The 70511-nt window shown below is 34.9% G+C and overlaps 11 protein-coding genes across 15 annotated transcripts; 6 read left to right on the top strand and 5 right to left on the bottom strand.

Moving 5' to 3' along the window:
• Nucleotides 1–3746: 3746 nt before the first annotated feature.
• Nucleotides 3747–4259, bottom strand: LOC116014305 (14 kDa proline-rich protein DC2.15-like). Its single transcript, XM_031254333.1, has one exon. The coding sequence runs from the start codon at nucleotides 4257–4259 to the stop codon at nucleotides 3747–3749; it is 513 nt and encodes a 170-aa protein (XP_031110193.1).
• Nucleotides 4260–6199: 1940 nt separating this feature from the next.
• On the bottom strand, nucleotides 6200–7135 carry LOC116013720 (trihydrophobin-like). Its single transcript, XM_031253621.1, has one exon. The coding sequence runs from the start codon at nucleotides 7061–7063 to the stop codon at nucleotides 6515–6517; it is 549 nt and encodes a 182-aa protein (XP_031109481.1). The 5' UTR covers nucleotides 7064–7135; the 3' UTR covers nucleotides 6200–6514.
• A 5654-nt stretch (nucleotides 7136–12789) lies between these two features.
• On the top strand, nucleotides 12790–15135 carry LOC116014187 (BAG family molecular chaperone regulator 7-like). Its single transcript, XM_031254187.1, has 3 exons — nucleotides 12790–13636; nucleotides 13928–14209; nucleotides 14767–15135. The coding sequence occupies exons 1-3, from the start codon at nucleotides 12920–12922 to the stop codon at nucleotides 14962–14964; spliced, it is 1197 nt and encodes a 398-aa protein (XP_031110047.1). The 5' UTR covers nucleotides 12790–12919; the 3' UTR covers nucleotides 14965–15135.
• Nucleotides 15136–21584: 6449 nt separating this feature from the next.
• Nucleotides 21585–26985, top strand: LOC116012015 (trehalose-phosphate phosphatase A-like). Of its 5 annotated transcripts, XM_031251477.1 has the most exons (14): nucleotides 21585–21892; nucleotides 24118–24174; nucleotides 24262–24533; nucleotides 24621–24721; nucleotides 24815–24955; nucleotides 25057–25128; nucleotides 25234–25353; nucleotides 25456–25512; nucleotides 25598–25699; nucleotides 25784–25861; nucleotides 25972–26041; nucleotides 26237–26307; nucleotides 26410–26502; nucleotides 26608–26985. In XM_031251477.1, exons 3-14 carry the CDS (start codon nucleotides 24431–24433, stop codon nucleotides 26647–26649), a joined length of 1050 nt encoding a protein of 349 aa, XP_031107337.1. In that variant the 5' UTR covers nucleotides 21585–21892; nucleotides 24118–24174; nucleotides 24262–24430; the 3' UTR covers nucleotides 26650–26985. The 5 variants fall into 5 exon arrangements, with proteins under 5 accessions (XP_031107337.1, XP_031107336.1, XP_031107333.1 ...); XM_031251476.1 differs by having other exon boundaries at nucleotides 21587–21892; nucleotides 24309–24721; XM_031251473.1 differs by having other exon boundaries at nucleotides 21587–21892; nucleotides 24262–24721.
• Nucleotides 26986–33947: 6962 nt separating this feature from the next.
• LOC116012650 (acid beta-fructofuranosidase-like) lies at nucleotides 33948–38128 on the top strand. The gene is made up of 6 exons (XM_031252273.1): nucleotides 33948–34451; nucleotides 34612–34620; nucleotides 35775–36637; nucleotides 36800–37200; nucleotides 37318–37405; nucleotides 37747–38128. Exons 1-6 carry the CDS (start codon nucleotides 34037–34039, stop codon nucleotides 37945–37947), a joined length of 1977 nt encoding a protein of 658 aa, XP_031108133.1. The 5' UTR covers nucleotides 33948–34036; the 3' UTR covers nucleotides 37948–38128.
• A 4065-nt stretch (nucleotides 38129–42193) lies between these two features.
• Nucleotides 42194–45571, top strand: LOC116012651 (monocopper oxidase-like protein SKU5). The gene is made up of 9 exons (XM_031252274.1): nucleotides 42194–42440; nucleotides 42920–43029; nucleotides 43147–43417; nucleotides 43516–43654; nucleotides 43769–44135; nucleotides 44288–44653; nucleotides 44738–44816; nucleotides 44961–45163; nucleotides 45262–45571. Exons 1-9 carry the CDS (start codon nucleotides 42297–42299, stop codon nucleotides 45356–45358), a joined length of 1776 nt encoding a protein of 591 aa, XP_031108134.1. The 5' UTR covers nucleotides 42194–42296; the 3' UTR covers nucleotides 45359–45571.
• A 19-nt stretch (nucleotides 45572–45590) lies between these two features.
• Nucleotides 45591–47002, bottom strand: LOC116012938 (pectinesterase 2-like). Its single transcript, XM_031252605.1, has 2 exons — nucleotides 46627–47002; nucleotides 45591–46309 (listed from the first exon to the last, which is right to left on the bottom strand). Exons 1-2 carry the CDS (start codon nucleotides 47000–47002, stop codon nucleotides 45591–45593), a joined length of 1095 nt encoding a protein of 364 aa, XP_031108465.1.
• A 1222-nt stretch (nucleotides 47003–48224) lies between these two features.
• Nucleotides 48225–50965, bottom strand: LOC116012145 (probable pectinesterase/pectinesterase inhibitor 33). Its single transcript, XM_031251622.1, has 3 exons — nucleotides 50677–50965; nucleotides 49929–50467; nucleotides 48225–49037 (listed from the first exon to the last, which is right to left on the bottom strand). Exons 1-3 carry the CDS (start codon nucleotides 50913–50915, stop codon nucleotides 48343–48345), a joined length of 1473 nt encoding a protein of 490 aa, XP_031107482.1. The 5' UTR covers nucleotides 50916–50965; the 3' UTR covers nucleotides 48225–48342.
• A 3784-nt stretch (nucleotides 50966–54749) lies between these two features.
• LOC116012146 (endoglucanase 8-like) lies at nucleotides 54750–56989 on the top strand. The gene is made up of 5 exons (XM_031251624.1): nucleotides 54750–55029; nucleotides 55299–55799; nucleotides 55871–56038; nucleotides 56133–56241; nucleotides 56493–56989. Exons 1-5 carry the CDS (start codon nucleotides 54838–54840, stop codon nucleotides 56987–56989), a joined length of 1467 nt encoding a protein of 488 aa, XP_031107484.1. The 5' UTR covers nucleotides 54750–54837.
• A 1882-nt stretch (nucleotides 56990–58871) lies between these two features.
• On the top strand, nucleotides 58872–61510 carry LOC116012937 (endoglucanase 17-like). Its single transcript, XM_031252604.1, has 8 exons — nucleotides 58872–58886; nucleotides 59093–59308; nucleotides 59595–60002; nucleotides 60233–60325; nucleotides 60448–60607; nucleotides 60713–60799; nucleotides 60930–61093; nucleotides 61193–61510. The coding sequence occupies exons 1-8, from the start codon at nucleotides 58872–58874 to the stop codon at nucleotides 61508–61510; spliced, it is 1461 nt and encodes a 486-aa protein (XP_031108464.1).
• A 1971-nt stretch (nucleotides 61511–63481) lies between these two features.
• LOC116012147 (21 kDa protein-like) lies at nucleotides 63482–64336 on the bottom strand. Its single transcript, XM_031251625.1, has one exon. It carries the CDS (start codon nucleotides 64280–64282, stop codon nucleotides 63680–63682), a length of 603 nt encoding a protein of 200 aa, XP_031107485.1. The 5' UTR covers nucleotides 64283–64336; the 3' UTR covers nucleotides 63482–63679.
• Between the last annotated feature and the right edge of the window lie 6175 nt (nucleotides 64337–70511).

Below are 70511 nucleotides of genomic sequence, written 5' to 3'. Positions count from 1 at the left end.
TGATATTTATCTCTTTTGTGTGTTGCTGATCGTTTGACGAACTTCTCACTTAATATAATTAGAATATTAGGTTTCATTCCACTGTCTTCCATCATAAAGCTCGGGAAAGCTTGGACTCGGAAGGTGCAGTGTATGAGTTGTTAAGTTAAGATTTTGTTTAAACGTAATTGAAATTTAGTATCTAATAAAGACTCACTCATTTCTTAATTTGAGGATGAATGTCATAAACACCCCTGATATTAACAAGAATTTATATCTAAATAATTAACATATGTATATTTGTTTAATATTTTCAAGACTCATTGTTTTGTCAATTTTCGACACTTATATCAATTATTATTAAAATGGCCTTGATCCCAGCCTCGTGTTTTCAATACTTGAAACAAGATGGACAACTAGCTCACTGTTTTTATGAAACAGTACGAGAAAACACGTACTTTAATATCTAAAAAGTCGAAATATTATTGTATGTATTAGTAATTAATGATAATAAATTAGAATAATGAAGATTAAGAAGCTTCAATCCGGACAAAGAGTCAAACACCAACTTGATTAGTTAATTAGCAGCCAATTCCAGGAAGTAGGAAGCAATCTTAACAAACCTAAATTCTATTAGCTTAGCCTTCAAATAATACTAAAAAAACACTTTCGTTTTAAAAAAAAAAACACTTTCTTTTTCGTTAATACATTCTTCTCATGAGAGACAATGCCTTTGTCTCTCCCTTTTTGGTCGGCTCATATTAAATCATCAAACATATTAAATGCTTTCTCTTAAGCTCGCAAGAGCTATCTAAATGTGTGTTATGGATGAAACTTGTTTGTATTGTAACCTTAGTCGTCAAAGAATCACACAGAAGTAAATTAGCTTAGATTGTACATAATTGACCAATTTGAATCAAGCAAGAAGACCTATAATACCCATAATTGACTGTTTGCTCAGATTAAGAACAACTCTGATCTCGAGAGTCGACCTGCTAGAATCTTGTGGTTACGAAGTCAACTGTTAGACGAACTTTCACAATAGTGTCATGTACACGAATATCCATCGAAGAAAATTCAATTATTCAATATATATAAAGAGAGAAGGGGAGATGGAGAAGACAAAGGAGGTCTTATAAAACACTAAAAACTTGCACTTTCCTAGCTTAGTAGCTTCACTGTATTGTTTTTCAATATTCCCTTCCATTAATCCAAATCTCAATCCCATTTCAGCGTTCAATCATAAACTATGTCGCCAAACATGTCTTGTCTATCCGCTGTTTTGATGTTTATGTTGTGCGGCGTCGCCATTATTCATGCCTGTCATGCTCGGATGTTTCTGGTAATATATACGTACTGGATGGTTTTTCCGTTAAGGTTGTAGTACACTATAAGTTACATTTTTTTTTTTTTTGCAATGTTAACAACACAGGATGATCCAATCGAGAAAGTTGGAGTGGGCAGAGAGGATTATTTGAAGATCCATCGTCGCCGTCAATTACCGGCCGTTTCATGGCACGTTCTTCCTCCTAAGAAACACAACAACAACAAAGGTGTAATCTTGGTTTTCACTCAGATTATTCTCTACCCAAACTATTGAAGGATAGCATAGGATGAAATATCACAGGGTTATTCTTGTAAATATATTTGTTGATCGTGGCCTTTGACTGGACTCGCCGGTGCCGGTGCCGGAGACCGCGGCGGCGTAACTACCTCGCCGTGGCTCTGATACCATGACGTGAACTGGAAAAGGAAGTTATCGATGGTGAAACAGAAAGTGTATGAAGAAGATGAACTGAATATCTGATTAACCAAGCTGTTACAGAGAGTATATAAAGGGCAGTACAGGGAACGGTTATAACCGATTTCAACAAATATATTTACAAGAATAACCCTGTGATATTTCATCCTATGCTATCCTTCAATACAAACCCCGTCCACCCGCCCACAATTGACAATATTAATTACATCATATCCATCTTCTTGTATGTATCATCGTACCTGGTAGCGGAGATTAGTGCAATAATAATATAAAAAAATCAGTTTCGAGATCAAAACAATTAAGTTGACTATCATTCTTAGAACCACATATATACATTGTTTTTTGGGTGATAGAGAAAAATTGAGGTTATTATTCGAGGGTGCAATATATGTGTTTGTTTTTTCTTTTTGTGTTACATAAATGTTTTAGTTGGAATTGACTGCTACTAACTAATGGGATAAGACATGCAGGAAGAAGAGGAATCATTGAGTTTGAGCCTTCTTCTGATGAGGGGAAAAAAGAGGTAATTAACTGATTTAATTTTTTCAAAAAAAAAAAACTGATTTAATTCAGAAGTTAGCTTTTGATTAATTTATGGTAATAATAGTTTGATTAATTTTGGGAACAACGTATGCATATGTCTTGTTCCTAAAACTACAATAATTTTGTCGGGTAACTAATTAATAGGCATTTTTACATTGCCTGTTGGTACTACTGTACTAGTGTCTAGTGGTGAACTAATTGTTAATACTATATGGTGTTGACAGTGCTTCATATATAAAATATAATATAATCAAACTACTCTATGGTTACTAGCAAAATAAAATTTATGAATTTATTTTGAATTAGTTAGGTAATTAATTGAGTAGTTGTAGTCGAGAATTATATATACATCCTTATATTTGCTTTTTTCGCTCCTAGCTTTTATTTCCGTCTATGATAGCTATCATATCGCTAGTACGTATAATTAGTATAGTATTATAACGTCATAGAGTTTTCTTATAATTAGATTAAACAATTTATTGTAACATTAATCTTAATATAATTAAACTTAATTTGTAGGGTTCAAGATTATCAGCAGTTGATAATGAAGTTGATTTCAATAACAAAAAGAGTAAGATTGGGCGTGATGCCGACGATGGCGATATAGTTGAGATGGACTATAACCCAGCACACAGTAACTCACCCGTTCACAACAAATAAAACAGTTACGTGTGGCGAATAAATCCCACTAATGTGAAATAGTCCACAAACCACACATCCAGTTATATCTCACTGGCACCTGGCTTTTAAGACTTTCACACCGTCCTCGTTCGCATCGGCCTGGCCCAATTAAGTGACAAAGATCTGATCAAATTAATTTTTTCATACAAGAATGGGTTCATACACTCTACATCTCTTAAACGACAAGAATGTATGTATGGCCACTCAAGCCAACCAAGCTGATTATGTTTTATTTTACTTTTATTTTTGGAGATTAGATCTTGTAAGTCAAACAAATTAAAATATAGATGCTATAGTCTTTCGTTGTTGTCAATTTTTTTGTAATCTAATTAATAGACTTTTGGCCATTACAAGTCATGCATATACAGTAATGCTAATTAAATACACGTGCCATTTTGTACATACATGTACTCTAAGTGCAACAATAACGTTGATGTCTGCAAAAAGAAAAAATATATATAATGCCAATATTAAAATTAACCACATCCAATACAATAATATATAGTACGTAATAAACTGGATTCACATACAACAAAACATCAAATTAAAATTTGAATAAATTTTATTAATGGAAACATATATAAGACGGCCTCCAAGATTGAAGGCAGTACATATAGAAGTCCATCTTATTCATGCACGTTACAAACATCAAACGACACAACATAACACATACGACGACAAATGAACTTAACTAATTGTGAATATTATTTTAATTTGATATGATGCGCCCCTCCCATGCATTATGTATTGCATGCAGAGCATACGTACGTACGTACGAGGTTTAACAGGTGAAGCCATTTGGAACCTTGTGGCCACAGTCGTTGAGGACCAGGCTGAGAGTGAGCGGCACGTTAAGGTTTATTCCTAAAACGTTGGCTCGTATGGCCGTGCAGAGGCACACCGCCGCCTCCAGATCCGCCAGCCCGGCGAGAAGGCTGCAGCATGGCAGCGTCGGTGGACTTCCAACCACCACTCCCACCAGTCCGAGTAAATTTGCACACACACCCAATTTTAAAGCATCTCGTGGACAACGTCCCGCTCCTCCTCCACCACCACCACCGGGGCTAGGAGGCGGGGTTTTGGGGCTACCACCGCCTCCGTTGCCACCACCGGGGCTAGGAGGCGGGGTTTTAGGGTTTCCACCGCCTCCGTTGCCACCGCCGGGGCTAGGAGGCGGGGTTTTGGGGGTCCCAGGACAAGTGTGACAAGTTTGATGGGTTTCAGTGATGAGAGCAAAGAAAAGAAGGTTTAGGGCAAGGAAAATGGTGGCTGAAGATTTAGGGTTTGTAGCCATTTCAAGAATCTAATCTTAATCAGCTAGGAATTGAAGAAGAAATGATTAGTGAGTTGATTGAACTCTCTGCGGCCAAAGCTACGTATTTATACTCTCACAACAAATCTATATCGGTGGTTAATAACTAATTAAAAAATTCAAAAACATAATCTAGATTTTTTCTAATTTACTATTGAAGTTGTTGAGCTGTCAGTGGGGCCACCAAGCCAGTCAACTCATATATACAACCCAGCACAAAAGATATCAACTTACAGAAATTACTATACATTGTGATTTTTTTTCGCATGGCTTCTGTAAATTTTGGAATCATTTTGTTCATTATTACCTTAAAATGGTTATATTACAACACTGATATAATCTCACTCAGCTCCCATTATATATCAATTCAAACACTTTTCATATGCAAGACTATCTTAGTTAGAATTTGGTCCGATTAGGATATGAAGCTAACTTATGAGTAGAAGTTTGACCCTAATTTCCTAGACTTTATCAAGTACAATGTAGACTTCTAATTAAGTTATAAAAAAAAAAAAAAAAAAAACTCACGTCATTTCATCAACACTCGTCAATTTTTTTCCATATTTAAATACAAATTAAGATTTTTTTTTCTTTTCCTTTTAAGAGATTAAGCATGCATTATGGAGCAACTAACCTAACATTGAACAGAACATATACCCGTGACCATAGAGTAGTAGCACCTTTCAATGCGTGACATGCATTTTCCTTGAAATGCGTAAGCAAAATTTATTTTTAAAAAATACTATTGACAAAACTCTAAATGCGTAAGTTTTGACTATTATCCATTACATTGATCAAAGACTATTATTTATTACATTTAGGCATTTAGCAAAGTCTATTATCAACACATGCAAAAATAAACTACAACCATTTAGGATCTTGATGAGATTTGAAAGTATTTTTTTTATAGCAATAAAATATTGTTTTAATAATTATAATTTATACTTATTTATTTTATTTATTAAATTATATTTCATTATACTAAATTTTATTTTAAAAAAATATTGACAAAAGCATTAATGGAAAAGTTTTGACTATATTATATATCCATATATATATATATTGAGAAAGGACTATTATCCATCACATTGAGGAAAGACTATTATCCACGTAAAAGATATATAAAGTATAGTGATTTAGGGTCTTGAGAGTAGTTTTTTCTATAGTAATAAAAAAATTAATAATTATAATTTATAATTATTTCATTTAATTATCACATTATATTTCATTAAACTAATTAAATTTATTTTAAAAAAAAAACTATTGACAAAAGTCTAAATGGGTAAGTTAGTTTTTACTATTATCCATTATTATATTGAGTAAATCAGTTAGTATGGACTATAATCCAACACACACTAACTCACCCATTCACAACAAATAACAAAATTACATGCACCGAGTAAACCACATTTAGGAGATCATGTGCAATGGACTTACGTGATAACAAATTTTTTACTCATGATACAATTTTATACCAAACACATTTATGCTTAAAATTCATTTCTACTTTTGGAGAGAGTGAATCTTGATAGAACTAGGAAATGAAGAAATCTTAGTTGTGGCTAATAAAGTAATTAATCTTATAGTACTTTACGGGACATGATACATTTTTTGACTCATGAGATGATTTCACATAAAACCAGTTGATATATTTATGTTTCATTTTTATTTTTGGAGATTAGATCCTGTAAGTCAAACAAAATACAGATCAGATGCTATAGTAGTCTTTCAATTTGTTGTTGTCAATATTTGATTTATGATCTAATTAATAAACTTTTGGCCCTTATAAGACATATATATACACATTAATACTAATTAAATACACCATTTAATTTGCACACTTCTAGTACAACGTTGATGTCTGCTAAAAGAAAAAATATATATAATGCCAATAAAATTAACCACTATACAATAATATATAATAAAACACAAATTAAAAATTTGAATAAATTTTATTAATGGAAACATAAGATGGCCTCCAATCTTGAAGGCAGTACATATAATGGCTATGATATGTTTGAGAAAAACAGAGTGAAGACACCTTAGCTTCGATCTTATTCATGCAAGGCGTTACGAACATCAAACGACACAACACATACGACGACAAATATAATAATTGTGAATAATATTATTGTAATATTGTTTTTAATTTAATGCTCCCCTCATCAGCTCCCTGGGTTTCATGCATTATGGATTGCATGCAAATTAAAGCATCCGTACGTAGTTACGTACGAGGTTTAGCAGGTGAAGCCATTTGGAACCTGGCGCCCACAGTTGTTGAGGACCAGGCTGAGGGAAAGTGGGACGTTAAGGTTTATTCCGAGAATGTTGGCTCGTATCGCCGTGCACAGACACACCGCCGCCTCTAGATCCGCCAGCCCGGCGATCAAGCTGCAGCACGGCAGCGTTGGTGGAGCTCCGATCACCACTCCCACTAGTCCTCCTAGTAAATTTGCACACACACCCAACTTCAAAGCATCCCTTGGGCACTGTCCGGCTCCTCCGCCACCGCCATTTCCACCGCCGTTCCCGCCGCCATTTCCACCTCCGTTGCCGCCACCGCCGTTTCCACCGCCATTTCCACCTCCGTTGCCGCCACCGCCATTTCCACCGCCGTTTCCGCCTCCGTTGCCGCCACCGCCACCGTTGCTGCCGCCGTGGCGAGGAGGAGGGATGGCAGGGTAGCCAGGACAAGTGTTACAAGCTTGGGTTTCAGTGATGAGAGCAAAGAAAAGAAGGTTGAGGGCAAGGAAAATGGTGGCTGAAGATTTAGGGTTTGAAGCCATTTCAAGAATCTAATCTTAATCAGCTAGGAATTGAAGGAGAAATGATTAGTGAGTTGATTGAACTCTCTGCTGCCAAAGCTACATATTTATACTGACACAATAACCATACATCGGTGGTTAATAACTAATTAAAAAACACAAAAAGCATAATAATCTATATAATTACAGCCGGAGTTGTTGAGCTGTCTGTGGGGCCACCAAGCCAATTAACCCATACAGGGCAGCACAAAACATATGTAGTTATAGAAATGATGATTGTGATTTTTTCCATTACTTCTACAAAAATTTGGAATCATTTTGTTTATTACCTTAAAAGGATTACAACATTAATATTCTCTCACTACCATTATCAATCCAAACTTCGTTTAAATTTTAAGAACATTACAACTTTTCATATGCAAGACGATGTTAGTTGGAATTTGGTCGGATTACGCTACTGGCTAGTTGGAATGTAAAGTCATGTTAGCGTGCAGGCTAAAAACAAATTGATAGGTTATATGGATGTATATATTAATTGGATTATATAAACGTCATGCTCTTTTATTTGTTTTCATGATTTGATCTATCATCAATCTAATAAAAACTTGGTCATTTTCAGCTATAATTCTACCCTGAAGCTTACCCCTTGAACATGAAAAAATACTTTTTACAACTTACATCATGTAATGTCAAATCAAATGAGTCTTATTTTTTTTGTCTAATTACAGGTTTTCTCAGCTAGTGGACTAGCAATAACACACCAAGACTAATCTTATCCACATTTAATAGGATATCAAATTTTAAGGATAATTGTATTTTTAAAGTTCAAATTTAAGACCTTAGTCATCTCATCCACACCTTAAGGGTCTTTTTCCATATTTCAATACAAATTAATTTCTTCCTTTTAAGTGCTTAAGCCAACCTAACATTGAACAGTAATATATGCATGTGACTTTAAGATCAATGCATAACATGCACTTTCCCTTAAAATATAAGCAATTCTGCATTATTGAAAGTTGACTCGACCACTTTGCAATTTCTCCATTTTTGGTTATTATGCTTTCAGCCCTACTAACTACAGTATCCATCCCGTGAACATAGATACAGTCAATCCAATAATATCACTAAATCTTTTCATAAGTGGATATATATTGGTTGGAGTGTGTAAAGCTAGCAGAAATATTAGAACAAATAAATAATTACAGCTCAAGATTGGATCAATAGTTCAAACTAACATAATATAGATCCAAATATAAAATATAGTTGCCTCGTATTTAAAGGTCATGAGTTTTTTTTTTGCTGTAAATTCACGAGCTGAGGTGCGCTCCAAGATATACACAGGAGTTGGTCTAAAGAGAATTGTCATAATTTGTATGAATCGAACCCGAGTTATCCCGAAGTTCTTCTCTATAAAAAAGTTTCTTTACCACTTGAGCTATCCTTTGGGCTCAATCATTTTATATATAGTTGTGGCTGGCATGTGCATTCTTATATGGGAAATTTTTATTTGGGCACAAAATTTTGTATACAAGCATTTATGTTATGATGATGTAATTTCATTAACTTTTTATAGTCTTTGTCAATCACTTCTGAAAGTATTTTTGCTCACCCATAAACAATAGAATCGCGTGAAACGTTTGTACTTTTTTTTTAAAAATAAAAATAAAAATTGTAGTATAGCTCAATTAATCAATCAACTTTAAATAAGTTTTAAATTTTTTTTTTTTTTTTACAATTACAAGATGTATGTGGAGTTTGAATCTTTAAAAAAAAAATATCCAAATTAAAATTATGTAAACTTGTACATTTTTAAATTGTTTCCAACATTATTTAAATTTGTTAGTAGACTGGTAAATTGATTTTTAAAATACAATACAATATATAAAATTATGTAGCTAGGCATGTTTTGGCTCATATGGGGGAGGTTGAGTCGTTTAAGCATAAAATTGAGAGTTCAAATCCGTATGTATACTACAACTCTTCGAAAAGTTGACATCTTAATGGAATTCAATTGATATTCGGTTAGATTAGCATTATCACACGAGACGTGGTAATGATTGATGGTGCATATCGTTGAATTTTGGTTGGTGGAGTCTAGAGTCTAGACAACTAGCTAGGTACAGTGCACGAATGCTATTTTTTCTTGGTAAATATAATGATAATTAATTAAGTGTTAATGATTCTTGTATTCATACATATATCTTGTTTCTTTATAATTAAACAAATTATAAACACAAATACACAATTGTCTTGGCTGTCATTGTATGTAAAAGTCAATCCCAAACTTTGAAAAAAATCCAATTTAATAGATATAATTAATGTGATTTGAGAGAAAAGATCGAGCCTAGTAGCCTATTACCAGCCAATTATGGTTCACACAGTGTTGTATAGACCATAATAAAAAGTCCATTTTTAATATACTAAAAGTACATTATTCGTATACTAAATGTACATTATATAAAATAATATACTTTCAATACTCAAATAATGTATTTTCTTTGAATATAATGTGCATTTTATATATATTAAAAGTATATTATTTGTATATTGAATGTACATTATTTTATAATATGGTGCACACACCTGTGTAGACCCTGGTCCACACAAATGGCATATCAACAATGAATTTGCTAACATTGGACTGGATTAATTTTCTAAAAAAGTGTTGTTAAATCCTTAATTATTATGAGTTCTATTGTCTAACGTCATTGGATCGGCCCATGCCATCATGATAATGGCTTAATCTATACATAATGCTTAATCATCCATATGACTCAATTAGGGTATTAACAATAGATTTGTTGACACTAAACTCAATTAATTTTCTCATATTAGAAATGTTTAAGTCCTTAATTATTACGATTTTTATTGGATAATGTCATTGGTTTTGTCTAGGCCATCATTTTAAACTTTAAAGTCTTAATTAATCTTGCCATAATCCATAGGATGGGCAGATTACGCTTGGAAGACAAATAGGCTCACCAACAAAATTCATCATTGCTTTCATCATAGCCCACGAGCAATAAAGTAATTAATTTTTATAAAAGTTGGAGTACAATTCGATTGAATCAAATTAAGCTTGAGTTTGGTTCACAAATGGCTCGACTTGTTTGTACTCTTAGCTAGTTCTTGATGGGATAAACCCCTTATCTTAATAAGCTCAATATATATAACCACAAGAGTGATTCAAAAGATAAATGGATAACCTCATCTATAAGAAAGACTCGGGCAAATTAACCATTGAAGAACCATTATTATGATAGTTAGATTAAATACGAGAGAACCATTAGTGTTGTGTGTGGAAATAGGTCGAATCCTATCAAGGGCCCTACAACTTGGGGTTTGACTAGACATGTTCAATAAAAATGTCAAGTCTAGACTTATATAACTAAATAAGCTAATAAGACTTATATCCATGCATTGCCTATTTCGACCCTTGATTAATGCCGATCAAAGTAATCATGGCAAATTAGTGTGTAGTCCATGATCTACGTAGTACAATTTTAATATACTAAAAGTACATTATTCGTGTACTGAATGTACATTATATAATATAGTGTTCATTCAGTACATGAATAATGTACTTTTTCTGAATACAATGTGTTAGTGTACATTTTTAATATATTAAAAGTACATTGTTTTTATAATGAATGTAAATTATTTGATAGTATGATCCAACATATATGCGGACACACAATAATGATTGAGTAATCATTCCCTCCTATAAATAGTGATGTTCATATCATTTTATGGATCGAACTTTATGCTAACTTCATTTGATTCTTGGGATTAAGATAGCCAAATTGGGCCTATGTAAAAGAGATGAAAGTTGCAAATGAATTGTTCCTTTTTGACCCGTTGTAGGCCCAATAGTGAACGGAGCCCAAATTAGCCTCAACCGTCTTTAACCGTCACGCCCGTTGCCACTTGCCACTTTCCTTTTCGATGTTAGGAAACTCGAAACTGAATTTAAGGAACACAATTAACGTTAGATGAAACTACGCAAACCCATGGCAATCCCGAGAAGGTACCCGACGCTGAGGAAGAAGCTCCGAGAACTCGAAGCCAAAGTGGTGGAGCTGCTCACTCTTCCGCCGGAGACGCCGCACCACGACCTCCTGTCCGACGGCGTGGAGCAGCGGCTGGAGTCGCTCAAGGCGCTCGTGGCGGCGGAGATGGCGTCGCGCCGCCAGTCGCCGCCGCCGACCCACCTGCTGCACATCACGGAAAAGCTCTCCGAACTGGAGATGGCTTTCCGCGAGTGGGACCACTGCAGCCGTGCGGCGGCGGTTGGCGGAGCCGGCGATGATTGCTCGTGCGGCGGCGAGTCGAGCCTCAATGACGGCGCCGACGATGGGGATATCAACATGGCGGATTTGGGGTTTAAGGTTTACGATGTTCCGAAAGAGCTGAGGGTATTAAAATTTTTTTTTTATTTTAATATAACTGACCCTATTATATTATACGGAGTAGTATCTATTCATCTCACTTTCTATAGGAGAATATTAAAACATAGTATCTGTATATATTTTATTTGACTTAGTCTAGTTAATTATATTTTCTCTATTGTAGTTTTGCTACTGAGCACTTTGTACTTAATATACATTCTTTTTTCTTTTCTAATAGAGGGAAGATGATGGTGAAGAAGTAGAAGAAGGAGAGCGGTCTCTGGATGAGAAGACCCACCACCTGGTCCGGCCGCCGTATAACGGTGGGGGAGAGGAGGCGGCGGTGGTATCGGACGCCGGAAAGTACTATAGAGTGTGGGCTACCGGGGCGGTGCTTGGAGCTTTTTCCATGGCTGTTTTCATGGCCAGGTTTTCTGCTTGTTTTTACGTTGTTGAATATATAGGGCCACTAACTCCTACATAATTAGTAATTATAGGTGTAATCCATGGTATGGAGATACATATATACATTTGTTTGACTCCCCAAGTTCATTGTACTCTCCTTCGCTTGTTATATGGATTATTTTATTCCCTTGTATTAATAATCTTCTTCTTGTTGATCTATTTTATTATGGGGTGTGATGACGATTAATGATTTGGTTTTTTTATTGATGTGGATAAGTTTTTAAGGTGATTATTTTTTTTCGCAAGAACAAGTTTTTTGTGGGCCCAAAATGAGAGAGATGACAAAAAGTTACTGTTTTGTGCATGTTGGTTACATTCAACGCCCAAGCAAGCGTGTGCATGTCTGGGGTTACCTCCTTTTTTTGTTGGCAGCGTCGTCAAATCTCTCTTTTTCTTTATACTTCTCCTCTTTCTTTTTTAGCTTCTAAAAAATTGTGCAAAAATCAAATTGACCAAGTATTGTATATGGTCAATTGATATGATTACGAAACAAACTCAATCAAAAAATATTGGTAATAATTGAACTTGTATTTGATAAAAGTATAATTGTGTTCCATCTACTTCTGTTAGAGATTTGCGAGTCTGAATTTAGGTGCAAATTTTAAATAAAAGTATTACCCTAATAATGCATATTGATAGCTTAATTTGTACTTAAGTAATAAATTATAGGTAAAAATACAAGATTGAACATGATAGACTGTCGTATGAAGAAAGCTCATTGTGTCTCTGCTTACATAATTGTAGTATTTAATTATGTAAGACATTTATTCTTACATTAAAACTTTGGTGAATTTAACAAAGGTGGGACAATGATTTTAGCGTGCCTAACGTCACACGGTCCAATAGCTTCAACTGGCTGCGGCAATTATCCATTTATCCACCAAACCGGCCCGCGACATCCTCATCACCTTGTCACCTCACCTCATTCCCCCAGTTGACTCAAAAGCTTTCTGCTTCTCTTTCGCTCGCACCTCTAAAACCCTTTTACGGCCACCTCTCGTCAAATCTTTTCTCTGAAGAAGCCATGAGCCGATTCACAAGATTCGAGCTTTTTGAGCACTCCCCACCCTTCTTCTTTAAAGATACCACCCTCTCTCGAAATCCATTCTATCCTTCGTTTCCACTCGAAAATGAGCTCGATATTGCTCTTGATCTGCTCTGTCCCACCGCTTATTCACTTCCCCGTTTTGATTTCACCTCCCAATTTGACGACTTTGATGCTGTCACCGATCTGATTCAGATCGAAAGAACTCCGTTTTACAGCAATGCCAAGCGGGTCCAGAGGCGCCGAGTCGGGTCCGGATTAGATACTCACTGCTTACAAACCCTGTGTGACCGGGTCTCGGCCCTGGAACTGGAGTTTGACCGGTTATCCCTGGAGAAGAAGAAGAAGAAAAAAGTTGGGGACAGGAAGTACACGTGGACGGCGGAGATCAAGAGTCCGGAGGAGGATGGGTTTGACCGGAAGTACAAATGGGTGGCGAAAATTAACGACGACGGGAGGAAGAGAGCGCCGGAGAAGAGCTACAAATGGACGGCTGAGATCAAAGGAAAGGGAGAGGACAAACCGATCTCCAGGACCTACACTTTTGAAGCATCCACTGGAGATTCAGGGGAGTGTAGAATAGTGGAGAAGAAAGACAAAAAGAAGGAAGAGAAAAAGAAGAAAAAAGAAGATGGCTGCAAACGTGTGGTTGAGATTGAAGAGCCTTCTGATCATGGCGCCATCATCCTAAGACAGGTCTTTATTCATTATGACTCATGCAATTATCCATTTGATTAGAATCAGTTTAATTAGTGGAATTGTCACTCTGCTAGTGTGTACTATAAGGATAATTGAACTTGTCATTGAAAAAGATGTGATTTTTAATTTTTTATACTATGTAGTAAAACAGTCTAGGAACTATAATGTTTTGGTCTGATTGGAAATTGAATTTAGGATCTTTTTTGCCTAGTAATAGTTATGCAGTCTTGGATAGTCCAGGTGAACAATGTTAGATGAATGTTTTGTGTTTTGTGAATATGGTGATAGGCATTTGGGAGGAGAGTGGAGAAGAATAAGGGGAAGAGAAAGGAGTTGTCATTGCAAGATGCAGCCTTGGTAATACAAATGGGCTTCAGGGCTTATCTTATAAGGAGATCTCAGGTTCTGCGGGCTCTTCGTGAGCTGGCCATTGCAAAAACCAAGTTGCGGGAGCTCAGAACGCTGTTCAACAACTTCTCTTACCGGCGTCGGGTGGCTCGTGATGCTGAGGAGAGACAGAGATTCTCCGAGAAGATCATTGTGCTTCTTCTCACTGTTGATGCCATTGAGGTAATATATGGAGTTGTTTACGCTTTGAACTCAACATTCTAGAAGAAATATAACATATTATAGATGGATATTGGATGCCATATGATGTAGAATTCCTGTTTAGTATCTTGTGTTCATAGTTCCCAAACACCCGCTTTTTAGGGTTTGAAATAGGGTAAATGAAGTCGCTTGCCATGTGTTGGAGACTTGGAGTGATTTAGGGCAAGAATTAGGCTAAAGCATCACTTTTAGGCTTAGAGATAGGAGAAGTTTACTAAAGTACATTTCATTGCCTGGTGCACTCATATTGAATTTCTAAGTTGAGTTAATGCTTCAATTTGGTCTCATTTGAGTCATTTCTACGACATAGCAACCAGTAGAAAAATAAAATTTTCAGCTTTTAGCTTAAATGCTCTTCAGATTCAGCTTCTAGCTTATAACTTTTTAGCTTTCAGCTACCTTTTCAGCTAAGTTTGCCAAACATAGCCTTATTGTACACTCTCTGGGCCTGTTGGTATCCTCTTGCTTTCTCTACGACCTTGGTGATGGGAATGTGTGACAATTGTGATGTGTTTTAGGGTGCTGATATTCTGGTGCGAGCTACAAAGAAGTCTATGGTGGACGAGCTAGAAGCAATGCTCGATGTTGTGGACCCGCAACCTGGTGGAAGGAGTCTGTCGATGAAGAGAAGAACATTTGATATGCCCGATGGCACGATTCAGAAGGAACTGGCAGCTGGAGTGGCGAAAGTAGTTCAAATGCTCGATGAAGAATAAAATGCTGGCCGAAACCTTTGTAGCGTGCTTCTAACGCTGCTAATGTCTAGCAAAAAACCTCTATTCTCTTGCCTTAAATGTATCTTTTATGCGAGATTTCAAGATAAGATGTTTTGAACATTTGATGTTTATGTAACCATCTTCCATTACCAAGCTTTTACCTTCTTATTATGTTTACTTAATGCTAATGGTCTCACAAAATCTTAATTGTTAAGAACATTAAAGTCTGCAAACTTCAGAGGATCATGCTTAGAAAATGAAACTTTGACATGTCCCAGATTCAGCTTTCCTTATTTTTTGCCCACAAAAGTGGTGGGAATCTGGTGACCCAGAGCCCAGAGGCCCATCACATTGAGGTTGTCAAGACTTTATCATGTGTTTTCTTCCACAATTTGTCGTCTTGAAACCATACGGGTAAATTATATCATGGATCAGGGTCTATCTTGCATTTACTTAAATTATATCATGGATCAGGGTCTATCTTGCATTGTAAATCCTGGTCCAAAAATAACCTTCAAATTTTGTATATGTAGTTGACACATTCTGTACTTGCAATTGACAGTTTCTGTACTTGTAGCTATCATATTATGTGTTAGTAATTGTCAAGTTATTTATTTACATGTACAAGAATTATTAATTATAGATATCAAATGTGTTAATTGAAGATACATAATTTTTGTATCAGGGTTCACAATAAACCATATTACATGGTATAACAATTGATCCATATGTGTATATGAGGAGGTTTCCTTATTCTTGGTTAAGTGGATTCTAACTGAATGCGTTTGTTATTTGGGCCACCCCAGTATAGCTAGACATGTGAACTAGGTAGCTGATGTTTTTTTTTTTGTGGTAAATTCAACTAGGTAGCTGATGTTGAATACTATAATCCATGTACTTTTCTTCCTCTTTTGGTCCACAATCTTTGCCATGTCTTTTACATGTTTAATGAATCATTCAAGGGCAATTCTATATATATATATATATGAATTCAAACTTTTAATAATGTGTTTAAGTGACCTAATTCAAGCTAACACATACAGTATTCAGAATCTCTATCACTATAAGACTAATTCAAATTACATTACTTCTAATGTAAAACTTTTTAACTTGTCACACATACAAAAGATAATGTGGTGTTTGGTAAATAGTTATTAGCTGATTGTGTTAGTGAGTTTGACTAGTTGATAGCGTAGGAAGATATTTGATAAATTAGTTGATAGCTGATTACATGCAAAATGACTTTTTAAACAAGATAATTGAAAAAGTTGTTTTGACCAACTTTTTTGTATTTTAGGCATTTTGGAACAATAAACTATTACAAAAAGCTAATTAATCAAACATTCATATTGATTGTTAACCAATTCAAACAGCTAATAATAATTAAGCAAGTCAAAATTAGTTAATAAGTTAACAATGTTATCAAACAAGACCGATAACATATTGGGAATGACATTAGGAAGTGATTTTTGACAAGAAAATAACTGTTTTTCCAAGAAAATAGCATTTTTCGTTAAACCTTTTATTTGCCCTAATCATATTGCAGTGTACGGTAGCACCTAGGATTGTAGCTTTAGATCACCGACACGATAGCAACTATTATAGTTTAATTTAATAGAAACATGGAAGTGTGGAACTTTCATTAACTTAACTTCAACGGCCATTTCACTTTGGTCGGACTTTGACGACACAAATTATGCAAAAACATAACTGTGCATGCATGTTACAACATTCGAGAATTATTTTAAATGTAGATTATGGTATACACAAAAAGATTCTATAACAGCATAACGATGTCAACCCTGATTAATCAATTATTATTAAATTGACGCTTTTATTATCCTCTGCATTATCCAGCAAAGCATACACATTTTCTTCTAATTATGGACTGATTAAATATAAATAAATAAATAAATAAATATATATATATATATATATATATATATATATATATATGTGTGTGTGTGTGTGTGTGTGTGTGTGTGTGTGTGTGTGTGTTACACGTTATTGATTAGACTTTAAAAAACAAAAATCACTAGCGACTAGCGAGTAATAGTTAAAACTTGTTAGTTGTTTTAAAAGATATCTAATATAATTTCAAATGCGTAAGCGAGGCAAAACTTTGGACCTAATCTCTAGTGTGGAATTTTCAGGCTTAGGCTCCGGGTGGATTGGGAAAGCTCTCTAAAATTGTCTAAATCGAGGCCTAAGAAACCCTAACTTGGAGGTTTAGCTAGGTCATGCTGAGTCTGAGCTAATTTTAATTTTGAATTGGACTGATTCAAGAACAGTTCAATCATAAAATGCCTTGTAATAGATTACCTCTAATGTATAATGTAACTCATCAATATTGTACATATATTTTTTTTAATAAAGTAGGGAATAAATACTAACTCGAAGATAAATAACTTGTAATATATTTTGACGGTGATTTATAAACAATACATAATTTAATACTCCGTATATGCTAGCTATATACTTCTATTCATTCATAGTATTTGGAGGTGGGGTTTGGTAGTTTATGTTGAATACTTGAGAACATGTCTAACTTTTCTCCCCCTTATGATAAAGCATTGTCGTATTCTTAGTTCCATGAAAGTGGTTTTGTCCGTCAAAATGATTCAGTTTGGTCCACCATCTTTGCCATAAGTCTTTTACATGTCTAAACTTCCTCAATTTTGTAAACCTCTAAGGTGAAACTTCAGCCAGCTAGTCCATCTGCAGCTGTGTACCATCTCTAATGCACACCTCTCGTGTATTGTTTATTTGTTCCGGTATATATCTAACATCTTTTGAGAAATTTTTGTTAGGTGAAGACATAAAGATATATCCTGATATGTTTAAAATAAACAAGGAGACAATATAATCTTCGATTCTAATATATGGTAAGGGTTCATTCTTGTGATTCGTTATTTATTTATTTATTTATTTTTATTTTGGGTGTATAGTGTAACATTATTTGGAGAAATTTTATGTTAAGTAAAAATTGACAAGAAGATATATTACGTGCAAATATAACAAAGAGACAATCATTAATGTGACATATCAGGAGGTAAATTATTACAAGTATTTTTTTTTTGAAAAAGGAAAATTAATTGCATTAATTAAAGAACTGAAGGAGACAATCCACGGGACTAGCCACCCAAGTAGTACCTACAGACTGAGAGCCAGTCAACCAGAGCCCCTAACTAGGGTGTGGGCAATCTGATTTGCTGAATAAGGAATAAAACGACATATATATAAAATTATGAGAAGACCTAAGTACGGAGTGACATTGATTAAGAATGAGACTAGACTATCAGAGTAAGAGAGATCTCTTCTAGGTTCACACAGTGTTATGATATAGATAGAGAGAAGATGTGTTATAGGCATAGGTCAGTTATGTTGTTTGGGCTCTCTTGTAAGTCAAATTGAGATTATCTGGGCTCTCTTGTAAGTCAAATTGAGATTATCGACACCGGCATATTTCATGATCAACTGGACTTGAGCTGATTATCCAAAAAGCTAATTGTTGGACTTGGAGAGATCGAGCTTACTATTTGGATTATTGAGCTGATCGACGTATGTCTTAATCAATTGGACTTGAGTCGATCTTTCAAAGAATAGATCGTTATACTCGAGATATCACATCGTGCCGCTTACTGTCTATATTATTGAGCTAATTCAATTATTTTATAATCACACTTTTTAAATTTAAAACCGAACAGATTTAATTTTTAATAATTAAAAATATCCGTACCAATATAATATTGCAATGAGAAAGCATAGCCATAGAATGGGTGATTAAAGACAAAAGGTGGGGAAACTTTGGCCACACCAAAGTCTAGTCATTTCAAGGTACAATTCATGAAAGGGATGGAGATGTAGTACAGCTACACCGCAAGAAAGCACCGAACAAAGTAGCGTCGTTTGTATTATCATAAACAGCCAAACATGGACGGAGGGTCGCCGGACCCCACCGTGCCGCCGCTGCCCAGCCCCTCACACATTCAACAAACACCTACCACTTCATTCGACGACACAACCATATGTTTTAATTCTTCGACAAAGACTAGGGATAACAACTCAACACGTATAAGTTATTGCCTCTTTTAGTACAAATAAATGTCATTGACTTTGTGATTCGAGTTTCAGTGGTGACAGAATTGACTCTAATCAAAATAAGGCTTTAAAACACTTTGATCTGTTCCACTATGTTCCAACATATTTTCATCATCCAGTAATATATGAAACATACACAATAATTTTTTGATTAACAAGTATAACGAATGAATAAACTAAGGATTCATTTCTTGAAGTGATTGTGACAACACATCACTCTTTAAAGGATCATTTAAATTAATTGTTGTATCGCATCACTGTCACTTTAATCCCGTCACTCTTTAAGAATATAATGAATCTAACTAACTTAAAAAATTATAACTCATGAATTGCAATTCAACAAAAGACGGAAATTACAGAAAATTAATTCATTCTAACCAAACATTATAATTGGAATGACCAAAGAACTGTGGTGGAATTGCAATTCAATTCATGTTTACTAAAGCCCATTAAAAAGTTTGTTAGGAAAAAAAAAAAAAAAAACTTGGGATGGGATGCAATCCTGACCGTGCTTTCACTTTTGTTTTCTTATTCCCATGCCAGCTGGCAAAGGAGAAGCTCATTGGCCACAAACTACCCCTCCACGTGTCGTCTGTCTTTTCCCGGATTCTCTTGTGGGACCCACTTGCTTGACCATGTCTCATCGGAAGGGAAAAGACGAAAAGCCGTGAAACTTTTTAACAACTGATTTATGTTTTAACCATTGGATTAATTATTATTATTATTTCTATATATTACGGTGTACTCTCTAAGAACAAAACCGGTTTTTAAGTTTTAACCATAGGACAAAACTTTCTTTGGTTGCTTATTGATAAATTTGGCATACAAATACTAGTTGTACTACATACTAAATAAGGAGTAGATAATAAGGAATCTTATCTTTACTCGATAATCTTATAAAAAAAATTAATTAACTTAATTGTGTTTCGTATCAATTAAAATGTTAAACTAATACCTAAAGTTCACATTTATATTACATGCTCAATACACCATCTCACGTGTGTAGATTGATAATTTTTATGGGTCATGTGCAACACGTAGATATAATATATCTTATTGTTTTTATTATTTGGTTCATCTTCTCACTTGTGCATGTGCGAGTTCATTACTTTTTTATGAGACATATGCAACACATGGGCATACATTATTTTTATGGGGTATGCTAGCTCCTTCAAGTATGCATGTGTGTGGTTTGATTATTTTTTGATGGATTACATGCAACAGGTGAACATATTTTTGACACATAATCTCTTATAAAGAGTTGAATTAATGACGAATGTTTTATATATATTATACAATCAACAACCTTTTTTCTTCCAATGAAACCAAATCAAGTTGTGATAATATAATATTTTATCAAATAATGCGACGTACCGACGTATAATATACATTACAATTATTTTATATCAATTGATTACTTATAAATTAATTGGTGTAAGTTAATTAAGTAAAATAACGTAACATCATCCTAAGTTAATATGCTTCCATAATTAGAAAGAAATTATAATTATAGATTACACATAAATAATACGGAGTAACTTATCTTATCCACTTAACACCTAATCAAGTGAAATCATGTGACCAAACTTAGTTTTGTTTTTTTGTTTTCTTATATACACTTGACAAATGGTACGGGATCTCACACATGCAACTAACATTGGTTTTAGAATGCCCTTTCATATGCTCAAATGATTGAGCCTAAATGTGATTATTGTATTTGAAGGTTAGTGATTTAAACTTTTTTTTTTAATCATTTTGATTAAATTCGTTATATAAGGTCTTTTAGTAACATCTTGACCAATTTGGTTGTGGTTACCCTCTTAGTAAATAAATTTCGAGAATGAAATTATCAGTTTATGGTAAAAGTAGGCATTTACAAGGAATGACAAAACTTCGTGTGATATATCATGGTTGTTTGATGGGTTACGAAGAGATTTTTATCATGTAAAAACTGAAAAGTGGCTCGCAAATAATCACTAGAAAACTTTAAAATGCTATTGATTTTGGGGACTCCAACTTTCACCCCTCAAAAGCACTATTAGAGGACTTGAACAACAATTACAACCTTGTTCAGTCACACATATTCACAATATAAGACAAGTTATTGTCCAAATTATATGACAAATCATCATGATCTTGGCATTCTTCGACTTAGAATATTTGATCTGCTTCCACAGTAGTCATGATCCTATCTAAACTTATCTTTTAAAACATCTCCATACATCCAAAAAAAGTGCTAAAATAGACAATAGAGTTATATATATAACAAAAAAAAAAGTTATTCTTTCTTTATTTATAGGATGTATAGATTATTACGCATAAATTAAACACACCATTAAATAGTAATTGGTAGAATACCTAGTTGCTCAACTAATTAGAGGAGTGAAATTTATAAAAAGCGATCAAGAATCGAGTCTCACCCGCAACAGTGTGTGTGACTCTTAGGGTTGGAGATTCAATTTTTTTAAGAAAACTAGAATACCTAGTTGTAAAAAAAAATAAAAAATAAATAAATAAAAATTATTCGTAGGTAAAGCTCTAAAGCATGACGAGGTTGGCGGTAGCTAGCCCATCTTCTCTGTTATATTTTCTTCGCCATCTCTTCTGGGACACGTTTCCTCTGAAAAATTAAGGTCGTCAAACCTCAAACCTGCGATTCCCTCGTCCTTTTCCCCTCTGTTCTATATAACCATACTCCGTTATATATATATTTCGTTTGCACGTATCCCATATATCTCCCCCATGAATGCGTTTACTTGAGACAATTTCTCAATCTGCGCATACGTATCGCAATCTCTCCCTGCCTTTTTTCCATATCTCTCTCCAGGTAAAGTTGACGTCATTCTCTGCGATTTTGTTTTTGTTTTTGTTTGTATCAATCCTCTTGTTCTTTGGGCTTTCTGCGCTTCTGGTTCTGTCCACGATGATTTTGTCTGATCCTTGTTCCCCGCTCCCCTTCTCTCTTGGAAAATACCTTTTTATATTTAGATCCGCATTCATTCCCATTTTTTTTCATTCTGCGCTTTCGGCTTCGTTGATTCTTTTCATATTTCAGCTCGTGATTCAGGTGCCCCGCCGTCATTATTATTTCTGTTTCCGGAGTTTTTTTTTTTTAATGGCAACTTTTTGAATTTTTGATGTACTTTTTTTCTGAGAAGTTTTTGTTTTGCATTTGTTGTTGTTAATTTATTCCTGTCTGTGTCTAATTATAAAATCACATCGTACATTTCATGGAAAAGATGCATATATGCATTGTGGGTATAGTATTAGACAATAAAAATTGAAACTTTGGGTTATATTCTGCGTTTCTGGTTGTGTGATTAAGGTTTCATTGTTTGACCTCTCTGTTTTTTGGTCAAAGCCTCAAACTTTTTTTTGTTTTTGACTCATCCATGTTTTTGTTTGTCAGCAGCTCAGCTTATAATTTTCTTAGAAATTTGAATGGGCTAATTTAAATCTCAAGTTTTTTTTCCCTTTTTTATTTTCCTCTTTGGTGAACCAAATATGGAATAAATGAAGAAATTTCAAAAATCTTGATGGTGATAAGGGCTTTCTTGTATTCTTATTTGGTTGTTCTTTAGCTTTGATGTTTATTTAACAACAACAATTTGTCATTTGCTGAGTCATTTGTAAGATATGTTAGAATATAATTAATTTGTGGTGCTGGTTAAGGATAGTAATAAGTTTTTCGGTTATTTATGTTTTTTCTCGCAGCTGCAAAGGCAGATATTCTTAGCATTGGTTTTATTATGTTAGTGATAGAGCTATTTGTTATTTAGACTGATGTTGATGTATGCCACTCATGCTTTCAGCCAAAGAATTTTATGTATACATCTTTTTCAAACTTTATTTAATTGGCAAATGGTTTTGCTTGATTGTTAACATGATTGCGACTGGCGTTTTGTTGATCCCCCCAAGTCGTTCTCACTTTCATGGTTGTAACCCACAAAACTGATAAAAGGAAGGGAATAGTTTATACACGAATTCTTCTATGAATCTATGTAATGGCTTTGGAACGAAATGATTGTAGTATGAGGCGTTATGGTGGGGACAATATATTCTGAAAGCAACAAGAAAATGGGGATATAAGAATTTAGTAGTTTCCTTTTTTTGACATGTCATGGTTTTGTTGTGTTTATGAAAATTATTGTGACGGGTCCATATTAATAATGCTGTCCATGCTCCTGGGTAGGACCATATTATGTGGTTGCATATGCTATTGTTTCCTTTCACTACCGACTGCTCAAATTTTCTGTGCCAAATATCAACGTTCTGGACCACATTATGTGGGTGCATATACCATTTCATTAGTCATTAGTCTTGATCACCTCGTTGTGACTGCTTTCCCGACCTATTCACTCATCAGAGGTGATAATAATATCTGTAGTTGAGTCTTTATACAAATCAACTTGCATCTGCTTATATTTGCTTTTATTTGAATTTGGAAGTTCTTTCTCGACTCTCATTGTCCTTTACCGAACATATGAACTTCATGGTTGTCTCAGAAAGGGATATGTTTGAGCTTAGATCAAAATGGATTTTGAATCCAGTGAGGTTTACTCTTCTATTTCATAATACACTCTACACGAATGGAGATGATCATATGATTAGGTGTTAATCTTTGACGTTCATCTTTTTTCTTTTCTTCTGTTAAATTAAATTTTGCTAAATTATTGATCTCTTTATAGAGAACTAACACAACGTAGACTACTTATTGATGCCTTCATGTATTTTCTGTTTTATTCTTAATCATATCTTCCCGTTCTAATCTCAGGCTATTCATTTCATGTTCTTTTGTTCGTGTCTCTTGCTTCTTTAGGGACCATAGTTCTCCTATCTATATACTGGTTAATGCTAAATTACAGAAATTAATCAGCATCAGATGTTAGTTTTTTTTTTTTCCTAACACTACAGATCTTCCACTTCACGTCACTAAATTGCTGAAGTTGTAAATCGTAACAACTCTTTATGCAATTGTTATAAGTAATTAGAACTTCCTCTTTTACCTACATTGCATCTTACTTTTATCTTTTTGAAACGTGTTTGTTGCAGTTATTTTCCACCCGACTGCTTAAAAAACTGCGGTAAACAAGGGGGCAGGATGCTCAAGTAAGATTAACAAATGTATTGATGGACTACTTACATATCTTTAACTTTCTTTAATTCTTTCACTTAAAATCTTCTTATGATCAATAGTTTCTGCGAGTCGTTTGCTTGATGGACTGTATTCTGGCCTGTAGCAGTAGAGTTACTTTGAAGAACTGGTTTTTTCACTTATACAAGGAAGGAAACTTTGCATCGTCTAAAAGACTTGTTGAAGCGAAGTAATTTTGTAGTTGCATATCTATCGATAGTTCTGGACATAATGGACCTAAATTCGAACCATAAATCCCCTGTTATTGCTGATGCTGCTCCCGTGAACAATTCAAGGATAGGCATTGCGTCTCTTCTGCCTTACTCTCCTGCCGGTACAACTTTCTCTCATAAGCTGTTCCTTACAATCCCGAGGATGAAGCCCATAATACTCGATGACTTACAGTCGAACACTTGGTTAGATGTGATGAAATCGTCCTCTCCCACTCACAAGAATAGAAGTAAAGATTTCAGTATCGACCACATATCAAACGAGAATGATGTTCTCTATTACAATTGGACAGTATGTTCCTTTCTTTTCCTTGTGTGTACTTTCTGTCAACAAAACACCGTAATTCTTACTTGCTCAATCTTCTGTTTCTTTCGTGTCTAACAGCTCAGATATCCATCGGCACTTGCATCCTTTGAGCAAATCACAAACTATGCAAAAGGAAAGAGGATAGCATTATTTTTGGATTATGATGGGACCTTATCGCCAATCGTTGACAATCCCGATTGTGCCTTCATGTCAAACGCTGTGAGAACCTAGTTATATTTATTTTTGAAGAAATAAAACATCTAAAGTTTCATCATTTTTCTTTTGGGGATTAATCTCGATACCTAATAAAATGCTTTCAGATGAGAGCTGCTGTAAAAAACGTTGCAAAATATTTTCCAACAGCAATTATTAGTGGGAGAAGTCGTGATAAGGTAGCTTGCTGCCATTTGTATGCTGTGTCTGTGTGTCTATACATATATATATTTTTTCTCGTTGCAATAATTTCACCTCTAAGATAACCTTTTCTGTTTCTGTAGGTATACGAGTTTGTAGGACTAACCGAACTTTATTATGCTGGTAGTCACGGTATGGATATTATGGGACCTGTGCATCCAGTTACAAGTGACTATAAATGCATTAGTTCCACTGACAAGCAGGTAATGCCGTTACTTTTAGATCTTGATTGAAGAGATGCGATCTTTGTTTCCCATCTGTGACTGTACTTATATGGTTACGGTTTTTAATTTTTGTGAACATAGGGTAAGGAAGTTGCTCTTTTCCAGCCTGCCATAGAATTTTTACCAATGATTGACGAGGTGCGTAATTTCCTTTTAGAATACAGTGCATCCACGAACCCCTTTTTGGAACGTATCAATAGTGTTCATATTTGTGTGTCATCAGGTTTTTAGATTGCTTGTCGAGATTACCAGAGACATTGCTGGGGCGAACGTTGAAAACAATAAGTTCTGTGTTTCGGTACACTATAGAAACGTAGAGGAGCAGGTATGGTAATAAGTGTGTTCTGAAACTGTATATGACACTATCTTCTGATTGATGAAAAGCTTACACGACTTGCATCGTTTGCAGAGTTGGGAAACAATCGGGGAATCTGTGAACCAGTTATTGAAACACTACCCTCGTTTGCGATTGACACATGGTCGCAAGGTAATATATACACACACATCGTTGTATATTATTTTTGCAATGCGGCTTTCGTATCCTTTGCTTTCACCATCTTCTAACGAAGTATAGTGTACTCGATTTTCTTTTTCCAGGTTTTAGAAATTCGGCCTGTGCTCGATTGGGACAAGGGGAAAGCTGTCGAGTTCTTACTTGAATCACTTGGTGAGTTTGTCTCCTTTGCATGATGCATAAACTTATACCGGGTAGTTTGTTCTTTAACTAAAAGAGCATAATTTAGTTAAAACATAGTACAATACAAACATTAAAGATTAGTATTGGAGAATCAGTTCTTAATAGGTTGTTTGACTATGCAAAGCACGCCATATATGAAAGTGAACAAATAAAATGATGATGCAGGGCTAAAAGATTGCGATGATGTCCTCCCTATATACATTGGAGATGATCGAACAGATGAAGATGCGTTTAAGGTAATGGCAAACATACCCGAATTTGAAACTTAATCCACAGATGACTTCGTTGTTGCTTGAAACACACACTCGAAACTGAATGGTATCCTGGTTTGTTCCCAGTTCTTGAGAGTTGGAAATCGAGGGTATGGCATCCTGGTTTCTTCCACGCCCAAGGAGAGCAACGCAACATACTCTCTTCGGGATCCATCAGAGGTATAACAGCTTTATTCCTGCAACATTTTGCTCGATGATCAGTTAGTTTCGTTCTCTCTGGTTTACTGTCGGGATGAAACTGATGAGTCATTTATGCCTTTGCAGGTCATGGAATTTCTGAAGTTGCTGGTGACGTGGAAGAAGTGAACCGAAGTTTAGCGCTCACTACAAATGATGACAGTAATGGAAGACTAAACGTAGTAATGAATGATGATATTAGAATTTTTGCTCTAAAGAAATCTTTTCTAATCAAAATTGTAAAGTGTTACTAAGGAACAGGAGCTGAGGTGCTTTAAGGAAAGTGTTTTAGTTAGTTGATTCTTCCTAATGTCTATAGCTTTTCTTTGTTTTGTTACTGTTGCACCAAGGATGCCCTTTTCCTCTGTATTCTGATCTCCCAAAGTAGGAAACTAGGAATATCACTATTGCTTTTCAATTCACTAATGACTTTATATATATATACTCTTACTTACTTCCACTTAATTGTATGTAAACTCACAAACGAGTATTATGTGGACTCGGGTTTATCTTACAAGGTGGATCTGACACCAAAATACATAATTTATAATTAAAATGTTCACAATTTATATACTAAATGTTTACAATTCAAATTGTGAACATTCTGAATGTAAATGGACATTGGTCCACTTAGAATCTTAGACTCTTGTAACTTGTAAGGTGGACCTGTGTTGGTATAACTATTGGGCCTCAAATCACTCAATACTTCATCAAATATTAATATTTTAATAATGGTAAAGAACATTTTGTCCAAATTTTTTTAAAAAGGGACTATTAAGCATAAGACACAATACTTCAAATATTTTATATATAATTAGATTTTTAATGTTGTATTCATTGCAGGCCCTTTGTGAACACAAATTGGGCTTTCCTCAACACTCATCATTAAAGTAGATTAAAAAATAAAAAGAAAGAAAAGGTGTAGCACATAGATATAGTGAACATGAATATTAATATATTATCTATTATTAAAAAAATATTACTTTCTTAATTATTAGTTATTAGTGATTTGGTGTCTCACTATCAAGCGAATACAAATGTCACCCTTATTTGGTCTATTACTAAATTGATCTTTCAATTGTCCATAGGCCTACTAACATGCAACCTAAACTGGTTGCTAATATTACACTAATTAAAAGACTAATTTGACAACAGCCTAACTAGAAAGGAATAAGGTCCAAATTGGCCATTGAACGAAACGTGAAAGTACAATTAGGTCACTGAACGAAAAAAAAGTGCAATTACTCCCCTCAACACTTCAAATGTTTGCAATTTTACCTAATAGCAGGTTAACACTTCATCCAACAGGTTGCATGTTGACGTGGACGATGACTTGGCATTTTTTTTAAATTTTCTTTATTTCCTTTCCTTCTATTTGTCTTGACTTGGCATTTTTTTTTATTTCCTTTATTTTCCTTTCCTTCTATTTGTCTTATTCTTTATAGAACAACTAACCATATAATTAAGATAAGTGTAGTACGTATGAGTTGCAATATTCCACAGCATCGAAATCTTCTCTCCAAATTAAATTACGAACTGGATAAATTTTGTGAAAGAGTATTCAATTTTATACAGTTTATATTCAGTGAAAAAGATGGACCAAAAACAGTATATATTCAATTTATATAAGAACTAAGATGTTAATAAATAGAATGAAAACGGATCCTTGACAGTGCAATACTTTGGAGCTAAATTAGGCTAAAAGGTGGACCAAACACTATTTTGGAGCTAAAACCTCTAGTGCACTTCCTTTCATTACAATCTGTAAAAAATCTACTGTAGTACCTAGTTCTTTTGTATGAACATATACACCTTAAGGAATTGAAACTGCGAACTGATGAACTTTTTTTTCTTTGAAAATTTGAACTGATGAAGCTATGAACCGATTTTTTTCTTTGAAAATTTGAACTGATGAAGCTATGAACCGATAAAGCTACAAATTGATAAACTGTTAGGGATTTAAGATGTGATAAAGCTACAAATTGATAAACTGTTAGGGATTTAAGATGTGGTTTGGAAATTTCATAGTTGATTTGGAAATTTATAATTGAAGCTTAGTTGTTTAGTGGAAGATTGAGTGTTATACGGTGATGGAACATTGAGTGGTTAATGGAAATTTCTAATAGAAGTTTGGTTGAGTTGGAAATTTTATAATATACCTTATTAGTTTGCCTTGTACACGTACGGTGGAAAATAAAGGAAAAGAAAAAAAAAAAAGTCAAGTCATCGTCCACGTCAACATGCAACCTGTTGGATGGAGTGTTAACCTGCTATCAGGTAAAATTGCATACATTTGGGGTGTTGAGGGGAGTAATTGAACTTTTTTTTCGTTCAGTGGCCTAATTGCACTTTTAGGTTTCGTTCAGTGGCCAATTTGAGCCTTATTCCAACTAGAAATAATATTTGTGTACGCATAATAACAAAGAAACAAAATGATGATTCACCATTAATTAAGAGACTAACATTGCTTTTTATCCTATAAACTAGTTTTTTCTATGCCTCTTGCGCAATAATAGATACCCAATAATAATTATATTGGATTTAAAGGTGTTGAGCTTTGTTGTATGAGCACCAAACATGAATAGTGTCAAAAGAATGAGTATGCATAATGCTAAAAATATACCAAAAGAAATGATAGAGAATGAGCCAAATCATATCATCGACGTATCTCTTTTACTTAGCATCTAATGTAGATGGCATTGCTCAAGTCTAAAATAGTTACCATCACACGTATAGGCGCAAATTATACTGTGGACCATGGTCATGGCTGATATTGCAGTTGTGTTGAAAGGGAGCTGCAATTGCGCGGAACAAAGGTCGTTTCATCCGTTCATCACAATACAGTATCAGTTCAACACGACTGCAGTTCCAAACGGATGAAACAGCCTCTGTTCTGCGCAACTACAGTTCCTTTTCAACACAACTACATAATGAGTTCAACACAACTGCACTATCATTGTGAGTTAGGAATGTGTCTAAAGGCTAAACTTTTCCATCACTCCCAAAGTCCCATCAGTACGTAGTAGTGTAACATATTGATTTGCAGACAGGAGTCAAGGAGATAGTGGAGTAGTGTAGAGTGGTATATATATATATATATATATATATATATCACTTTCCAGCTGATTCAGCTCATAATAGTAACCATTCGGTCGTTGGCTACTCAATATTCATTCATTTCGATATGTGGTCGATCTGTACCTATCTACGCTTTAATAATTCACATTTGCACTATTATTGATCATAAATAATTTAAGTCTTGGGTCCCATATATCTGGATGTGCAAACAATTTCTAACGCCAGCAAGAATCTCATGATTCTTATTAGTAAAGTTGATTAATCAATGAAATTAATTTTTTTTTTTTTTGTGGCTAACAAAAAAGTATTGTAGTCATTATTAGATGATGTATATTGATAGATAAACTTTCTTCTTGTATAATAGTTAGCAAATTACTTAATAAACTATGTTATTGTATAATAGTCCATAAATTACATATGAAAGGTAAATCGTACTCAAAATACTTTGTCTTCGAAAAAGATTGACCAATAGAGTTTGGTTAATTTCAATGTGGTCGCACCACTACAATATAATTCGTTGTTAAGAGGGGATGCATGCCTTTCGAAATGTCTTCGTATATATGAATATAACGAGAAAAACCTACAACCAATACTTGAGGGTATTGACTGTTAGAAAGACCATGCGTGATAAATTTGACAGAGAGTGTCTTATTGATTTCAAATTGGTTTCGTTGTTAAGAGGGGTAAGAGGGGATCTGGGGATGCATGCCTTCTAAAATGTCTTAACATATCTGAAGGTGGTGAGGAAAAACCCACAACCAATATTTAAGAGCGGTATGTTCTGCATCTCTACTCAAGTGTAAAAGCTCAAAAATTATATAAGAGATAGACTTGACTGATAAAACATTGACAAAAATTGAACTCGCGACTTTTGGTATAAGAATCATGCTATACTATCTCAACAACCTCTTTAAACACATGTATTGATTTTTAATTGCACTAGCTTTATACTTATAGTAAAGCCAAAAATTTAACCACTTTTTTACGCGTAATAAGAAGAAGAAGAAGAAGAACTAGCTTTATACTTATAGTAAAGCCAAAAATTTAACCACTTTTTTACGCGTAAGAAGAAGAAGAAGAAGAATGAAATAATAAAAGAATTGAACACTACAACATCTTGTTACTTGTATGCATACACGTTAATGTTAGCATAATTATATTTAGTAATTTATCATATTTAAAATTATTCTTACTTTGATAATATTAATCATTCCATAATTTTTACTCAGATTATCAACTATACTTTTAATATAATATGAATTTTACAACAATGAATTAAAAAAATTTATATACTATTATTTAAAAAAATATTTTAATATAATTAACATTTTAACATTGAGTATTACTATTGAGCATATATTTTGGGCATCGCAGATATAAAATACTGCTATGTAGTAAATAAATAAATCACATGGGCAACTGATTAATAGGAGATTACAATCAAAGCATGATTAGTAGAAGCTTGGATACAATTGGTCACATGTGAATCATTCAATTCCCATGCTTAATCATTTTATCTAAGAAAATTGGACACTGATGATGTGGCTTCAAACATTATTATTTTTTTGTTGGATTCACAATAATGCAAGAAATGTCGACAATTATACTTGTGTTTGGGACCCATCATCATCACACTTTTTTTCCTTTAGTCTTTAGAAATGTAGTATTAATTATTACAATTATTTCATCAAGTAATAAATCACAATTCGCCAAGTACTCATAACATATATAAACACCTCACGTGAAAGAAAAAAGAATAATATAATGTTTCTTCAAATTTAAACTAATACGAGGTGGAGAATATAAGCCAAAACTTATTTGGATTAATTACATATCGCAAAATGCATGAATCACCGCGATTTACATCATCCTAAATGTTCTGTTGAGACAAGGTATGAGGTTCTTGAAGTTGGGAATTCAACATCCTGATGGAAGAAGGCTAAGAAATTCGTTCTCTAGATAAATTTAATTAATATGCAATAAATTTAATACTTTTTTTTTAAATGCCATGACTCATTAAATCATGAAATAAGAATGATGCTAAATGTCATGCACTATGTATTATGTGCAATGAATAAATACAGAGTACCATATATGCATATTCTACCTACCATGGGAGATCCATCAACTAACTATTTATCAAATTTTCAAATACATACATTGATTTAAAAATTAATCATGTAAAACACATCATGTTATATAACGTTTGATTTCTCGAAGTATCTCAATAAGCAGCCCACATGGCACATGACATGTATGCAAATGTTGCGTTACAAAAAGAAACGGAAACGAGATTATTAGTGGTTAATTTACGCTGAGAGGTCATTCACAAATTGCAAGCCGCAACGCTTTTTAGGCCACCAATTTCGACCAATCATTATTAAAGTTCGGCCCTCATTGCCTCATTGCCTATGACAAGTGTCTCAACTTGGAAGATGCTAGAGCCACGTCGATATGTTAGGTGACATGTCAGTTCACACTATGCCATGCTGTATTTCTCTTCTAATCATTTCTTTTATATTTTATTTTTAATTCCAATAGGATACATTGAAAAGAAATTTTAAGTGCATGTCTTTAGCTGAGTTCTCGAACTTCGAAGTGCTATTTTTTAATGATTTATTCAATGTTAAAAAAGATACATTGAAAATTCAGATCTAGATTAAAGAACAACTAATCATTAAGGAAATTTAGGAATATTTTATTGTATTATTGGGACTCCGATGATGAATGCTACGATGATTGTCTGGTCGTGTCCAATAATCAACCTAATTTAGACACTATATGGCGTGTCGACACGTAGATATATCTTATCAAATGACACATGTCGTCTTGTAGTGGCCTGATGAATGATAACCTCTTAACTTATGGTAATAATTTGCAAATTAAACAAGAAAATAAATCGCAGTAGAAAAAATCTATACAATAACATTAATCAAGATGTTAATAAATAATTGAACTTATAATATTTTAATTCAAGAATTATGTTCTATTCTCTTAGTCATCTATTTTAGTGCTAAAAATTCTTAATAAAAAAAAAAGTATACATAGAACGAAACAACAATTATTAAAAGGAGCACCGCCTCAAACGAATTTTAATAATCACTTGATAAAATAACGAAGACAAGTGATTCAAAAGAATAATGGACTGAACCACAACATATAAGATCAATCTATTGCTTAGTACAATATACCTGCAAAAAAAAGTACAATATGGGTGTGCTCTATTGAATCCAATCAATGTGCACTAACAAGAAACAAAGTGAAAATGATCTAACTGCTATACCATGAATCAATGTCCATCTTGTATTGTGAATTCTGATACAAAAATTATGAGTGTCTATTGTTGATATATTTTGTACCTACAATTAACCATTTATGTGTCTATAAATAAATTGAAGAGTTAATTCCAACAATGGTCCTCCGACTATGTTGATTTTCCAAAATTAGTCCCCGAATTTTAATTTGGACAATTTAAGTCCCTTGACTTTCAAATTCTTTCCAATGTTAGTCCTTTCGTCAAATTTTGGTTAAATTGAGGTCAAATGAAGGGGTAAAATTGTCCGTTCACTTGTATACTCGTATTTCTTTTGTCCTATACGCTATATATATGAATATAATATCAATAGAAGAGACATCGAATGAGATTATATGGCGTCGATTGAGACTTCGACTGAGATTATATTCATATATACAACGTATAGGATAGGAGAAATACGAGTAATAATACACTAAACATGTGAATGGACAATTTTACCCCTTCATTTGACCTCAATTTAACCAAAATTTAACGAAAGGACCAACATTGGAAAGAATTTGAAAGTCAAGGGACCTAAATTGTCCAAAATAAAAGTCGGGGACTAATTTTGGAAAATCAACATAATCGGAAGACCATTGCTGGAATTAACTCTAAATTGAAAGTACATAACATGTCAACTATAGACACATAAAATGATAACTACAGACATATAAACTATTAATTGCATGTACATAATATGTTAAATGCATACACATAATATGTTAATATATTACGTGTCTACAATCAACATATTCTGTACTTGTAATTAACCGTTTATGTGATCATAGTTACCATTTTATATCTTCACAGACACATAAATAATTAATTATAAGTACAAAATATGTTAACGCTATACACATAATTCTGAAAATATAATTTCCCAACAATGTTGGATAAACCCTCCACCACACACCCCCACCTAAAGTGTATTGGATACGACAAACACATTTACCCTATTGGCCTCAAAATTTGACCCAATTCTAAAGATCCAACATTAAGCCCTAGCCTGGCATCCTGCTTGATTCATTATATATACATATATATTTTTTCCGAAGCATTATATATGTAAGCGAAATGTGTTGTTAGTTCTTACCATATAGTCATATGTTAGTCATTCATAGTTGACAACTTTGTCGGAAACCCATGGCTAGCTCTCGTTTAACCCCCGCTTATGATCTTGAAAATGCGGCGGCCGCGGCCGTGTACACTCCCCTGCCGGAGCAACCCCATTCCGCCGGAGTTGAGATCCGTGACCGGAAACCCTTCAAGATCATCTCCGGCATTATCCTCTCCTCACTTTTCCTGCTCGCTTTAATCCTCGTGGCGGTAAATTACCAAGCACCCCCATCTCACGCGCCGCCGCTTAGCAGCGGCGGCGACAATTCTCAGCAGGCGGCTGTAATCCCGCCGTCCAGAGGGGTGTCTCAGGGCGTTTCCGAGAAGGCATTCCGGGGAGGCTCCGGCGCCGGCAATGGAGTCTCGTTTGCTTGGAGTAATCTCATGCTGAGTTGGCAACGAACGAGTTACCATTTTCAACCTGTGAAGAATTGGATGAATGGTAAGTAATTAATACTGCAAAAATCTGTCTACTCTTTTTTTTTTTTTTTTTTTCTTTTTTGCTTTGTTAAAGACATTTTATTTATCGGAGTTTTTCCTGTTGATTCTCATGGCTGCTGTTTGGGAATAATTGGGATTCTGATCGTCGTTTTCTGCTAAAGATCCTAATGGTACGTTTGACTGCATCCTCTGTTTCCTTTTAATCATTCTAATTATTTCTACACATTCTTAACATGCGCTAATGCAAACGTCTCTAGATCTTGTCGCTGCAGTTTAATACTCCCTTTTTTTTTTGGTAATTATTAAGCGTTTTTAGAAATAAATATGCATTTTTTAGTATAGTAATAATCAATCACAAAAAAAATAAGAAAGATTAATTATTTAAACAAAATGAGTGGGGTTGATTAGATAGAATATAATTTTTGTATATATATATTTTAGTGTGTTTTATTTTTGTTATATGATTTTTGATCTAGATATTACACTTTCAAATAGTAGATGTGAATTTCTCTTTCTCCTTGGAATATATGCTAGGAATAGCTTAGGGTAGGACGGTGGATGAGTTAGTTAGTTAATTTATTAACTTAATTTTGATTTTTTTTGTTCCTAAAAATATGTGGACTTTACGCATCTCTGATCTGGATTAGGTAATAAAAAAATAAGATAAGAAAGTGCCAAGTATTGAATATTCCATTATTCTTGGACAGGGCCCACCTCTAGATCCAATGGTTCACTAGTTGCCACAATTATGTGATTATGTCGCCATTCATTTTCTTTTAATATTAAATACATTTTATAACCTAATGTTTTTTATTTAAAACATGTAACCTCCTTTGCTTAATTTTACCTTAATTACCTCGTGCAAAAGATATAATTTATCTTTAAAAATTTAGAGACTTGTTTGTTGTATATACTTTCTATATATATTATGTGTGATTAACATTAGACTTTACAATATTCAATATAATCAAATATATTATACTGTTACAATGTAATATCTGTTTATGATTACTATCTCAACCTACTGAAATACAAATAGTCAATATTGTCTTTATTGTAGCTTAAACTCATGATCTCTTATTTGAGAGAGTCACTTCGTGTCACTATACTATAAAGTCATGACCAGATATTAAAGTACTTTAGAAATACATTTATATGTTGAAAATTTATGTGACAACTTTCATAAGTGGTGACCCATGTTGCCCAATAAGTAATAAGCTGAATTGGTACGTCAAGCACGAGTGGTGTAGATGATATAATGATTATTAAGACAAAAACAGTTTGACAAAGACATTGTAACATGGACTACACGTGGCATGTACAGGTCCATTGTACTACAAAGGATGGTACCACCTTTTCTACCAATACAATCCAGATTCCGCTGTTTGGGGAAACATCACGTGGGGCCACGCCGTTTCAACGGACCTGATTAATTGGCTCCACCTACCATTCGCCATGGTTCCAGATCAATGGTACGACGTTAACGGCGTCTGGACCGGATCCGCCACCCTCCTTCCCGACGGTCGGATCGTGATGCTCTACACCGGCGACACCGATAACTATGTTCAGGTCCAGAATCTTGCGTTTCCGGCCAACTTGTCGGATCCTCTGCTCGTTGACTGGGTCAAATATCCGAATAATCCGGTGATTTACCCGCCGCCGGGGATAGGTGTCAAGGACTTTAGGGACCCCACCACTGCGTGGACAGCTGGCAGTCAAAACGGTCAATGGTTAGTTACAATAGGGTCCAAGGTGGGTAAAACCGGTATTTCACTTGTTTATGAAACCACCAATTTCACCACCTTTAAGCTCTTGGATGGAGTCTTGCATGCGGTTCCGGGTACGGGTATGTGGGAATGCGTGGACTTGTATCCGGTCTCAACTACCGGGGAAAACGGGCTTGACACGTCAGTTAACGGGCTGGGCGTCAAGCACGTGTTGAAAGCTAGTTTGGATGACGATAAACACGATTACTATGCACTTGGAACATATGACCCGACGAAAAACAAGTGGACACCGGATAATCCAGATTTGGATGTGGGTATCGGATTGAGACTTGATTATGGGAAGTACTATGCATCCAAGACGTTTTATGATCAGAATAAACAGAGAAGAATTTTGTGGGGATGGATTGGTGAAACTGATTTAGAAGCTGTTGATCTCATGAAAGGTTGGGCATCTCTTCAGGTATGATTAATTCTAAAACACTAATTAATACTGATAGATATCTTAAATTGTAACATTGTATTGATAACAACACACGGCTATAACTCTATAATGTGACAGTAACAATTATAACCTGAAAATATACATGATTATATCTGATGCAAAATATCCATCCCATCCCAGGCGATTCCTAGGACAATAGTTTTCGACAAGAAGACTGGGACAAACGTGCTTCAATGGCCGGTTGAAGAAGTGGAAAGCTTGAGATCAGGGGATCCTATAACTGCAGAGGCGAATCTTGAGCCGGGATCTGTGGTGCCAATCCATGTTTCGGAGGGAACACAGTTAGACATAACTGCTTCATTTGAAGTGGACGAAACCCTGCTTGAAACAACGATGGAATCCCATGATGCCGACTACGACTGCAGTAATAGCGGCGGGGCCGTTACGCGGGGCAGTTTGGGACCGTTCGGGCTTCTGGTTGTCGCCGATGAAAAACTTTCTGAGTTGACGCCTGTCTACTTCTACATTGCTAAAGGGGCCGACGGGAAGGCAAAGACTCATTTCTGCGCCGACCAGACGAGGTATATATGCATGCTTCTAAACCTTAGCTTATTCATGTCGGAAATTAAAGATTACTATGTTGTCCGGAATATGTGACATGATGAACAATTTGTTGCATTGTCGTGTATCTGTTGCAGATCATCCATGGCTTCCGGGGTTGAAAAGGAAGTATATGGTAGCGCAGTGCCGGTTCTTGATGGTGAAAACTACTCTGCTAGGATACTGGTATGTGATCCCTTCTTTCATTATATTCAATGCAATAGATTCAAGTTTAGCCCGTCAGCCCGTAACACACGGGTTAGGTTCGGACTTTCCCAACCCGTGTGAAGAACGGGCCGGCCTGTCTCGTTTTTCACCAATTCGTGACGGGCTAGTCCAGCGACTAGTCCAGATTGACAGCTCTATCTAGATAGGGTGTCAAGTTGGTCAAAGTCCATGGATTGATCTTGAACCACTCTAGATTGCCACAGGGGATCCTTATTGACACTATAGTGTGGCAATGAAAATTCATTAGGGTTTTAAATGTATACTATACTAATCGTTGAAAAACACCATTAATGTCGCAGATTGATCATTCAATAGTAGAGAGTTTTGCTCAAGGAGGAAGAACGGTGATCACATCAAGAATTTATCCAACAAAAGCCATTTTTGGAGCAGCAAAAGTTTTCCTTTTCAACAATGCTACTAAAGCTACTGTCACAGCATCGGTGAAGATGTGGCAAATGAATTCAGCCGATATTAAACGATTCCCCATGGATGAGTTGTAGTTCCATGAAAAAATTTGTTGTATTTTAGTTTGTATGTCGTTTTGATTTCATCAATTTAAGGTTTAAAATAGAGAGATATGAAGTGATTATATGGGGGAAATAGAATTTATGCAGATAATGTTTGTATGTAAAATCTGTTTATTGCTATTTTTGAATCAAAATGATGAGTTTACAAGTATAACCCAATGGGCTTCTTTAACGTTACTATCTTGCTAAAAGAATGGACTAAGTGTTAATTTCAATTCGAATTGGAATTGTCTAAGGTCAATTAGTAACAAAATACATGTGATGGGATATTGATAATGGGCTTAGTAATTCGTATAGTCCAAATATCTCAAATAACTTAAACCAAAGTCAAAACATAATGGCAAATTATACTTGTAGACCCTGGTCCAAAATAATTTTCAGATTCTGTATATGCAGTCGACACATTTTGTACTTGTAGATATCATATTATATATTAGCAATTATCAAGTTATTTGTTTATATGTACAAAAACTAATAACGGTAAATACAGAATGTGTCAACTAAAAATACATAATTTTTGTATTAGCGTCCACAATACAATATAAACCATGCTCCATGATACAACAATTGAAACATAGTAGGGGAAAGGAGCATGAGCGATGAGATAAGAATGACGAGGCCAGGTCACGTTGGACTTGTGACCGTTGGAAGCAAACAAAAAGACAAGACAGAAATTCCATTTTTATAAGTAAATTATGTTGTGTCCATCTTAATCCGTTTACATGACCTGTAAAGCCCAGATTACTGTGTCATTTTGTGATTAAAATACTCCGTAGTCACGATTATGGTTGATGGCTCGACTTTACATAGACATTTCTGGTGAAATTTTTTGTTTGTTTAATGTTTCTTTTTTGTTCTTTTAACACAACTGTTTCTTTGGGTCCTGCAATTAGATCCTTCTCTATGCTGCATCATGTGTTAGTTATCACGCATTTCATGTTTAATTTACTTCTTAATGGTAACTATGTAATCGGGATTGGGTTAACCTAGCTAGTTAATTTAACGGAGTTAATGTGAGTTATATCGGGTTACTTAATAAGCCAATATTGTCATGATTAGTATTACAAATATGTGTTTTTGAAGTTATTATTTGTCTTATATATTGAATTAAACTTATTAGGACATGTTGCAAGTCATTTAATTGTTTGTCCAGATTTAAACTTGTAAATTAAATATCAAGTTTTTATAGAATTATCTTAAAAAGTCTCAATGAAAATGAAAGTTAATATTTTAAAAATAGTAGGATAGCTATAATTTCGTGCTATTTGCATATAGCACAAAATTATTGTTGGAAAACATCATTGCAAGAATGGCACTCATGCATAGACATGTGTAGGAACAAATTATTGTTGTTTAAAAGCATTGTTTTTTTGAAATCATTTCATCGCTAAAAAGATACCTGCTTTCATGCATTCATCACCGGAAAATTTGTCCAATTATTCTACAAATAAATACATATGAATGTGATAGTATATGCGTATTTACGTAACGAGTATTTCTAACATAAATTATTATTATTATTATTATTATATAATAACATGAATCAAAATTTTAAAACGGAAAGGACTAGCCTAGTGGATGACAATCTTTTTGAAAACAAAGAATCAATGTTCATACAATCGGTTTGATCCTGTTGCCACGCATTTGGAATGGTAATAATGTCTCATCACACTACATACTAATTGGCATATCATAAGTTATTATTATAAAATAAAATGTGATTTGTGTATGTTTTTTTTTATTAATTCATATAATATAATCCATATATCAAATCAAAGTGAGAAAATCCGGCATTAATCATGTAAAGTTAGCTAATGGCGCATTGGCGCCTCAATCACTCTTATTAATTTATATTATTATTCATTCAACGAGGAGCCTGACCACCTTAAACAATTCTTTCGCCAACCCCACATTGTTCATTCTCACGGTCGGAGCCCAATAACAGAAGTGCAAACTTCTTTGCATTTGTTTGTGTGTGTGCCCCTCTCTCTCTCTCTCTCCCTCTCTCTCTCTCTATATATATATATACTAATCCAATACTTCCACTATCCTTAAAAGAAAATCTAGTTTAAAAAATGTTTAACGGAATTTCAATCAAGTCGGTCAAATAATTATTTTGATAATTACAAAATTTTGAATGTTCAATGAGAGATACATATATTGATCTTTTTAATTTGAACCAATTAGTTATGAATAGCCTATGTTGGGTTAGTTTCTTATGGTCCATTGCTAATCTCGAAGTAGAGCTTTCATATAAATTTAACATTTTAAAATTTTTTATCTTACAAATATATTAGTAATTTGCTTACCATTTGTCTCAAACATTACATTAAAAAAAACTTGTATATATATATATATATATATATATATATATATATATATATAATTAAAAACGATAGTGTAATAAAATAATATAAATGTAATTTCCGTTTTATATTTGAATTTGAAAGTTATTTTTATCATTAAAGTAACTTAACAGTAAACTCCATCATTAAATTACTTAACCCAACGGGGTAGCTCAAGTGGCAAGTGAGCTCTCTTTGTGGGGAGGAATTTCGGGAGAACCTTGGTAAAATTTACCAAAAAAAAACATCATTAAATTACTTTACATATTTTATTTTAGTTTTCATATTTATTACCAAGTATTTAAAATTATTTTTTTTGAAAAACAAATATAAAGAACACTTTGTCAATTTTTTGAGGGGCCCTCAATGGGTGGTTGGGGTCTTTGAGGGAATGGGGCCAGTGGGCCCCTCAACTCACATTTCAAGGAGTCGTTTAGCCTAAAAATGCAACGCCCTTGTTAAGTGTGAAACCATTGACTGCTTCATCTTCAAACCGTTACTTTCAATTTTTGGTTTACAGGCAATAACCTGTTGCCTTCTTGCCCATTGTTATATATATATTTGAAAAATCTCATGTTTTTTTCTTAAATATCTATTTATTATTATTCTCACACTACATAAAAGATTGATATTTTGTGAGATGAGATTAATAGAGTTGAATGTCGTGGACTCGTTTTCTCCTAACGACGTCTCGTGCGGCTTTAACGATGAGTAGGCAATAAGTTAGTGCGGCTTTAACGATGAGTAGGCAATAAGTTAAAGGAAATACTTAGTTTTGTAGGGAACTAATATTATTTTTACACGATTCTTCACTTGGATGGTTTGTTCGATTCTTTACAAATGAGCCCATGAGGGGTATTTATACCATTCCACATCCTCAATGGACGGTGGAAATTTACCTAATTCTACGGCTAATATTTATTCTCTATAATCCTCCATAACTCTTTTTACACACTTGAGGATTCTATAATATTATAAAATGTTCTATATATCTTTACTACTCCTAGAGTTATGTATATGGTTCTAGATCATTCTAACAAACATGAGAAGTTATGTACAACTCCTTGAAAAGTCCGGAAGGATGTAGCAAACATCGGTAAAGTGTCCCACGCGTCTCAAAAAATTGTAGGAAAGTGCCCCGCGCATTACATAAATCTTTGTTACATACACATAAGTTTCAACTCTTAAACTCGTGGTTAAGTGATTAAATTCCTTGCATTTTAACTAATATCTTTTGGTAATATTCATTAGTTTTTAGTTTAAGATTAATTTGTAAACTCAAATTTAATTGTAAACTATCAGAATATATTAAATTATTAAATAATCTCTAAACTTTTATTTTATACATTAACTTGTTTTTTTTTTTTGTTAATATTATGAGGTGAAATAGTTGAATGTTTGAATATTATAATTTATAGAAAAGTTTATCTGTGTCTATCGTAATTGTACCCAAGGTAATTTGTACCATAGACAATTTTTTGATTTAGAAAATATATACTGTCGCTACCCCAATGTATATTTTGGAAAAGAATTGTCTAAATTACTTATAGTTGATCCACTTAATAAAAAAATGTTAACAGTTAATTTCTCCACTGGGCTTTGAACCTGTAACTTCCTAATTTGAAGAGTTACATTACAGAGATGCTATTACCCTACAAGCTATTTGGCAATTATCTTATTAATTTGGTTGGGATTGCCTGTTATAGTTATTTTATTTATTTATTTTTATTTTTTTGTAATAAAAAGGAGTTTTTGGAATTTTGAAATTTGGTTATGGGCAAACCGGACGAAGCAGTAAACGGTTAAATGAGCGCACATTACGCTACGCCTATTTAGAAGAGCGAAGTGCGAATTTCGGGAAAAGACCTTTTGCTTGCCCACACAGTCCTCCTCTCCTTTTCGTTTGCTCCTTCTCGGAGAACCACCGCGGCGTTATGTAAAACAGCTCATCAAATCTCTGTTGCAACGATTTCATCAATGGCTCTGCTAAGTGCTCTCCGTCGGGCTTGCATTTGTAATGCTTTGATCTTCTTCACTGTCTGTTTCGCCGGCGACAGATTCGTCAACTTCGAGTTGGAGTACACCTATGTCACCAAATCTCCACTCGGTGTTCCTCAGCAGGTAATGATAATATGTGCCCAGAAGTGGAGAAGGAATTAGAGCCCGGTTTTCTCAGTAGTTGAACTGTTCCTGTGGTTATTCGTGTAATGCGGAGTAAATTGGATAGAAAGTTACACTTTTTCTGCTGATTTTTACTTCTTCTTTGAAGTACAATAGGAATTTATGGATGTTTTAATGACCCAGTGCTGGTTTTGGACCATTTATGGAAAATACATCTTTTTTGATTTTTGGGTTCTGCTCTTTATTGGATTTGTACTGTGTATTTTCTCTCTCCTTTTCCTTTTAAGAATGTGTTAAATTGGGAGTCTATTCTGTGTTTTTTAGTGTTAGGCTTTATTTCCATGTAGTCTTGCAGTTGAATGGAAGTGCTTTAATTTTACTTTGTTACCATTTCATGGGTTGTGTTTGAATTAGGATGTGTGAATGTATTTCTAGTGAAGCAGTAAGATGAGTTCACCATTGGTTATCATTTGAATCAGGTTATTGCAGTAAATGGGCAATTTCCAGGTCCTGTTTTGAATGTTACAACTAATGACAATGTTGTGGTTAGTGTGAGGAATAGGCTGGATGAAGATCTTCTGGTTACCTGGTATGTTTAATGAATTATGGTTTTGGAAGATAAGAGAAACTAAAGGGGAAAGGGGAAAGGGGAGGAATGTGACTGGAATATGTTATCTTTGCTTACTTGTGTGGAACTGGTTTACAGGCCAGGAATTCATATGTGGCGCTCTTCGTGGCAAGATGGTGTTCAGGGAACAAATTGTCCTATCCACGCGAAGTGGAACTGGACCTATCAGTTTCAGGTCAAGGACCAGATTGGAAGCTTTTTCTATTTTCCTTCTTTGCTAATGCAGAGAGCATCTGGTGGCTTTGGTTCTTTTATTATCACTAACCGCCCTGTTATCAGTCTTCCTTTTGGCTTTCCTGATGGAGATATAGTCGTGCTCATCGGTGACTGGTATACCAAAAGTCACAAGGTTGGTATAAGTTGTAAGCTTCCATTTTCTGTTCAAATATTGATATGTTTGGGTCCAGTGTGTTTGGTGTTTAGTTTCTAAATCTAACTGAACCTTAGGCTCTGCGTGAGGACCTTGATAATGGTAAAGAATTGGGGATGCCAGATGGGGTACTTATCAATGGTAAAGGACCCTACAGATACAATTCTTCACTTGTTCCAGATGGCATCGATCATGAAACAATTAATGTCGATCCAGGTGCATCATACGCAAACATTTTCTTGTTTAATTTTATAATTGTTGTCAAACTATGCTTCTCTTTCCTTGTGTGTCATTGTCATTATCTTGACCAGGTGGTATCGAATACTGCAGGCAAAACTTATCGGGTTCGGGTGCACAATGTTGGAGCCTCGACTTGTTTGAACTTTAGGATTCAGAACCATAATTTGCTTTTAGCGGAAACAGAGGGAACGTATACTTCTCAGCAGAATTATACTAGCGTAGATATCCATGTTGGGCAATCCTACACTTTTTTGGTAACAATGGATCAGAATGCAAGTAGCGATTACTATGTTGTAGCAAGTCCTAGGCTCGTAAATCAATCGCTTTGGGAAAAAGTAACTGGTGTTGCCGTTTTGCACTATTCAAACTCAAAAGGAAAAGCAAGTGGCCCTCTCCCGGATCCTCCTAATGATGTGTACGACACATCCTATGTGATAAATCAAGCGTTGTCCATCAGGTTAGAAATGGATTTCTTTTGGCCAGTTTTAAACATCCTTTAATTTATTTTCCTTTCTGTTATACTGTGAAATGAGTTAATACATCTCAGGGACACTATTTTCTTAGAAGAATTTTGGTATTGATTTCTGCTGTTTAATGAAATGGTTTTAGGCAAAATGTATCTGCTAGTGGAGCTCGTCCAAATCCTCAGGGATCTTTCCACTATGGCTCTGTTAATGTGACTGATGTTTACATTCTAAAGAGTGTCCCACCAGTGACCATTGACAGAAAACGGCGAGCTACATATAATGGGATATCCTTTGTTTATCCCGATACTCCCGTGAGGCTTTCTGATATATATCATGTGCCAGGTGACTACAAACTTGATTTTCCAAATAAGCCAATGAACAGACCACCTAAGATGGACAAATCACTTATCAATGGTACATACAAGGGATTCATAGAAATCGTATTGCAGAACAATGATACAGTTGTGCAGAGCTTTCACATGGATGGTTATTCATTCTTCGTGGTCGGGTATAACTCTTTACTAAAGTATGCTTATTACGAATTCCCGATTCTGGTTATATATGTATTGGTTTAATTATCTATGTCATGCAGGATGGGCTATGGAGAATGGACAGAGAACAATAGGGGCTCGTATAATAGATGGGATGCAATATCCCGCTGTACTACTCAGGTTTGTTTTCGTTCCCGAAATACAGAAGCTAGATTTGCATTTTGTTTCTCTTAATGACTTAATCGCAACATTGTTTAATCACATCATATTGTTTAGCGACTATATAACTTTCCCTTAGAATATAACCGCGCTATCAATCATTAGGTTTTTGCTGGAGGCTGGACAGCAATCTTGATATCTCTTGACAATGTTGGTGTGTGGAACCTTAGAACAGAAAACCTGGACAGATGGTATTTAGGGCAAGAAACTTATATGAGAATTATCAACCCCGAAGATACTAGCAATAAAACAGAAAACCCTGTGCCGGATAATGTTCTTTACTGTGGTGCCCTTGCCTCAATGCAGAAGTATTAACCTTTTTCTTCTCTTTCTCTATATATATATGTGTGTGTGTTTTTGTGTGTGTTATTAGACCATTAACTTGTTATTCATATATGCATTTCAGGCAACAAAAAACATCATCTGCAGATGTCCATGGAAGCTTGAACCTAATGCTATCATTGATGTTGCTACTTGCTGCTATCATTTACAATTTACATTAACATTGAATGTTGTGGAAATATGGCCTTTTTTTGGTGATGTGGGTAGAGGGGGGAGGGGATGGTTTGAGTCATTTGATTTGCTGTTTTGCCTTAAAAAAGTTTTCATTTGCATCATTTACATAGGAATGTTGTCTATTACAAATTCTCTTTTAGCATTTATCAATGAATGATGTAATTTTATCTAGTCTATGAAAGCTCTATCCTTAAATGATATATATATATACATGTATGTTCAGAGGTCAGAACTGAATGGCACATTAGTATCCGGCAGCCATGAATTGCCATCAATAAAATTTTCCACGGAGAACTGTTCAGCTTCTTGTGGTGTAATCACTTGGCGGGCACTACTCCAATCCACCCGGTCCACCATGGAAGAGCCGGGGCCGGTGTTCTCATACTCTGCATAGTATATTTTATCCTTAAAAATTTCATCCTTTCCCGCCCACCATAGCCACCCTTCAGGATCTATCAAAGAATCAATTTTTGATTCCATGACAACTGTTCTTGCATAGTGTCCCCACGGTCTTCCCAGGTATACTTTGACCCCTTCAAGATTCTCGCCCGGCGCGGCGGCCACGTGGGATTTCTGGATTACGATTCCCGTTTGTTCATCTGGGCCTTCGCGCTTTGAGGCTGTGATTACGGCCTGCTTGCCCTTTGGGGTTCTGACGTATATGTGGCAGTCTTGGAAGACGGCCATGGCGTTTCCGAAGATGAAGTCGACGGTGCCGTAGACGTCGCATTTCTTGTAGAATTGTCGGCCGGAGTGGACGTAGAGTGTGTCTTGGTACCCCTCGAATGAACAGCTGTAGAAGGCCGCCTTGTCGCCGCTCACCCGCAGCGCCGCCGCCTGATTCCCATCCAAGCCGGCGGTGTTCCGGAATGTAATGCCGCGAGCTATAAACCCGTCAGCTTCAACAGCTGAAAAAACAGGAACATGATTTTCAAAACCTTAATAAACGAACATTAGGATTTAGAAAATTTTAACAAACGAACAATCTATGTTGGTTCGTTAATAGCGTACTCAAGGGTATGCCTGAGTGCTATTTGTACTGCTTTGACTTTTGGCCCTAATTTACCTTTAGATTTATAGGATAACAAAGAGTTATTCTATCAAGTTTTTGTACACAATTTATCACCGAAACATAAATTATGCTACTCATGAGTATGAAAACAGTTCATGGGATTCAGAATATAGTTCAGTGAAATTGAAAAATTGGGTTATAAAAAAAAAAGAAAAAAAAGAACACACACAAAAATTTGCTTACCAACAGGTGCAGTGTCGAAGGTGCTTAAGTTATTGCCACCAACACTAAGCTCGCCGGTGATAATAGTCCTCTCCTTTCCATCTCCGAGCAGCATGAGATTCGGAAGCCTTTCGTCGATAATGATATTCTCGTGGTAAACTCCCGGTTTTATTTTTATAACAAACCTCTTGTCGTCTGTCCTCGTCTGAACCGCCGTCGCAATAGCCTCCGTAATGGTGGGGATATTTGTCGCCGCCGGGCCAACCACAAGGTCCAGCGACGGGTCTTCGGCCATCAGCCGCCGTGGCATGCTGCCGGCGTCGGTGCGGCACGGGGCTAGTAGCGTCCAAGATACGAGGAACAACAAAAATCGAAATCCTAGGTTTTTCAGCTCCATAGTTTTGTTGATGATAATCTGCAGCTATCTTAGTCGGTCAACTTATTTTGCATGCATGTAATGCAGGGTACTGTGTATGCAATTTATGAGGGTGTAGATTTAACGCTTTTTATTTAATTCTAAGTGTATTCATTTGAACCTTTATATCAAATGAAACTGCTCATGCACATTTACTTTGGTTTAAGGAGATGTATATATTTATTCTACCTGGAAGTTGTAAACGCCGATGGTGCAAGCAAATCTAGGCTAAGGGAGTAAGGGCAGGTGGCTTTATGATTTTGGACAGTAAACGATTGGCTAATACTATGTTAATAAAAACGAGTGCCAAAGAATATATAGAGAGAATGAGTATATTATTGTGGGAATGTTGGATTTGTTGTACCCCTTAGGAGGGTATATTTATTTACACTTGAATCCTTATTACAATAGAAATAGGAAGAACAATAATCCAGGTTGTTAGTCATAAAATGAAACGGATAAAGAAAACTGGTTCCTAAGTTGCTTCACATTGGGAATCTGATTATTTGATTCCTAAGTTTCTTCACACTGGGAATCAGTTGATTCCCAAGTTAGGAAGCCCAATCCAAGTTGTGGCTACTACGCACTAGTACCCTATCAATCAATTGTATTTACACAACGTAGAGATAATATAATGAAATAGTTAGGGATACGATCAGTCTAGTATTTGGCCTTAGTCGAAGCTCGGTATGAATCATTATCTATACATAGTATCTGCTTAACATAACAGTGATGCCATCAAACCACAAGGTACTTGGCCAATGGACACGTTTTCTCTTCATTCTCAAAGCAATGATAGCACCTTATTTTCCAAGCTAAGTCATTTTAAAGCTTTTCACTTTGTTTTCCGATCAGTTGTGTTGGCCATCTATCAATTGCTTTGGTCGTAAAACCAACCAACAACATGTACAATAATAAATTAGTATAAGTTGAGATGCCAGTTATTAGTTATGAGCAATTTATATGATCATCAAGTGGTATGACTTATGGTGATACTTTACGATTGGTAAATTGTATATCAACTAGTCAAGAGGTGTGAATGTGTGATAGTATACTGCGACGACTATGATAGTCCGTGTATGAATGTTACGTTAGTAAGTGTAAGTTAGCTTGATAACTATATATATAGGTTTAATCGAACTGGCTCATACTCTCAAATCTTAAAACGGCATTGACAAATTCATTAATTGCTTGAGTTAAACACCAATAGAGGATGTATTAATTCTTCTCAAGAATTGAATGTCATAACAGCATGACATGTAAAATCCAACTAAATATGAAACCAAAAATCCACAAGAAATAAATTAAACACAATCCGATGATCACAAGCCGGCAGTAAACGGGACGCCGGTGGAAGGCAACCAAGTCCGGCCGGCAATAAGGCTGGAAACAGTAAACCTCGACGCAACATTCCGGCTAGTAATAACATGGTACCCCGCCCACTTCACCCTTAACCTCGTCGAAGCTCCGGGCCCGAAATTCCGGTACTCCCCGTAGTACAACGTGCTCAAAGCGAAATCGGAGTTTTGCCACCTCAGCCACCCCTGCGGGTTCACAAGCCGGTCTATGTAACTCTTTAGGACCACCGTTTGCGAGTATTGCTGCCACGGACGGCCGAGGTACGTTTGATAAAAACGCGCCACCGGCTCGAGGTCCGGCGCCGCCCGGATTTGGGAATTGTGGATGGAAATTCCGGTGTTTTGAAACGGGTCGCCCCGGCCCTGGGCGGTGACGACGTTGATTTGGCCCCACAGCGGTTTTCTGACGTAGATTAGGCAGTTTTGGAACACCGCCGCGGCGTTGCCGAAGATGAAGTCTATGGTCCCGTAGATGTAACATGATTTGTAGAACTGTCGCTGGGCGAGTACGAAGAGCGTGTCTTGGTAGCCCTCGAAGCCGCAGCTGTAGAAGACGGAGAGATCGGAGGCTGATCGGAGCGCCACCGCCTGTCCCTTCCCTGGACCCGCCGTGTTCCGGAACGTTATGCCACGGGCAATGAATCCTGGGCCGTCAACCCCTGATCAACTCAAAAGAAAATTATTAGCGCATTAAACTTTGATCAGAGTGACCTATTAACATTTTTGTTTAAACCGATCAAATATAATTTAGATTAATTTTTTTTACTAACATGAGAGCCATAAGTAAATTTACCTAATGTATACAGTTGATATGTGATACTGATTGAGAATTTTTCTTATCACTTAAAAAAGTAATAAAATTATTCTTATTATATGTTGATTAATTATTCATTTATCAAACACGAATTGAAATGTCGAAATAAATAAAATAAGATGAAAAAGAATTGTTTCACGTGGTATGATATTAATGTACGTAAAAGCTTAGCGTTGACCTTCTAATTTTTTCTTAATTACGCTGATGGAATCTTGCCTCACTTTCCGCTACCTCCATCTGACAAAAACTTAAATACCTATTTTAGTATTTATCAAGGAATTCGAAAATGTTCTTTCCATAATTTTATTTTACTTATTTATAATAAGCTTTACATATCATTTAAATCTTTTTCCCCCCAAAACATAAACAGGATAACAAAAAAAATAAAAATTATGTACTGATTGAATGACTTAGTCTGCTCTAAGATTTGAAGTGGGATTTTTATGTGTTTTTAGACCCTTCCCATGACATTTGTGTCAGTAAGCACTTTTAAGCCCATAACATATTAGACTAATTAATATTTGTACTGACTGATTATTAAGGACAAAATACTGGTCAAATTAATTTTCTATAGGCGAGGGGCTCGAATTCCCAACCTCTACGATCACCAACCAAGCTGGTTTGGCCCAGTATTGTTTAATGCTTAAGTTTTACACTAATTTGGATGTATTTTTAAGAATAAAAAAGAATGGATCGTCCATGCATGGAGAGATGGGATGATTAAATAAGGCCATACCAAAAGTTGCGCTGCTGTAAGTGGTGTACCCACCGCCGACGCTACGTGCGCCGGTGATGATAGTGTATCTCAGGCCATCGCCGACCAGCATGATTCCACTCATCTTACTGCTTATGATCACATTTTCTCTATAAACGCCTCGCTTGATATAGATAACAATCCTTTCATTCCCCCTTCGTCTCGACGTTGCCTGATTTATTGCAGCCTGAATGGACCGAAAATCGCCTCTTCCCTTCTTGGAAACTACGTACTTTGCCTGTGACGCCACCGATGAACTCTGCAATAGCCGCCGTTCGCCGGCGGATATCCAGATCGGGAATTCGTCGTCGTCCGTGGCGGTTGAGTTGTGTTCGTCTATCAAAACTCCGTTGACCGCCAGGCAGTTGCTGATGAGCTCCGAGACGTTGCTGGAAACGATGGGTTCAATGACGCCGGAAACGTTGAGCTCGACGGCGCCGGCGCGGCACGTCTCGATGTTGGTCAGGGCGGTGCTGAGCCACGTCTGGGCATCGACGTCGGCGCAAAAAGTCTGATTAGTCCTGTTTGATAAATGACTGTTAGCTGATTGGATTAGAGAATATAAAGAGTTAATAAAATAGCTGATTGTAAAAAGATGTTTTGATAAATTAACTGTTAGTTGATAGTTGTTTGATATAATTTCTTTTTCAAATATTAACTTTTTAACTAAATTTAATAGCTAATAATAGTCAAATAAATTAAAATTGACTGATAAGTTAAGTATTTTTACCAATCAGGGCCATTATCTTTAACGCCGTCGAGTGTCCGGTTGAGTTGAAGAACGGTGTTGGCAATGAGCTTATCGCAGTCCATCCAAACCCTCTTCTTTCTTTTGCCACGGCAGTTGCTGCCGTGACTCTTCGCCGTGTTCTGGGCGTGGATGGCTCTTTCCAGGGCGACTCCGACAGTCATTGTGCGGAAATCCGACCGGCATTTCGGCCTGACGTTATTGTAACCGGCGTGCGCCATGTAAAACTTGCAGGTTTCCGGATGAGGTGTGGCGGCGCACCACCAATCAATATCTCCTCCGCCTTCCACCGCCGCTTCTTCATTCGAGTACGCGGATTGTGGTAACAAGAAAGAGATGATGAGTAAAGAAATGAAAATGAATCTTAACATTGATGAACTTTAATTTGGTGTTGTTATGCAACAAAGCCAACAATGATGTGGTATATATATATATTTGTGGACATCGAGGTTCTAGTGCGTACTAACTAATATAGGGTTTTTGTTTTTGTTTTATTTTTATATTGGGTAACACTTCAGATCATCTCACGGTCTAAATCCGCAAGACGGGTCAAGTCTTGATTAATAAGTCCGATCTTTGACCTTAATAATCAAATATCCCATCCGTCTCACGGATTTAGATACGTGAGACAGTCTCACATAAGTTTTTATTATTTTTTATATTTTTGTGTGATTAGAAAATTGAAAGTTGTTATTAGAGGTGCACACCCTTTAAATTTAGCATTGTGATCTTAACCAGTAAAATTAAAAATCAGGGTAAACTAGTGGACTAGTCTAGATTGTCCACTAATAAGACTAGAAAACTTGCAACCACTATTCGGACACCTGAGTATGTGCATTACTAGGTAACTTTGTTGTGTGATGGATTTGAATGAGAATATAATGTGTGAACAAAAATCAAACTTATAACTTTCTCGTACGAGAATCATATTCTATCCATGGAAGCGTGAGATAGGGTTTTGTTGGTTTTATATATAGTTTGACATGCGTATGAAAGTAATGAATTGTCAGCCGACAGTTGGCCTAACGTTGAAATGTGAGGAATAAATTTATCACATAATTAAGAAAATCTAAGATTATTATAGTGATAATATTGAATAATTAAGCTTGGTGTGGTTTTCCTCCATGTTAGATCCTTGTTTCGTGGATCATATCACTGACAATACACTCAATTTCAGCATAGGGGTGCATGGAGCGAGAAGCTTTAATTATTTTCATTTTCATTTTTTATTTTGTTTCCACATATTTATATTATATATTATATGGTTTTATAAAATTATATATACTCGTCTCAAATTATTTATAAAGGCACCGATACCTATGCATGAAAGCATGTCAAGCAATTATATGTATTGCTTAGTTAAGATGTACTAAGCTACGCCTTATTGTTAAAAAAATGAAAATGTTTGTATAAGCAACTTGTTAAGTGTTTTTGATTTGTAATGAGGGGATATTGTTTTGAGGAAAATCATGTTAATAATTTTAATTTGCAAAAAAGCCCGCATAGACATGCCCTCATATGGTGAATTCCTTGTTAAGCATGGAGTTATTACATATGAATATGATTTACCTCGTAAATTGGTCCATTTGACACATAATATCTAATGAGGATGTAAATAATGATAACTCAGCAGAACACAAAGGCTCTTTGCTTATTGCGCACAATGAACACCTCACTTTGAAAGGTTGCTCCCGCACTGCAGCGGGTGAGACCCTATCCTTAACCTTTTTTTTTTTTTTTTTCTTCTAAATTTCACCTATGTGACCAACCGAGATGCTATGCCGACAACACATACCAAATTTAATTGGTTATATACCTAGTTAACTTACAATAATGTCTCAATTTTCTTTTTAAAAAATCTGTGAAAGTACATGCTGCTTATCAGACCTAATTAATATCGCAGTATCCAAAAATCTAGGTTATGAGCCCCAGAAATTCTGCTACACTCTTGAAGAACGCCCTTAATTGACTCTTCTTTAATTTCAACATAATGATTAAATATAATGCTTAACGATACAGAGATAACCAATAATCATAGATCTATAACGCCTCATTACCATATTTACACATGGTATGTTTTTATTTTTATTTTTTTTAAATTAATTTAATTTTTAAACTTATGCAACAACGAGGATCGATCAAGAAGTGTTAGACAAAAATTAAACGTGTAACCTTGAAGTCCGAGAATTATGCTGTACATACTCATTTGGTCACTTTTTTTAGGCTAGATAGTATGCTTTCTTTTTACAGGGTATATATAATTATATATACATTGTGCAGTGCATACAATGAATAAAATTGTTATAAATTTTGTGAACGGATCTGATCTCCTATTAAATGTGACATTATTTATCAAAATGTTTACAAAAATATACTATTTTTGCCATGAAAAGATCGAGTAAGATATGTATATATCATGAATAAGAACTTGCTGATTTTGGAAAAATTTTCAAATAATTAGCCCTGCTCATACTTCATCATATCCATCAAGTCAACAAAAAAACTTTTGGAATTCTTATATATAGATACTGATCAAGCTAAGCTAACAACTATAACCGGACGAAAGTTGTTACTCTCTTCATCTAAGGTACTATTTTCAACTTCTTATATTCACTTAGATCAATATAATAAAGTTAATGAGATCTTAACTAGTCAAGTTTCGAAAGAAAGGGATCACAATCGATTCTATTTTTATCAAGAGTACATATCAGAATTCAAAGAGTAGTTTGTCTCGGGAGGTGTCATCGTGTATGATTTATAGATTGAAATTGGACTCTATAGTTGATTATATATTGTATAACAGATGATTATTTTGAACTCACTGCAGAAAATTTTGTTATTTCTGTCTACCAGTTCTGATCAACTAAATAATTAGAGTTTTTTTTAGTGGGGTTTAGAATTTGATTATTACCAACACCTTCTCAGTTGAACTCATGGAACAATGGTTTTTCTGGTACAGTTTCCTTCAATTTTTTGTATGGTTTACGGGCTATTATACATGAACAAGAATTATTCTATACCTCCTCTTATAATGGCTATGAGCTGAGTTTTCCGTTGTACTAAAAAAAAAGAGAAATTTAGAGTTTTTTTAAATCCCTTTGTTGTGACAGGAAAAACTCACGACAACTACCTTAGATTGTAGGTTGGATAAATATTACTTGTGTAATAGCTTGCAAATTAGACGGGAGAAAGGTAAATTAAACTAATTAGGAGAATATTGTCATATTGATAAGAATAGAACTCGGGATAGGAATAGGATTTTTTTTTTTTTTAAACTTTTATGGTTGCTGAAGGTGGAAATTTCCAAAAGGAAAAGTACTTTATGTTCTACGGAACTTCAAGCATGTACATTTCTCCAAAACATGGATCTTCATTTCAAAAAAAGACTAAATGTACTTTTGAAACATGAAACGTGTTCATTAATTTCATGAAATAATGACCGTGATAGTGTATACAAATGAAACAAAAAATTAAAGCTGCGGTGCGTAAATCTCTCCGATCCGCCACGCGGCGCCGCCTCCATTCACACAACATAATGAAGAAGAGAATGAAGTTTCATTCTGCCGTGCATTCTAATTCTTACTTTTGTCATCATACCTTATACGTTTCAATTAACCATTTCCCCAACCCCAAAACGTTTAATTTTTAAACGGAATACCGACAACCTCGTAATCTAAAAACATCATCATCTTGAGACAAGAACGACGAGGTATTATATTATCAATACAACAAATTGCAGTAAAGATCCAACAGAACATACATGCATGTGTGATTTTATAATACTCCGTAACTTTTTTCTCTTTTCGTGAAATGAAAAAGTAGTAAAAGTTGCTTTATTATACTCAGAAATTGCAGCGCTAAGGTTGTCTTCTTCGCTGACTTATAGGTGGTATAAAGGCCTATATTCATGCTTTTGAATATGAATGTCAAAGTTTGAATAGGACACTTAACCAAGCTTTATTTATGGACAAGTATTGTTGTTGTTCTTGCCCGTGAAGGGATTTCAAATATTATTACTCTCTTTTCTGGGCTCGTGATGGGGAAATTCATATATATGTGTGTATGTGTATTTTTACGATGAAGATCGAATAGTTGGGAAAAATCAAATCTTTTGGTATTGGGGTGTGCAGATTTTTGGAGAAGATGATGATGAAAGTAGCAGCGTTTCTGGGAATGATGATGAGTAGTGCAGTAATGGCGGCGCAGTATGATTATGGGGACGCCTTGTCGAAAAGCATTCTGTTCTTTGAAGGGCAGAGATCTGGAAAGCTGCCTTCTTCTCAACGCATGACTTGGAGGAAGGATTCTGCTCTTCAAGATGGTGCTGATATGGGTGTATGTACTTAACTTTTCTTTCTCCAAATCCCTTTTTTCTCATATTGGTTTGATATATTATATTGCAATAGTTATACCGTGGTCTGTATCATTCGTCTGGAACTGCAGTTGTGTTGAACTGATACTGCAGTTGAATTGAACGGATGAACGACCTCTGTTCTGTGCAACTGCATTCCCTTTCAACACAACTGCAATATCAGTTCAACATATAACTGCAGTATCAACCATGATCATGATCCACAATACATAACATGATTGATATATATCAGGTGGACTTGGTAGGAGGATACTATGATGCCGGTGACAATGTAAAATATAATTTTCCAATGGCATATTCCACCACAATGCTGGCATGGAGTGTGTTGGAGTATAGAAAAGGAATGGGATCAGATTTGCAGGCTGCAATGGATGCCATCCGGTGGTCAACAGACTATTTGTTGAAGGCAACTGCCAAACCAAACCTGGTTTTTGTTCAGGTTGGTCAGGCCCAGGCTGATCACAATTGTTGGGAACGCCCTGAGGACATGGACACACCTCGTACGGCCTTCGCCGTCACCGACAAATCCCCTGGCTCCGAGGTTTCTGCTGAGATTGCCGCCGCCTTAGCCGCCGCATCCATGGTTTTCAAGAAATCTGACACTCCTTATTCCACACTCCTGCTTCAGAGAGCTTCCCAGGTTTTTGAATTTGCAGATAAGTTCAGAGGCTCTTACAATGACTCTCTTGGGCAATGGGTTTGCCCTTGGTATTGTGACTACAGTGGCTATCAGGTCAGGTTTCTCGTAGATTCTGTTCAGTATCGTTAGACTATATTTAGATCTAACAGTCTGTCCATATGCAGGATGAGTTGCTCTGGGCAGCAGCATGGCTCTTAAAAGCCACAGGACAACCTCTTTACTGGAACTATGTCAAAGGGAACATCATAAATTTTAGACCACAAATTGAAAGAGCCATATCTGAATTTGGATGGGACTCCAAGCATGCTGGTATAAATGTGCTTATCTCCAAGGTATATTATATCTTCATTCCTTAACAAACAGCTTCTATATCTAAAGTACATTAGCAAATTTTATGGCATTTCTAACCTTTTTCTTCTTCTGCAGTTTGTTCTTAAAAATATCAACAATTTCATCCCATATATTCCTTATGCTGATAAATTTGTCTGCAACGTACTGCCCGAATCGCCTCTGAGATCAGTATCATACACACCAGGTATATATTTTAATGTTGGTACTTTCTTCGCTAAAAAATTAATGATTTAATGTTGTTACGTGTTTTTTGGTACTCTCAAGTTAAAAATTTGGAGATTTTAAAAACTTTTTGGACCACCGTTTAGTCTCAAAGTGAAATTTTGATCCTGTAAAATGATTGGAACTCTAAGATTAGGTTTCGAAATTACTTTAAGGTAGTCAGAAATTGTGAAATTTTTAGCTATGTTTAAATATTTTACCTTATGTTGGCAGGTGGACTTTTGTACAAATCTAGTATTTGCAACATTCAAAGCACGACATCTATATCATTTCTTATTCTAACATACGCCAGATACCTTAAAAAATCCAAAAGAATAGTTGACTGCGGTAACGGCGTTACTTTAACTCCGACAAGGCTCATGCAGTTCGCGAAAACACAGGTGAACTATATCCTAGGAAGCAATCCGGCGAACATGTCGTACATGGTCGGATACGGCGAAAGATTCCCTCAGAGAATTCACCACCGCGGCTCGTCGTTGCCGTCGGTTGACCAGCATCCACAACGTATCGAATGTAAAGAAGGGACGCCATATTTTCAGACTGGAAACCCAAACCCTAATTTGCTGATCGGAGCTGTGGTCGGAGGGCCGGATATGAATGATAAATTTTACGATGATAGAGTCGACGCCGCGCATTCAGAGCCCACTACATACGTTAACGCGCCGCTTGTCGGCCTCTTGGCTCATTTCAATAAACATCCTAGAATGTAGAATTTTTTTTTATATGTAAGAAATCTCAAATTAAATCTTTATTTTTTTAGAATGTATAAAATTTGAAAAATTATTGTTTTATTGGATTGGATTTGATGGATTATATAATTGTTATTGTTGATTTTTTGACTACCGGTAATCAATCGGTAGGACCAACATTACGAATTGAATAAGTAAACATAATTGAAGGGAAAAATAAAAGAACACAGATAATTTTTTCGTGGAAACCAAAAGGTGAAAACCACAGACCCTTTTATGGCGGTGCCAAACTAAAATTTACTATATTTTTATTGTTGGTACATATATGGTAGAGTGCTTTTTAGAGAGACGTGAGATGTCTAGAGAGGATTTCGATTCGATGCCCTTCTTTATAATTGACTAAGGCCTTTTATGGTGGAGAAATAGGTAGAGTTTATGGTAATCTATGAAGAAGGATAATTTTGGGAGTATGAGCTAATTTAGGTTGACCTTGATTGTCTTCTCATAATTGCATAGTTGCTATATACTTCATTCCTTTACCGTTGTGATTGACTAGTCAAATCTCGAGTCGAGTGCTGAATCTGAGTACCGATCCGACCACCTTCCCATGTCCGGCTGACCGATTGGTTGACTACTCATATTCCAATCAGTTATGAAAAAGATTTCTATGTATGTACCAATATTAGTTAGGGCACGCAACTGAATCAAAGATGTGGTAAAAGGGATATGAAATCACGGATAGAGTTGTAAATCAAGATTGTTCAATTATAAGTTGATAATAAGTTAAATTAAATTATACTATACAAGTTGATTATTCTAATTAAAAGTCGAAGTGGGTCGGTGAGGGCAAGCTTGGATGTGAGATAAGGTTAAGGTTATGTTACATGTGGCCATGGTTGAAAAAATCGCTAGACGAAAATTAATCAGCGTCTAGGCGTTAGGCGATTGGCAACCGCCTAGCGTATCGCCATAAGCGGTTGTCTAGGCGGCCGACCAACTCGGGATTTTCGCAACACTACATGTGGCTGATCAGGATGGGATAGATTTGTTCGCAAAGATGAAATTTTTTACAAGGATGGTGTAGATAGGGTCAAATTAAACTTTTGTTTGTTAGGCCTAGTGGTTAAAAAGAGTCTGGTTTTAATTTAATGAAACCGTTATACTTTTTTGCCTTTTTGGGATATTATGAATCATACTTTCAAATTTTCTCAACCTCACCGAATGGCCCACGAGTGTTTAATTTGTTTGACCTAACTGTTAAAAAGGATTTTGATTCTAATTTAATGACAAATTATAGTTTTTTGGGATGTTTTGAGTCAACCTTTCTCAACTTCACCAAATGGATTGACTGCATGTCTGGCTGGCCGACTAAAAGGAGTTCTATTTTAATTTAATGACATATTATACTTTTTTGAAATGCTTTTTTCGTAGTCAAACTTTCTCACCCCTAATTTAATGTACCAAACAAACTTTTATAAAAAGATGTTAATTTATAAAATCTTGTTTTAATTTGGACCAAACATTAATTATCTAAAATAAATTTATCCAAATAAGAAAATGATAAAAGTCACAAATATTTTTATTTTGTTCTATTTGTTTGAGTACTTTCACATACATGCATTTTTCCTTCATCATCTAATTCTTTCTAATGACTTGCTTGTATTTCTTGGGAATTCATTCGTTGTTTGGTCCCCCAATAAAACATCGTTGTTATCCGCACTTAACCATGTTAATTTCTAAATTAATTATATCAGTTATTTCGGATTTTGATCTTTTTTCTTTTTCTTTTATGTTAAGATTATCAAATATAGATTCAAAGATTTTTTATTTTTTTAGATTTTATTAATCTCTAAAGTCCATTAAGAAATAATTAAGGGGAGCGCACCAATAGATATATGCAGGCATGCAGCCCAAAAAGGCATATATATAATGATATTACTGAATTGGGTGTAATTACTGTAATCCAAAATTAATGCCATGGCCGATTGTTAGTGTTGGATTACTTGGGTATTAATTAAGAGATATAGTGACAGGAAATTAAAAGAAATGTGTGTGTATTTATATGTAAGTAGTCCATACGATTGATATACAAAAAAAAACAAAGATTTTTGTTTGTCGTTAAAGATGGCGGCGTTGGTTAAAGTTGCGGCGGCGTTTCTTGGCCTTATAAGCATTGTAACGGCGGCGGAGGTGACGGGGAGCCGCCGGGGACATGATTACGGCGACGCCTTATCCAAAAGTATCCTATTTTTTGAGGGTCAGAGGTCCGGCAAACTGCCCACTAACCAACGTTTGACTTGGAGAAGAGATTCTGCTCTAAAAGATGGTTCTGATCACGGTGTATGTCTTCCTAATATATATATAAATAATTTAAAAATCACCTTTTACTTTGTTTCATACTAGGTGATCTTTAATTTTTGCAAAATGTTTTTTAGATTTTAATTCTGTAGCTTATAGTCAGGTAACTAGGACTCTGTCCCTCCTGACTTTATCTCAGCATATAAGCAGTAATTTACCTGGGTTTTATTACATATAAGAAGAATGTGATTTTGCATGTCGTCCCAGGTCACTAATTATTACGGAGTATATTATTATGTGAATCTTTAACGGTTTTCCGTGAATTTAGGTGGATTTGACAGGAGGATACTATGATGCTGGGGACAACGTTAAGTACAGTTTTCCAATGGCGTTTTCTGCGACGATGCTGGCATGGAGTGTGGTGGAATATGGAGGAGCCATGGGAGAGGAGAGGCGTCATGCTTTGGAGGCGGTACGGTGGGGGACAGACTTTTTGTTGAAGGCTACAGAGAAAACTAACGTTGTATATGCGCTGGTTGGTGTGCCTGTCGAGGATCACCATTGCTGGGAACGGCCGGAGGATATGGACACTCCTCGGACGTCTTTCGCCGTCACCGACAAGTCTCCGGGCTCCGAGGTTTCTGCAGAGATTGCGGCTGCCATGGCTGCCGCTTCCTTGGCTTTCAAGGCTTCTGATCCTCGTTACTCCAAATTGCTCCTGCAAAGAGCCTCCCAGGTACTATACCTATCAGACATACATGCATTAAGAGACAGTCTGCACGAGTAGGATATTTAATTAATAAGTCTGATCTTTGACCTTATTAATCAAATATCTGAATAGTCTTAATGATTGAGATTTGTGCGACAGTCTCACATAAGTTTTTGCCAATTAAAAATAATCGAGCATGCTACTGGACTATGATAAAACTAATATTAAGTGTTTGGAAACGGTGTTGGATCTATCAGGTTTTTCAATTTGCTGATAAATTCAGAGGGTCTTACAATACCGGCCTAGGGCAATGGATTTGTCCATTCTACTGCGATTTTGGTGGCTACCAGGTATATATATATGTAATAATCCAATTCCTGGACATCTAGTGATCATAAGCCTAGTTATCCGATCCTCAAATAAAACATCCTAAGCTAGTCACAATTTATAAACCTGAATGTTTTTTTCCCAGGATGAATTGGTATGGGCAGCAGCATGGCTCCACAAAGCCACAAATGACGCTAAATACTGGAATTATGTGAAGCAAAACATTCAAGGCATGTCGATGGCCACAAGTGCGTTTGGATGGGATTCCAAACATGCCGGTATAAATGTCCTCGTCTCTCAGGTTTGTGACTTGAATTACAAACAACTAATACAATCAACTATCTGATAACCGCATACATTTATACACCCTTCACATATTTTGCAGTTTATTCTAAATAACGACACCCAAGATTTCAACCCTTTCATTCTCAATGCTGATGCACTCGTCTGCAATGTTCTTCCCGAATCGCCTTCGAAATCCGAGAAATTCACTCCTGGTAGGCATTTAGTGCCTAGTTCTTATTCTCACGTTCTTTAAAGTGGTCAGAAAGTTAAGATTTCTATCCATCAATAACATGTATAAAAATCTCTAACTATATATTACACTTATCTTGAAAATTTTGTCAGGTGGACTTATGTTCGTTGACTGTATGTGTAACCTGCAACGTTCAGCAGCTGTGTCGTTTCTTTTTGTTACATATGGAACGTATTTGCAGAAAGCTAAAAGGACAATCAATTGTGGCAACGTTGTTGTCACTCCAGCTAGGCTTATAGAATTCGCAAAATTCCAGGTAAATTTGAAAACTTTAAGGTATAGGTACAAAATCACAGATCTGGTTACAATATCTAGTACGACTCAAATAATGTATAATGTTGGTGAAATTGGACAGGTGGATTATATATTAGGAAATAATCCGATGAATATGTCATATATGGTGGGGTACGGGCACAAGTATCCGGAAAGAGCACACCACCGAGGGGCGTCATTGCCGTCGATCGGCGATCATCCAGAGCCCATGGGGTGCTCGGGCTGGTCATATTTGAATTCCTCAAACCCAAATCTTAACTTGCTGGTCGGAGCTGTGGTCGGAGGGCCTGACGGAAACGACCAATTTGCTGATAATAGAAGGGATGCTAAGTACTCGGAGCCTACTACTTATGTTAATGCACCTCTTGTTGGCATCTTGGCTTATTTCAAAGCACATTAGGCGATGTATCTTTGGGTGACACATTTAATTTTTGATTATTAATCTTTTGACAGACAATATACTGATCAAAGACTGTTAAGGCCGATATTAACTAATAACTGTCACCCATAGAAAAATGATAACATCTGTACTCATCATATGTTATATGAATTTAAATTTTGTTCAGTACTTTATTATGCAATACCCCCCTCCCTCCTTTTTTTTTTTTCTTTTTAAATTTGTGTGTGTGTGTGTGTTTATTGAGCTTATAAAATTTTTAAAAAAAATTAAATAATACACATCAGATCAAACAGAGATGCATGGCGTCTAGAAGAAAAAGTTATGTTGAATCCAAGTAGGCAACAGCCATGTTGACATGTGATTCCAGTCGCCATCAACAACAGATCAGATCTGTCAGAATTATTGTTTGCATATTTTTTTTTTTAAATTATTGTTTGCATATATTTGTTGTGTGAACCGGATATTTTTAATTTTGATCTTTATATATATGATAAATTATAATTAATAAGATATTATTGTGGATGAAATTAGATTCTCTTATTTTAAGGATGAATTCAGAACTAATCTCAGTAATTTTTTTGTGCAACGTAACATAAAGATTATATCACAAATTATGAAGCATAATGCAATGAATGGATATATTGTTGGTAGTGGAATGTGATACGGAGTATTTACTCTTTAGACTTGAGAAGCTAATTATTGGCCTTAATTGGGCTAGAATTCTAAATTCACTGGGCCTTCATGCGTCAACCCATCTCCTCAAGGCTTAGCCCAACTCAATTAACATTTATAGATCCATTACATTATCTTGGACGAACTCGTATACCAAACCTCAATAATTATACCATCGACCTGAGTGGATTCGTGTCCATTTACATATTGTGAACATTTAATATTTAAATTTTGTATTTCGGATTCTGGTTCACCTTGCAAGATGGATTCAGATCCACATAATAAATTGTCACAAAACTTAAAATCTAGAAATATTTAATTTGGAGTTTGGACCCATTAATCATAAAAAGTATTTAATAAGAATAATTAATTAATTCGAGTTCAAAATGATTATCGAATATCGGGAAATTATGTTATTAAAATATAGCATTTAGGATATTTTTAGTAGAAATGAAGGGATAGGAAAAGGACTACTCTTGTGGTGGATGATAGGGTCGGGTTTCCAACAGGACCATATGAGTTTTTATCGTTTTCATTTTGCAACTTGCCAGATAAGGCATGGTCCAACAAAATTTCTTTTTATTTTTTTTTTCAAAAAAAAAAATAGTTTTTATAAAGTATAAAGAAAAATCATTAGGCTAAAACTCGGTTGTTATATCGTGCACTCTAACCTAATTCAAAATTATGTTTTTTCGTAACTTTTTGAATTTAAAACATAATCATAAACAACATTAATATACAACATTGTTTTAAACTAGGGTCCACAATGGACCCTAGTCCACAATACAATTTGCAGGTTAACTGGATCGGGGGATGGAAGGACCCAAGCTAAAACATGCATCTTGTTATAGGTGCACGTGCATTGTCTAGTGTAGGGTACCATTCATGATCAACAATGCCTTAAAACAAAACATTTTCATTTTAGGTAATATAATATTAAAAAACCCTTAAGATATTAATCGGTATCGGTCTCAATCAGCATCGAAACAATTATATATATATATATATATATATATATATATATATATATATATATGAAATTGTATAAGTATTATCAAGACAAAATTAAAACTGACAATACCCTTTAACAGAAAGTATTGGTACTGATTTATATGGTACAAAATAGCAATCTGAGTATTCTGCAAGTGATGACTAAATGGTTAAATTATGATTTTTTTACCTAAATGTTACAAGTTCAATTCTTACATATACCGTCTTGGTCAAGCCGTCACATAGAAACTTGTTAGTGCACTACACAACAATAGTGACGATGAGTTTTTCTCGTCATCCACAAAAATGGGACGGAGTAAATGATGTTACATACACAACACATATATTATTTAGTTATTTACAATAGAAACATTGTTTGTCTAGTAGTAAAGTAAAATACATAGGTAACACACCCATCAAAATTATACACAAACATACAACCTTTTACCATTCCTCAAACATGCAACATGTTTTTTGGAGAAATTAATAATGTAGGATTAAGCTTAATTAGTTATGGAGAGCGGCGAAGCTGTTGATTAGAGCTAAAGAGTTGCTAGTCAAGTGCGCAACCTTCCGAATCTGCGCCCTCACGGCGGCCTTAAGTTTGCCGTCGACTGATTTTCCGGCGAATCCGTCGCTGCAGGTATCGTCGTCCGTCAGGGCGGCGCTAACCCACGTCTCTATGTCGCTCATTTTCATGTCGAAGTCCGGGCCGGAGAGCTCTTTCATTTCCTCCATTGACCGTCTGATGCGGTCAACGGAGTCGTGTAGCTCCTCGATGCAGTCGCGCATAGCGCCGACCTCGCGCCGCGTCAGGTTGAAGGTCTCCGCCGCCAGCTTGGCCAGCTTGGCGCAAGCCGACTTGGTGGTCTGCAGCGTCACCGTCAGCGCCGTCTTGGCTAGCAGCTCCGGGTCGGCTCCGATCTCGCTTGCATGACTCGACAGAGATTTGTAACATAGACCTGGGTACGTCGTTGCCTGGCATGATGTTTTAATGAACTCCGTGTTTGTCGTTCCGACAGCCACCGCCGGATTTACCGACAATGCTGACGCAAGTACTGAAACAAGAAAAGCTACGAGAAATTGGTTGTTATTCAAAGCCATTTTCATCTCTCTTTCTCTCTCTGCTTCTTGAAGAGTCCTTAATCACTTAAGCTATAGAGAGCTTCCAAATTTATAGGAAAAAACACGACTCATTTTACTATGAAGTAACAATCTTAAAACAAGGGCACACCCGAATATAATAACAACAATTTCTCTCGTCATCTAAAAAACAATTTTAAAACTAGGGACACACTCGAATATAATTAATGATTGCAGTTGTTTCTCTCATCATATAAAAAACAACCTTAAAACATTTTTTTTTAAATGTTATTACTGAATGTTTTTGGAAGATTTGAAAGGTGAAAATTTAGGGTGTTTTACTTGTTTTTATAGGTAAAAAGAATAATATATGGATCTGAGTAGAAATGGTCCAATAAAGAAATTAGAAGAAGTTCACGAGAAAGCATGGTATAGTATTGTCGAGGAAGTGAAACATGTCACTGCAGTGGACGACAAAGACAGATAATTCGCCATACTTCTTTTTAATGAAAACAACGGACATATGTGAAACGATTGCGACAACTAATGAGCCAATCATGGTATTGACAGCTAATTTTCAGTTAAAACACTCACATCCATATTTACATTTTACTTCATTTTATTTAGACTTATTACATTTATCAATTACAAATTAAAATATAAATTATTACGTATTTCATATTTAAAAAAAAAAAACTAAACATAAAATAATATAATTTTTTAACTTTCAACCAAACAAAAAATAACCATTTTGTTATTTTCAAGTCAAACACTAGAAAATGAAAATGTTTTACATAAAATAAATCATTTTTTAGAGAATATTTTTTGCTTTTTTCAAACGTACTCTAAATTTCAAACTAAAAAAAAATAAAAAATTAAACTTGAGTTTAAAAAGAATTACATATATAAAGTACCAATTCTAATCCAAAAAGAAAAAAAAAAAAAAAGGTGGTGTTCAACAGTGAATGATAAACATGCATGCACAATGCAAATATTATAAGCTAATAAGCAGCCAAATGTATCATTATTACTATATATTATTATAGCTAAAGAGTAGACATATATGGGGTCCATCTTCAAAATTTTTCCCAACCTTTAAATCTATATCTATATTATTAATAAAAACAATATCCTCAGTTTTAACTTCCCGCCCAAAACAGACCTATAATATTATGGTTTGCGTAATATTGTAAAATATGGTAATACAATTTCTATCTCTAATACAATTGTAAAATAAAAGAGAATTCCTAATAAAATATATTCTTCCCTACGTTCCTATTCGTAATACAATTCTAGACTAAAATTACTAATAGTAATAATTCAATATATATATTTCTCTACAATGCAATCTATACTTATTAATAAAAACAATATCCTCAGTTTTAACTTCCCGCCCAAAACAGACCTATAATATTATGGTTTGCTTAATATTGTAAAATATGGTAATACAATTCCTATCTCTAATACATTTGTAAAATAAAATAGAATTCCTAATAAAATATATATTCTTCCATACGTTCCCATTCGTAATACAATTCTAGACTAGAATTACTAATGGTAATAATTCAGTATATATATTTCTCTGCAATACAATCTATACTTATTAATAAAAACAATATCCTCAGTTTTAACTTCGCGCCCAAAACAGACCTATAATATTATGGTTTGCGTAATATTGTAAAATATGGTAATACAATTCCTATCTCTAATACAATTGTAAAATAAAATAGAATTACTAATAAAATATATTCTTCCCTACGTTCCTATTCGTAATAAAATTCTAGACTAGAATTATTAATGGTAATAATTCAGTATATATATTTCTCTGCAATGCAATCTATACTATTAATAAAAACAATATCCTCAGTTTTAACTTCCCGCCCAAAAAAAAACCTATAATATTATGGTTTTCGTCTAACTACGAAGAACACGAATCCACTTTGACCCGACCCAAATCGAAAGTGGACCCCACATATATTTGTACCACAATATTGCCAGTAAAATGCCATTTTATGCTATTTTTTTTTCCAACAGTTATTTGTCCAGAGAATATCAACGTGTTGAAGGAAGAAGATGATATATAGTGAAGGGCAATATCATCTTCACTATATATCATCTTCTTCCTCCAACACAACGCTCTACGGTCAACCAACAATTACTCAACTGATTATCCCATTACTCCCATGTAAATTTTTCTCTAATATAGTTATACTTACCGAATATCAAAATATAAGTGTACCTCAAGATCTTGCAATAACTAACCGACAAGTAATTAAATTAATGAATATGATGCAATAATGTAAATTATCTACCTATTGCATTTATACACTTATTTTAGAACACTGAATTTTTGTGATATTTGTTGCATGCAAGGAAGACTCATACTATAATTGCATTTATACACTTATTCATACTCATATTCGATGTTATAATTTATATAATTGTACATCGATTCCGTGCAACGCACGGGTGAAAATACTAGTTTAATTAGTTTGCTTATTGTATATGCGAGGAGCCCTTCATAATTATTGTTTTACTAGAATCTTCTTTTATTTATTTTTATATATTTCTTTATTTTTATTTATTTATTTATTGCTTTTTGCTGCACATGAATGAACAGGAAAGTAAGGTTTTGTGTCCATCTTGATCACTTTCCACTTTTATTTTTAATAAAATATATAATAATAAGAAATCTAACGTTTTTAGCTAGGGTTGACACATAATTCGATAAAAATTATTGTATCAATTATTAAGATAAAAAGTTTATTATTACGTAAAAAGTTATAGCGAGTAGCAAAATTACAATTTTATTTACTAATACTTGCATTGCAATTCCTAAATTATTTTATCGATATGTATGTGCTTAGTAGTCATATTGTTAATTGCTATATCAAGTATATTCACTGATTTATTAAACTATTAATTGGTTAAATAAAATTATAATTCGTGTCAAGTAGGTTGAGTCTAGCTTCAATTCCGACCTCCACTGTTAGACTGTTACAACAGTACGTAGTTGTTACCCATGCAACTTGCAAGCTTGTTGGGTAAAAAGGGATATACACAACGACACATCTTATCATATTATTAGACTTCGTCTGCACGGGCTTAATTCACTGATTCAGTAAGCAGTATTTGAGAGAAGAAATCAATGTTCGAATCCAACAGAGGCAGTGTAGGGATTATGCTCCCTTGTGCACACCAGCATTAATTGACCCAATCTACTGAGCTATTGAGTTACCTGATTTACATTCTCCCAAATACTTAGTCGGGTTGAGACATGTGGCTCTTATTAAGATTGGGGATTCAAACCTTTTGGGAAAATTTATTACACTTCATTTTAATAGGGTCATAAAAATTATAAAAAAAGTAGTGTGAAATCACCAAAACTTTCTTTCTTTCTTCCATTTTTTATTAAAAACAAAACACCAAAAGTAAATGCAATGTAGAATAAATCCAAACAAAATAATTTAAAAACAAATATAGAAAAAGAAGAATTATTTGCAACAAAAAATTGTATAACCCCAAACCATCGATTTGATCGAATAGTTAGCTTAATCTGTTGATCTTTTTATTTAAATTCGACACACTTTTAAATAGTAATTATAATTTTTTTCTTAAATTAAAAGAGAAATTGTACTCCGGTTAACGTAACCACTTGAAGTAGACTAGTGGGGGAGTAATAATCAAGTTTGGCATGATAAACGTCGTGTCCAAAATGGCGCCCATGAATCATCGCTATCCAACAAACCAAATTGGTCGACTTCATCTATCATTATACTTCTTCTACGAGGCTGCCGGTCTATATATGCCTGCCTAGATGATTTCGAAAACCTAGAACAACTCAATCCTAATCGATCTCCTAAGACACGAAACCTTGATTTGATTTTTGCATCATATTAACAATAAAATTTTAAAATAAAATTTTATTTTTCAATCCAGACAGTTCGATTTCAAAAATTAACCAAAACGGATAATTTTAGTTCTAAAAAGTGAACTTTAATTATTCTTACAATCCGCTGACCAACTGAAATCATGAAGGACGTCCAATAACTAATAAGCAATTTCACACAGAAATCAAACTTGAAATTTTATAATTATTAAATTAACTATCTGAATAACTTAGCTAGGATTGTTAAATTATATTATTATCCTCGAACTTATTAAAGATGTGCCGGAATTGTAGGACCTTGTAATTTTGTTGGATACAATGATACATATGCATGCATGCATGGCAATTGGGAACGCAGCCATCTATCCATTCATACATGATCATGATGGAGTACCTACTGGATAAATATATATATTTTAACAAAAAAAATCATATAAACACTTGGCACATGTTTTTCTTTGTTGGGCCGATGTTTGTAAGACCTAGTCCAACACCTTGTCATAAAAATATGACAATATATGATTAGTATGTAATATAAAGAAATAAAATTGTATAGTATGACATTCTATGTCAACATTATTATATTTTTACTAATATTTTAATAATTTAGTCTAATTTCATTTAATAACAGTATGTCAATTATTTAACTTTGAGTAAAAAATATAAAATAAAATTGACAAAATAAGCATAATATACAAATTAATTTATTATTATTATTTCGCATAAACAACTAAGCACTTCGATTTTATTTATTTTATCAGAACAATATATTCGATCAACAGGTAGGTAGCTGTCATAAATTAATTATATGGTATTTAGGTAGGAAGAATCATGCATGTCAGCAGTATATATCCTTTAAATATTCATATAATGATGGCACCATGGGAGAGGAAGGAAGCATGGTGACCAAAATCAAGAGGATTCAAACAAATGCTCTATAGGATAACTATACAATTAAGCACCAATCACTCAAGTCATTAAATATATTATGTATGGTACCAGAAGATGGGATGGTCTATTCATCAATGTGAAGATCACTAGCATCCAGGTAATGGGTCAGGGACACGTTTATGATTAAAAATGAAGGTAAGTTAGAGCTGTACATTTATCGAGCATCTGAATGGGCGCTACACTATAAATAGGCACCCTTATTTCCTAAGACATCACCTCTTGATCCATTATATTACAACACTCATGATTAGTGGCTTGTAGTTTTAATCTTCAACCTATATACCATGGTTCAATTCTTAATAGCAGCAATAATACTACTATTATGTACTTCCATACCCTAAAAATACTAATTGCTCTTTATTTGCGAGTTCATGGATGAATTTAGAACTTATTCGAGTTCGGTGACTTAATTGCTATACCACAAATAGTTCAATGACCTATTTATACATTTTCCCTAAATAATATGTACAACCACAACATATATATCGTATCAAATTTAATTATTTGAAATAATTAATCACTGGCATGATATGTGACACGTGTGAAATAGACACATGTATTGATTTTGGATGAATTAATTGATAATAAATCATAAATCGGTGGTTGGTCTAGATATGCTTGTTTAAGTGATATTAATAATTATAATTAGGAACAAATGCATAATTATATACTTTTTTTGTACTTATGTAACATTTAGGGTTACATTTCAATGATAGAATGTTAAATTTGATCATTTGATCTAAGTCTCTGTAACATTGATAGAAAATGGATGATATAATGCTCACATTACGTTTTCATTTCATATATCAATAAGTGAATGAGAAGCCCACCAGCACAGTACAACCTCAATAGTTTCGTTATTTGATTCGATTATGTCCAAAAATTATTGTACCTTAAAAGAGCTGTTCCACTAACTTTGTCTTTAATAATGCATTGACCGATTGCTTCGATTATATCGAAACAATGACCCTATCGTACGATTATGCATGTATAATTAATCTTCCCTCTCAAATGATTGAATCCCCAACTAAAAGAGTCCCTACCCCTGACAAAGCATATGAGAAGATGTAAATTAGGTTAACTGAACTGAACACATCGGCGATACATTTGTTTACTGCGCACAAAGAGTCCCCATGCGACCAGTTGAGCTGCCTATGCGAATATGTATGATTAATCTTTGATTTACAAAAAAAGTTGATAGATGGTTTGAATAAAGAGTTCGTTTTGTGCCTCTAAACAGTAAAAGATCACAATAAAGTAAATCAAGTTAACTTACCTTTAACTAACCAACACAAATCAAGAAGGTCAATAAAGAACCCGTAAAAACTTTAGGGTTATCCAGCAATACACGCACGGACAATTCAACAGAGGATTACCCATGTGTGATTAATCTTGATTAGCCACAAAGTGCGGTGC

The sequence above is a fragment of the Ipomoea triloba genome, chromosome 3 (assembly GCF_003576645.1).
Source record: "Ipomoea triloba cultivar NCNSP0323 chromosome 3, ASM357664v1".
In the NCBI taxonomy this organism is placed as follows: Eukaryota; Viridiplantae; Streptophyta; class Magnoliopsida; order Solanales; family Convolvulaceae; genus Ipomoea; species Ipomoea triloba.
The sequence above is the reverse complement of the archived record's forward strand: the minus strand, read 5'-3'. Positions and strand labels throughout refer to the sequence as shown.

Coding starts and splice junctions, on each gene's coding strand:
- LOC116012015 (XM_031251476.1), top strand. CDS start 24,431: ATGGACCTAAATTCGAACCATAAATCCCCTGTTATTGCTGATGCTGCT. Junction 25,354..25,455: donor TTAGTTCCACTGACAAGCAG/GTAATGCCGTTA, acceptor TTGTGAACATAG/GGTAAGGAAGTTGCTCTTTT. Junction 26,503..26,607: donor CTCTTCGGGATCCATCAGAG/GTATAACAGCTT, acceptor ATGCCTTTGCAG/GTCATGGAATTTCTGAAGTT.
- LOC116012651 (XM_031252274.1), top strand. CDS start 42,297: ATGGCTCTGCTAAGTGCTCTCCGTCGGGCTTGCATTTGTAATGCTTTG. Junction 43,030..43,146: donor GAAGATCTTCTGGTTACCTG/GTATGTTTAATG, acceptor ACTGGTTTACAG/GCCAGGAATTCATATGTGGC. Junction 43,655..43,768: donor AACAATTAATGTCGATCCAG/GTGCATCATACG, acceptor CGAATACTGCAG/GCAAAACTTATCGGGTTCGG.
- LOC116012147 (XM_031251625.1), bottom strand. CDS start 64,282: ATGAAAATGGCTTTGAATAACAACCAATTTCTCGTAGCTTTTCTTGTT.
- LOC116012145 (XM_031251622.1), bottom strand. CDS start 50,915: ATGGCGCACGCCGGTTACAATAACGTCAGGCCGAAATGCCGGTCGGAT. Junction 50,468..50,676: donor AAAGATAATGGCCCTGATTG/GTAAAAATACTT, acceptor TTTATCAAACAG/GACTAATCAGACTTTTTGCG. Junction 49,038..49,928: donor TTACAGCAGCGCAACTTTTG/GTATGGCCTTAT, acceptor TGAGTTGATCAG/GGGTTGACGGCCCAGGATTC.
- LOC116012937 (XM_031252604.1), top strand. Junction 60,326..60,447: donor GCGATTTTGGTGGCTACCAG/GTATATATATAT, acceptor TTTTTTTCCCAG/GATGAATTGGTATGGGCAGC. Junction 60,608..60,712: donor TGTCCTCGTCTCTCAGGTTT/GTGACTTGAATT, acceptor ACGACACCCAAG/ATTTCAACCCTTTCATTCTC.
- LOC116014187 (XM_031254187.1), top strand. CDS start 12,920: ATGAGCCGATTCACAAGATTCGAGCTTTTTGAGCACTCCCCACCCTTC. Junction 13,637..13,927: donor GCGCCATCATCCTAAGACAG/GTCTTTATTCAT, acceptor ATATGGTGATAG/GCATTTGGGAGGAGAGTGGA. Junction 14,210..14,766: donor TCACTGTTGATGCCATTGAG/GTAATATATGGA, acceptor GATGTGTTTTAG/GGTGCTGATATTCTGGTGCG.
- LOC116014305 (XM_031254333.1), bottom strand. CDS start 4,259: ATGGCTACAAACCCTAAATCTTCAGCCACCATTTTCCTTGCCCTAAAC.
- LOC116012146 (XM_031251624.1), top strand. CDS start 54,838: ATGATGATGAAAGTAGCAGCGTTTCTGGGAATGATGATGAGTAGTGCA. Junction 56,039..56,132: donor TAAATGTGCTTATCTCCAAG/GTATATTATATC, acceptor CTTCTTCTGCAG/TTTGTTCTTAAAAATATCAA. Junction 56,242..56,492: donor ATCAGTATCATACACACCAG/GTATATATTTTA, acceptor TTATGTTGGCAG/GTGGACTTTTGTACAAATCT.
- LOC116012650 (XM_031252273.1), top strand. CDS start 34,037: ATGGCTAGCTCTCGTTTAACCCCCGCTTATGATCTTGAAAATGCGGCG. Junction 36,638..36,799: donor AAGGTTGGGCATCTCTTCAG/GTATGATTAATT, acceptor ATCCCATCCCAG/GCGATTCCTAGGACAATAGT. Junction 37,406..37,746: donor ACTACTCTGCTAGGATACTG/GTATGTGATCCC, acceptor TTAATGTCGCAG/ATTGATCATTCAATAGTAGA.
- LOC116013720 (XM_031253621.1), bottom strand. CDS start 7,063: ATGGCTTCAAACCCTAAATCTTCAGCCACCATTTTCCTTGCCCTCAAC.
- LOC116012938 (XM_031252605.1), bottom strand. CDS start 47,002: ATGGAGCTGAAAAACCTAGGATTTCGATTTTTGTTGTTCCTCGTATCT. Junction 46,310..46,626: donor CTTCGACACTGCACCTGTTG/GTAAGCAAATTT, acceptor TCGTTTATTAAG/GTTTTGAAAATCATGTTCCT.